Raw genomic sequence first — 72,089 nt, 5'->3', positions numbered from 1 at the left:
CGGGGATCAGGTGATGGTTTAAGAATGAAAGAAATGGATATTCAAAAAGAACCAGTCTGAGATAATAGAGTCTTCGTATTATGTAACTAGAGAAAACCTTGTTCTTTACTTTTGCTTCTACACTTTGTTTCCATCCTTAGCTATTTTTTTTTCTTTGGCTTTTGACTCCTTCAATTCTATTTTTGGAGTTCTATCTCTTTATTTTTTTTTTATTTGGATGGAAACTTTCTTTTCTTATTTGAAGCGACTCACAAATTCTTGATTTCAAAGGTCTTTCATTTTTCTATTCTTCATCTCTATTCTTAAACTCATTCAAAGATGGGTAGGCTGATTTTTATTTTATTTTATTTGTTTTGTATAAAAGGATAAAAGATTTGCGGTTTATCAAAGGCTAAAGAAAGGCTCAGAGGGGCGACTAGCGGAAAATAATTCATAGGTTTGAATTTTTGGCTATATCGATCCAAAGAGGGCCTAAATTCTCACTTAGGATATGGTATATTGATCAAGCAAGTGGACGTGTGATTTCTCTATCCGGATTTTACTTCTCCTTTGTGTCATTTCTCAAATATTTCACTCATATAAGGCTTTAGGCTATATTTTCATAGGATTTGTAGAATAAGTACTCTAGCCTAGATTTCAGAAACTTACTGCTAATACAACATAGATACTCATGTAATATATTTATAGAAAGATGCAAAGATTATTATCTACATATTAACTTAAGTTTCTAAGAATTATTCTAACGCAAAAGCTAACGTGAAACTTCTAGATTATTAAGAGCATAGAGAAAGAAACAATACCAATATTCCTAAGTGTATAGCATAAAATTTTTATTTATATTTTTGAATTTATGAAATTTTTGAATTTTTACTAGAAAACAAGTGCATATTGTACATATCTACATCCTAACAGATGCCTTAAATTACGTGTGTTTCTATGCCACCCCCAAACAAGAAGCATGCTTTGTCCTCAAAGTATTGAAATAAAAAGGGTAGAAAAATATCATGGAAACACGTGAAATTTTGGAACATCTGCAAAACAAAGTTAAAATATACTAATATAGAAAAATAAAAATAGACGCAACTCTATATGAGTTCCACCCATTATGGGGTTACAAGAAGTAAATTGGTTGGGACATAAGCAGACATGAACTGAAACTAAAAACTTACCTTAACTTCATCGTTTAAGCGTCATCCTCCTCTTTTTCTATAAATAAATGAGGTTCCTTCGCATCCTGCCATGCCATGATGACTTGCCAAGCCTTTCGCCGTGTGTCATCCACCTGTGCTAACCTATCTAGTGTTACTCGGTCTGATGGGGTGTAAGGAGCAACCAAATGAGGTTGCACCTGCCATCCCGGCCAAGTCATAACGCAAAATGAATGAACCACACAATTGGTGGGTCTTATGGTTTCAACCCTAACCCAATCCATGAACTAGGTGCAGAATACAGGTAAACAACTGTGCATGATGCGGCAAACCAAAACAGGCATAAGAAGATACTTATGCCTCATGCTATAGGCTGTCTTTAGACTAGCCATTAAAACTCTGGGAATGTCATATAGACGACGTCCCTCAGCTAAAGCAAGGAAAACATCACCAGCAGTACTATTTGTAGAAGTAAACTGCCACTCCCCTAAAATATTCATCAGGATGAATAACATGGTGGTGCCTACATTCAGGGACAGGCTACCAAGGGCTATGTTATATCGCCCTAAGTCCATTACATGAAACACCCCTCCCCCATAATACTCGTGGAAATATGCATAGTCATAGAGGTATGCATTATCAATCATATATCCTCATGTGTGTGTAGGATTAGGCAAAGGCAATCCCGAAACCAAAGCTACCAAATTCTTACTGAATTCCATTGTCGTGTCGTTAACTACGATGGAGAATTTTTTGTTCTCCATCTTGGTTACAATAGAATTTAACATTATTGTAAAAATAAGCAGTAAGCTGAGGTGAATACAAGTCGTCGTCACTTACCAGTAGATGCCACCATCCTAACTGTAAGATCCTGTGGCGGAACCAACCTCCGTAGGTCTCGCTTCCCAACAAGTCTTCGAAAGACTGCTCAGGTATGACCGTAGGAGATGTCATCACAATAACTACTCTCTAGAAGAGCTGCAAACGACGCTGGAACAACTCACAAAAAAATAGAATTTTTCGTGGCTACAAAGGGAGAGCGCGTGGCGCGCTCCGAAAAAACCTTGGTAGAGCGCGGGGCGCGCTCAGGTGGAAATCGAGTTACAGGCATCTCAACACTAGGCGCGCTCAGAATTGATCTTGCTAGGGCAGGGGTCGCTCTCCGTGTATGAAGAACAGGGTGCAGTGAAAATCAAGAGGAAAAATTGGAGGTTTAAGGTGAGAGATGAAAGTGAGATATGTGGGTTTTGAGTGTAGAATGAAGGAAGTATATATAGGGTTTTAGTTTCTAAAACGAATTGACAAGTTGCCAAAAAAAATTTTAAGGCAATTGCCGGAAACAAAATATTTCCAAAACTTAAAATGGAAACAACCTATATTCATTTTTATAAAACAAACCTAATATCTTTTAGATTGAATTTAGAATAGCTACTTCCTAACTCATTGAAATTTCAATCTACCACAATATCTAATCATAGCCATGCCAATATCGGCAACATTCCCAACAATCATCGAAATATTACTTTTAAAATGGTGGATCATATAACAACAATGTTAAAAGAAATAATACCACCTCCAAACAATTCGGGAAGGTGGGATTAACACAAAAATCATCGCATGCATTGAAAAGAATCAAATTAAATTAAAATCGAAATTCAAATAACAAATAACTACCGAATTCAAATTTAACTACTGAATTTAACAACTTAACATCCAATCTACTAAAAACAATAAAAAACAATATCAAACTAACAAATTTTTATAATAGAGTTTAGGATGGAAATACCAACACCCCACCCCTAAACAAATTTTATAGAACAGAGTTGAGAAAATTTGTTTTAAACGTGCGTCTTTTAAAGTCAGATTCCCGAGACTTCATCTCTAACATATGTATATAATGAACATGCAGTTTACCATATATCAACAACCGAAATAGTTGTGGATCTTGCCATAAATAATTAACATGGAAAGCACCCCTAAATAGAATCAAGCACCAAGATTTTCTACGACGCAACTTAGTGAAATAAAAGCGAAGACTGATAGACCTAGAACATAACCGAGCATACACCTTCTTCATCTTTGAACGAAAGGGTGTCCAAGTGAATGATCGTGAAAAAATGGATGTTTGTAGAAGATATGTTGGATATGTATAAGTTTTAGAAGGAAAGAATGGAAAGAATGGGAATGTGGGTTTAGCATAAAACTCATTCATGGTGTAGGTAGGAACTATCTCAATTCTGAAAATGAAAGTGTCAAGTGCCTTTTCCTAGGGAATTATTTCCGTATTAGGAGGATTTAGAAAATCATAAAGCACAGGAGAAACAAGAGGGTCAAGTGCAAACTCAAGGTTCCTTTGAAAAGGTGGAAGGTGGGGAAAATTAGTGATGGAAGATGAATGAGTGATAGGATGATGTGAGGTGGATGAATGGGGCTCGGCTAGAGCTCTCAGGTCTAGATCATCAGAAGCCTTGAGATATGAAAGACATTCCTCAATAGGTGGGTCAAAAGAATCACTGGGATAGAGGGTGAAAAATTCATCTTCCGTCATAGCGTCAAGGGATGAATGGATGTTAACAGGGAGGGACTCGCGAGGTGGCAAGGAAGAGTTGCAAAAGAGTTGAAGGAAATCTTTCTCGACTTCCAAGGAGTTCTCATCGAAGTTGGAACTTCCAAAGAAAAGGAATTTGTGCATCTGATTATCAAGAAACGTGGTTTTGAAATAATCTTGAGCTAAGCTTTCGATCATGTTAACCTCTCCATCCGAAGGTGTATCTGGAAACTGTTTCGTTGTTCTAAAAACATTTACCTCAACAGAAAGATGGCCAAAAGACAAAGACATCGAACTATCGCGGCAATTTATAAGTGCATTGGCAGTTGCCAAGAAGGGCGCCCTAAGATGATCGGAACAGAGTTATTAACGACTTCCATATCGAGGATGACAAAATCAGCAGGATAGTAGAAATCCTGAACCTTAACAAGCACGTTTTCAACCACACCCTTAGGATACTTAATAGACCGATCCGCTAATTGCAACGTCATTTTAGTAGGTTGCATCTCCTGTAGACCTATTTGTTTATATAAATAATATGGGAGTAAGTTAACACTTGCTCCCAGGTCTAATAAAGCGGTCGTCGTGTGGGAATCTCCTAAGGTGCATTGTACAGTAGGACGACCAGGGTCCTTGTACTTAACGATTCCATTATGCTCTGATAAAGTTGGAAACTGTCCAGTTAAAAAGGTGTCTTTAAGAATATTTGTCTTACGACTAGTAGTGCACAACTCTTTAAGAAACTTAGCATGGTAAGGTAACTTTTTAATCGCTTCAAGAAAGGGTAGGTTTATCGTTAGATTTTTGAAAACTTCCCTAATCTCGTCAAAGTTTGTATCCTTGTTTAACATGTCTAATCTCTGGGGAAACGGTGGTTTCTCTCTATATTTAGCATATAGATCAACCGGATGTCTAACCTTGGCTTTTTGTTTCTTAGGTTGCGGTTTAACTAGTACCTCTACAGGGGTAGGATCTTCAGTTTCTATTTCGGTATCTAGTTCAATATCCGGTGTAGGTACTACTGGCGGGGTAACTACCGGCATAGTTACGGTGTTATCAACCACTCTGCCAGAATGGAGAGTGGTGATGGCATTTAGCTCACCTACGTTTGCATTGTACTTACTAGTATTACCATTTACCTCAAAGGCTGTGTTTGTTGTTTTAGGATTAGGTATCGCTTGACCTGGAAACACACCTTTGGGTTGTACTTTCTCTTGGGCTAACTGCTATAAGGAAAGTTGGATGGCTTGTAAAATCTGTTGTTAGGATTGCATAAAGGCGTCAAAACGATCCGGTTGTGGAGGAGTGTTTGTTACAGGTTGTGTGACAGAAACTATGTCACGTTGATTATTAACAGGTGGGTTGTGATAGTTATGATTAACCAAAATGATACCTCTATTAGCATTATAATTATTATTGTTATAATTATTATAATTCCATTGTCCTTGTCCTTGTCGTGGTGGAGCATGGTTGTAATTGTTTGTTGGCCTAACATTTTGATTATTATACATTGGAGGTGTAACTTGTTAATTATTTCGCCAACCGTAGTTGGGTTTTGTCGCCAAGTTGTGTTAGGTTCGCTATTAATGGAACAAACATTGTCCGGCTGTGCGGATGGTTGTTCATGTTCATAGACTAGAGGACAATGGGAATCGGGATGCCCAGGACTCAAACAAAAATTACATGGGATAGAGTTGATATTCATGACAGGGGTAGGCTTTTTGTTAAACAGAAATAGCTTCTACCTTTTTAGTTAGAGATTCGATTAAAAGTTTTAAGCTCAGGATCAGGTTTAACCTCAAACATACTGGTAGCCTTAACTGTTCAAGAAGAACTAGCGGAGCGGGAGATATCGTCACTACCCCCCCCCCCCCCCAGTTATTATTACGCTTTGTTTGATCTTCTAAAAATTTATAAGCCTCGAGGCTCATTTACTGAGAAAACTACCCCCATTCATTATATTTAGGACCTCTTTATGGTGGTGTAAAAGTCCCTTAAAAAAGGCACGAACTAACGTGTCTTTCGCAAGGTTATGATGTGGACACTCTATAAGAAGGTCAGTGAAACGATTCCAAGCCTCTGAAAAGGATTCATGAGGATTACGCCGAAAAAAATGAATCTTGGAAAGTATTTCATCCGTCTTGATGGTGGGTAAAATGTTCCATAAATAGTTGAACAAGTTTGGCCCATGAGTCCACAGAATTAGGAGCTTGGGCAGTTAACCAAGACGCCGCCTTATCGGCTAGGGTGAAAGGAAACACCCTCAGTTTAATTTGTTCCATACCAACCATAGGATGATGGAATGTGGTAAGGACTTGTTCAATCCTACGCATATGCTGATAAGGTTTTTCATGGTCTAACCCATGAAAAACAGGTAACAAATTAAATATATTTGGGGGGATTCGGAAAAACCCCACTGGGTCTGCAAGAACGATGCAAGATTTTGGGCTATCGTTCAAAGCTTTGTAAAAGTCAGAGAGAGGAGACTCTCTTTCTTCAGCCATTATTTCAAGTGTGTTGTGTGGTATACTAGATAGGTGTGTGTGTTGATGTTCAAGATAGATTACGTTAGTCATTTTTTCTCTACCTGACCTTAATCTCATGCAAGGCTAAGTCCAATATTAAATAACCACGACAACAGTCAAAACAACCCTGATATGCTAGTATAAATCCTCTAACAGGAGATGCGATGAGTGGAAGAAAGAAATACCTGAATACCTCCTTGCTCCATTTATGAATAGCGTCTTGTATACGCGAGCTCAGTGTAATTAACAAGTTAGAAACACTGAACAACTTGAAGAAATGGAAATTTGGACTTACCTGTGAAAATCGGGTTGCGCAAGAAGAGAGCGCGGGTCACGCTCCGAAATGGCCTTGGTAGGGCGCGGGTCGTGCTCAGGTTTATTTCGAGTTCCAGGCGCTTCAACACAGGGGGCGCTCGAGCTTTGCCTTGATAAGGCACAGGCCAGGTCCAACTCGAAGTTCCAGCTTCAGCTTAGCGCTTCGAAATTTGTTTTTATATGGGCGGATCGCTCAGGCTATTCTTGTGAAATTTTTTTAGTTTCTGAACCAAACGATCACAGTTAGAACCAAACAAGGGTGGGTGGATTTAATGGGACTTTGGGAAGACTAATAATACTAATGAAAACAAATCTAAATGGAACAAAGATGGCAGCGGCGGCATTTGATGAACTGTAAAATGAATAGTTTTACCTACGCATAAGTAACGAAACTCAAACGCAAGTAAAACTAAAACTGATTTACACTTAATGTTATCAAAGTTTTCTACTCTCGATGCTATTGCAATATAATTGGAATAGAAAGTCCGTTTCACTCCTAATTCTTTAGAATTCAATGTTAACTAAGATTATCAGTCTATCAAAATCAATGAGAGTAATTATGGAAGTTATACTAAACAAGATACGATAATTCAACTACGGAAATACTAAATTGACAATATGACAATGAATTAGGGGATTTGACAATAAAATCAAAATGATAGTTTTACCCACGATAAGTAACGAAACTCAAACGCAAGTAAAACTAAAACTAATTTACACTTAATGTTATCAAAGTTTTCTACTCTCAATGCTATTGCAATATAGTTGGAATAGAAAGTTCGTTCCACTCCTAGTTCTTTAGAATTCAATGTTAACTAAGATTATCAGTCTATCAAAGTCAATGAGAGTAATTATGGAAGTTATACTAAACAAGATACGATAATTCAACTACAGAAATACTAAATTGACAATATGACAATGAATTAGGAGGATTTGATTCCACCTTAATTCGACTTAATCAACTAGCGATGAATTGTCGTAGTCTGAATTGTAATGCTTTCACATAACAATTGGGTGTATCTAATCCCTAATTGTTCATGGTAATCTCTATCAACTAACAACTAATATGTGAAGCAATCAAACTCATTCTTATGTTGAACTAATTACTTGCTAGAATGGAATAGAATATTACGAACTATTCTACGCTAACAACAATCAAGTTTTCATCAAGGCTTCCTCAAACCCCTCTAATTGAGGTTTTAGCCTTGAATCATTATACTATCATTTCTTAAACAAGAACAAATATAATAACTCATTATTGAATAAGTGATTAAACTTTATAATCTAATTTAACAATAGTCTAAGATTCAAAATGGATTAAACTGAATTTAAAACTAATTTAGAACTAAGATTGTGAATACTAATTATCAAATTAAACCAAACTAATTATGAATTTAAGACAACTAAACCTAAATAAGAATTGAATCAATAAACTAAATTAAAATGAAAAACTAATACTTTATTATAAAACTAAATCTGATTCTAAATAATAATCTACTTTGTTCTAAAATTAACTAATTAACTAATTAATTAAATGTAAAAACTAGATCTAAAAAACAAGTTATTAGATAAATGCTAAGGGGAAAAAGCTAGATGCTTAAGAGCTAAGTCTTGTGTCTTCAAATGGAGGAAACAAGATCCACTTTTTCGTGCATGGGCTGAGGAGCCATGTTATGGGCCGAAAAATCGAGCCCAAAACCCAATTTCTTTAGTCCGCAGAGGCCTTTACAGCTGGATTTGACTTCAACAGTCTTTTCGTCCACTTCTGCTCCTCTAATTTTGTCAAGGCTTGGACCATTAGAAATCACTTTTCGAACCGGTCGTTTTGACATAAGGTAGACCCAATTTCGAGGTCTAAGTCCAAAGATACGGCTTCCGGAAGTTCTGCTGACTTTTGTGTGCTATTTCTACCCGCGTTGACTTTGACTTTTTAGCTTTGATCGGGCTTTAAATGGGCTTTTTATCCTTGGATCTTGGCATTTAATCATAGAACTTCTTAACAACCAACCCTTGCTCTAGTATCTCACAAAAGGGGCGTATTTCTGCACATATTCGACTCCAATGCCTGAAATACATAAGAACACGATAACAATAATAACTCTTACTTATTAATCACATAAATGGTCAAAAAGCAATATTGTTAAAGGGTTAAAACTACAGTTTTGGGCTCTTATCAGGCCCATAACAAACTTGCCAACTCTGATGAAGTACTTTCGAGAACACGGATTCGTCCTTAATCCTACACTATCATCCCCGATACATCGATCCCGGTTATTTAACCAAAACCCACTTCTTTTCGTGACTTTTCTAGGCTTTTTCGAGACCCGTGCAAATAACTTTTGTTTCAACCGACGCAGTCGTTGGGGTCATTGTATGCATCGTTGAAGTGAGCCTTACCGATCCGAGGCGACTCACGGAACAAAAGATTTTTGTCCTTGCTTCCAACCTTTCATCGAACCAAAAGATGACCTTCGGAGATATGCTCCAACCAAACACTCGCATCTATCCCATACGTCACCAGATCTAAGGGCATGATGATGGCCTTCAATATCTCAAACATGCATTGGATACTGGTGGTCTTCAACTTCCCCACTTGGACTTGCTGAATATATGATTCGCTGGCGGAGCCTATCATCGATCCTAAATCCCGCCTCGAAAAGCATGGTACCCTGCTTCAGTATGCCCTCTTAATGCTCGACAAAGGTTGTATACCACAATTGAAGCTCCGGAAAAAGTGGAACATCAAATACGCCGACTGTGTAAAACAGACAGATTCTTACAATTGCGGGGTCTTCATACTGGCTTTTGCAGATCAGCTACTGCAAAATCAACGTCTCAATTTCACCTAGACTGGGGCCATGATAAGAAATACGGTGGCCAAAGCCTTGCTTGCCTGTGGCTTGACCTGCTTGCCGGGTTGAACGGAATGGTAGAATCGGGGTTGACCGTGAAAAAACACAAAAATGCAGTGCTTGAGTCCCTGGATAGACAAACTAAACCATGTGCTACTGGATTTTATTTTTAATTGCTTTAATTAAGATTAATCTTTCTTAATTAAATACTTTTGCCTACACTACTAACATCACCTAAACGAAGACAACATGTCGCCAATTGGAGTATGCCACTTAATTGAACGTTTATATAGATCTTTCTTTACCACGTGATCTATTTTCAAGACTAAAACAACATACAATACCATTGAGACATTATAAACCTTCTTTAGAAATAAATTGATCTCTGATGCCTCTGCTCATATTACCATTTTCTAAACAACATCATAGCTTTTCAGTACTAATTATTGAAGCTGCTCACGTGGTGCTTCTTAGATTTGTTTGTATATTGGTACTTTATATATGGGCAAGATCATACTCCACTACATGTTTGGACTTCTCTCTTTCGATATTGAGTTTTGGGCATACACATATTTGTTCTTACCCAGGTATACATTTGTACAACAAATAAAAATTAAAACTGTCGTGTTCTACTGTCGCATTCACATCTTTCTTTTTTTCGGATATACTTTTGTACTGATAAAAACTACGTTGTTCTACCATATACTTATAATGGGATTAACTAAACCATATCTTTGATTAAAACTAAAAAGCAGGCCCTGTCATACATATCTTATACAAGAACTCCATTTCACAACAACTAAACTAAGATATAAGACAATAGGGAAGCTCCCAAACATTTTCAATACAATTTGGTCAATATGGTAAGAGAAAAGAGAGGGAAAGAAATTGGAATTTGAGCGGGAACAAAGGGAGTTTTCGTTGGTGACTTTGTACTCAGGAGTGTAAGTTGTTGAGAGAGAAGAAGAGACGTCCTGTTTGGGTAGGAATATGAGAGAGAAAATAATTTCTGATGTATTAGGTAGGAAGAGATGTGACAAGAGGGTGGGAGATGTTCAAGAGTATATATGTAAATTCGTATAATGATATATCATTTTTTCTAAAAACAAAACACTAATATTTTGAAAAGTATTAGAGGTATTTCGTACCATCAGTAAGTGGGGGCCACATCCGACAGTGGAATAAATCATTTCTGCCGTATTCAACAGATTCAGTTGTCCTAAAGGTTAAGTCAACGTCAGATTCAGAAAGTTTTCCAAAAAACAATAAAGACTTCAACAAGAAATTAACTTACAAGAGTTACAAAGTTACAAGAAAGAACGATCAGTTCGAAACTAAACAGATTTGAGAGAGATTTTAATCTCTACTATATACATTCCTTATATATGTACATGTAGACATGTAGTCCATGTACCACTAAAAAGGTGTGGACCGTCGGACCTGCTAGATGATCTGGGAAATCAGCACTATTTCTACATACGTTTTGTACTCACTTCTTAGACACCGTTGATTTGCATTGAAGCACGCGTGGGCACGTAGCTCAATTAGTGTTGATATGTATTGGCAAAGCTAAAATGCTAAATTAGCATTCGAACCGTATGAGACTGTATATTCGAACACTCGATGTACAACAAACCAAGGCCCAAAATATCGATATCAGGTGACCAGTCCAAACTATTTAAAATATCGGAAATATAATATCAGAAATATCATAAATATATCGAAAATATATTAGAAATATTAGATTTATATTAAAAAATAGTCAAAAAATCAACCAATATATATCGATTATATCGGAAATTTTGATATATATCGAAAAAAAAGATTCAATATTCGGTGGATATATATCGAAAATATCAATATCGGTAGACTAATTTACCAAAATATATCGGTGATATTGTAGGCCTTGCAACAAACATCCTCGGACGGACTTCCAACAATTGAATTGATGAAGGCCGAAATAATCGCATATATCGAAAGCGTTATGCTCAAAATCCAGGGTCGCAAATAACAGAATTTTGGGATAGCAACATTTGTGTAAAGGGCGCTAAAACTTAAAAGAATCCGTAATACAAGTCAACTAACTTTCTGTCAGTCCAAGATCTAGCAAGTACAAAGTACGGACACTTTTCACACTAGCCCCTCCTAAAAATAGTAAAAAACCAATCATCATGTTTTTACAGATAATAATTGAACAAACTACCTTCAATGCCTCTACTCCATTTAATACTATTTTCTTGTCGATTTTCCTAACAATTTTCTTCCTCTTTGACCTCTGCTTCTTTCAAGCTTTCTAACTCAGTATGGAAGTTCTTGAATTCTTACGTTATCTATGCTACTCCATCCTTCTTATTCCAGTGTTTATATTTCTCTTTCTTCTTGGGTTCATTAAAGGTACTTCACTCTCTATTATCTTACTGTTGTCAACTTTGAAGATATGGTTAGCTTAGGTAGTCATCTTTATTAGTTATTTTATGAATCTGCTGTTGAACACCAATACAGAATTTTATACGCCCTCACCATGTTTGTTTCTGTACAGTTGCTATATTCTGCCCCTTTGTGTTCCTTGTGATCGCGTTTGGCGATACAGGAGTTGTTATTGGATTATGGCCTGTGCATTTGATTTGGACTACCTACTGTATTGCAAAGTAAGTGTTTCATTATTTGGAAATATTTAAAACTGATAATTGAGCCAGGTTTGATCTATTTATTTAAATGAATGTTGTTTTTCTTTGGGACAGGTCGAAGAAGTTTGGTCCATGTATGAAATGTTTATTGATTTTAACTCTTCCAATACCAATTGTGTTATGGACAATTGTGGGAGTAGTTGGGAGTGTTATTATGGGTATATTTTACGCCTTTATTTGGCCTGTGATGGAGACATTCAGAGCGATCAGCAAAGAAGGTCATGTAAACAAGTTGGTTCGATGCCTCACGGTATTTATCTTTTAGTTCTTTTCTGCTTTTTTCGTAATTTGAATTCATTGGTGATAGTCTTAGGTGAAATTTTAGAAGAGCACTTTATATTTTTAAATTCTTGAGAAAAGAAGCTTGAAGAAATCAACAAAACTCTTCGCCAAAATATGTTGTTTTACTAGGGTGAAATAGTCTTTTTCAATTGTTTTGTAACTTAGGAAGGTTACATTTTGTTTTTGTGGGATGAATTTTCTTCTCGGTAATTTAAGATTTGGAGATCTTTTTGTCTGTAGGATGGCACTTGGAGCAATATATGGGGAGCGTGCACCATTGTGCGCGACTTTGCAGATTTTTCCTTCCATTCTTACTTCTCAGTAATGGACGAGTTACTAGAGGCGAAAGGCGAAGAAAATCCCATAGAGCTGAAGTAATGTCTATATTACTTTAACTTTTACCCATGTTTTGGTTTTTTTTTTGGACTGTGATAGCGAGGAATTCTGATTAGTACGTTTCTGTATAACTAATCTTAAAACTCAGACACAATTCAGTTCTGATTAGTCTTCCTTAGAATTCACTGAACTTGACCATTTTTTTTTCATTTAAACAAGATAATCCCAAGTGAAAGCATACTATCTTCTCTGTGCCTACAAACTTTATACTCCAGTGCAATGAAGCCTTTAGTTGGAGAACATTATTGCATTAGTTAGAGATATCTAGACAATGCATATACACAAGTGTAGTTCCTTTTGTTTTAAAGGATATACTTCTACAATCTTTTTCTATGATGTTTGGGTTTTACCACAGTAGATTTCAGAGACATCATCAGTATGTTAAAATGAGCTATTGCTTAGAATTGCATATAGCTCGATTTGGATTTTTCATCCTAGCATGAATGATGAATCATACAATAGCTCAGGATCGGATTTTTCTTCCTAGCATGAATCATACAATCTGTGAAGTTACTTATTGCTTTGGAATTCTTATTCATTTCACCTGAATAATTGCTCTACTGATTTGTTGGTGTAGGGTATTACAGATACCGGGATGTATATTGTCAGGAATACTGGGCCTTGTTGTTGACGTGCCTATTATTTCCTTGATAGCTGTATATAAAGCTCCTATTATGCTGATCAAAGGATGGAAAAGATTATTCGAGGATCTTATTGGAAGATCAGGCCCTTTCCTGGAGGATGTTTGCGTCCCCTTTGCAGGGCTTTTAATTTTATTATGGCCATTTGTGGTTCTTTTAGCTATTTTAAGTGGAATCATTTCAAGCTTCGGTTTTGGAGGCTACGCTTCCATTATTTCTTATCAGGTAGGATATTCATCATATGAATTTTGTTCTGTTACAGCTTCAATTCCTATTCTGTATGCCTGGGCAAGCTTTTCAATTTTAGAGGTCTCTATTTATCAGAAGCATACTTCTTTTCATTCCTTCTGAAAAGTACATCTTCTATAAAATTTCGTCCGATATGCTGACCTTAGGCTTAGTGTTTTAGGAAAACTCGACAAGGAAAGGATTACTCTATGTATTCGCTAGTGTTTCGTTGTTTGATGAGTATACAAATGATTTTCTCTACCTGAGAGAAGGCTCCTGCTTCCCAAGGTATGTACTATGACATTATGTTGGTTTTCTTTATATGAATATCCCATACAGATTACCCATTAATTTTCTGGAGAATGTTGCAAATATATTTAGGTTGTTCCTTTGCAACATTTGGTCTTGTGTAAACCAGGAGTAAGTTTAAAATTTTGATCATAAAGATGGCAAAGTCCTTCCATTTACCACATCATGAACTCTTTTTATGTGGCAGCCAGACCTAGGTATCGCGGGACAGTTGATGGCAAAATACCTTTGCTTCCATTAAAGGGACTGCATGACCAAATAGATTCTGTCCATGCAAAGCAACCTCCGACAAGGACACCATCCGAGAAAATGAAAGCACTGAAGGCTGTGGTGGTAAAAAAAACACAAACAAGATTGTTGAAATCGTCTCTTGGCTGCATACATCTGCTTGCTAAATTTTCTGTATTATATGCATCAGATATGGGACAATTTCTTTACAGGGTGTGAGCATAGTGGGAAAAAGCTTCTTAGAGACGGAGCCATTGGGGCACTGGATATGGAAGCATGGCAAAATTCAAAGAACAAGATAGCTGAAATAGGACTTCCTGCGTATACATTTCTTCAATGCTTTCTATATTCTATCAAGAGCTGTTCCCCTGGCTTTCTAATGGGTATGGTGATCTTCCAAACTGCCTATATATATATATATATATATATATATATATATATATATATATATATATATATTATGTATTGGAATTCAAGGCCTCTTTTGGGCACCAATCAAATGTATGATCTGATTGATCAAGGTCATCGAACTGAAGTTACACCTTTTGGTTCGGTCATAGCCCAGTACGGCAGTAAGTTTTCAGTTATTTGCACAACCACTTGATCAAGGGCCATAAACTTTAGTATCATTAGCAATATGTGATGTGATTTAGGGTTTTTATGTATTAATTAGGCTACTTTGTTTTTAGGTTAGTTCTAATTACGAAATTAGGTATTGGTTTTAGTTTCCTTTTCCATTGGTTTCTAAATTGTAAGCCTCCTAAGCCTATAAATCATAATGTAGGCCTTTGGCCATAGTAATTAGGAGATTGGATTGAATTGACTTTTAGTTGAGAATTCGTGAAATTCATTCTTTGCATTTGCGATTGCATCAATATGTTTCCTAGGAAAACAATATAGTGAAAGGTTAGGCTTGTCTTGTATGCCACATTTGGGCTACTCAGCTAGTGTATGAATGGATTGTTGCTCGGCAAGGCAAAATGTCTTCAGTCCCCCTCACAATAATTTCTTCCTTTTGAATTCCATGTCAATATCAAGATGTATTGGGCCTGACTATATTTACTATTAAGGTCATATCAGGTGGTAATGTCGAATTAACAAATGTAAATAGGCCTGAGGGTAGGATTTTTGACTGGTTGTTTGAGCCAATGAGTATAATGAAAGAGCAGATTAGGAGTCTCCATTTACAGGAGAAGGAAGAGTTATATCTGCTCAAATTGGCTCTCTCTTGTGGTGATGCTCAGAGACTAGAAGCTTGGGAGAATGGCGGAGTCCCTCCTTATAACGACATTAGAAGAGCTCAGTTGGAAGGCATATCCAGAAGGTACTCTGTTTTTATTTGATATGAAGTGTTTTGTCTCAGTTTAAGATACAACAAAAAAGTTTATATAACCATCTTTATAAAATGGTTTACACCAAAAGGATTTTCTTGTGCTCTCAGTTGTTGATTTTATCCTTCTCTTTCCGTTCACGTCATTTGTACTATAAGGCCTTAGATCTTATCTTATTTCTTCATGTCCTTCAATCAGGCTGCATGGGTTTTGTGTGACAGTCTCAAGACTGCCAACCTTCCGCCGGCGGTTCTGTGAAGTGATAAACGTATTACTCCGCGAAGCAAAGCATCAGTCTAGTGGATATGGAAGTGATAGTGAAATAGAAGTATTCTTCTAATCTCTTCATTAGCAGCTTGCAGACTGTAATTATCAGCTGCCTATTATGTTCAATTTGCTTATTTTTTTACTCTCTTGTCAATTACAATATAAGTTTCGGTTGCATCTTTTTTCACATGAGCATTTTTGACTTTGTAAAGTTATTTTGCATTTTTTATGAAGCAGCGCTTTCGTCTGTGGAGTATATTACTGCACTGTTCCGTTGCAATAAGAAATTTGTTGTAAATCAATGCTGCTATTGTCTTACTGTGTACTGCAATAATTAAAACTCTCGACTCAATTTTGTTTTTGCATATCCCTTACCTCATAGATACTAAATATACATCTCTGGTGAGTCTTTTGCCAAGTTGATTCTTTAGGAGCAATGACTTATATCTAGGTAGAATGGAAAGCTCCTATGATAACTGATAACTCTTATACCTAAAATATATGGCAACACAGAATATCCAATTGAAGTTGAAGGTGGTTTGTGCACAACATTTGGTGGGAGTGGTTGATTGCTTGAAACTCTATTCTTTAACTGTCGGGCTATATATTCTGTATGAATATATGGTTGTGCATAAGGTTCTGCAACTCTGGTGATAGATAGCGATGTACAGAATTAAATTCTTTTTGTAGATTGCTCTGTAATTCTTCGATTCATCCTGGGCTTCCCTCTAAGCTCACTGAACTGGTGAAGGCTATCACGTTTGTAGTCAGAACAACTTTTTGCTGTTATAATGGGATAAAAGAGTGAAGAAACTCAGCTGGCAACTTAAGTGGATGAAGAACTTGCTTCATCAGGAGTCACCCTGAATTCCTTAAGTTGCGACTTCATCTTTATTATCAGGTCATGAAGCTTTCCAGCAGGTAATAATACAAGATAATCATCTCTAACCTTAGCAGAAAAAATACATTTCATAGGCCATGACTACATTGTAGATACTATTGGCCAGACACCAACTTAGTGATTTCGAGTTTGATAATATGGCGGTACTATTAAATTAAGTCAATGATTTCGTGAATGCTGCTGTTGACATTACAAACATACTGAACGTGGTAAGTGTGTTCCCTTCAAATGGAACATGGTTTTTTTGTTCAAAATAAGGCGAAGAAGGTTAATGTGAGGACTTTTCGGAGTTCCGTTAGTTATTTAGCATTCTTATACAAGTCAGCAGTTTATAATAAATTGAGAGAAGACTGGGAATGATTGAAGCACGCAACAATTTTAACAGCAGCGTGGACCACGCATGTTGCACAGTAATGAGAAAAAAAAAAAAATGGCAATTGTGTATTTGTGTATCCTACTTCAGTGAAATTAATTACCTCCACATCAAAGTATTTTTGTCGCCATGTGGTTTTTCACATTTTAAATGAAATTAACTTAAACGGAAAGGGCCTGGAGAGAACTTAACTTGCTTCGGTGCCGTCCCCAAGCATACTATTACTAACCCTGAACAACATTATTTCAGTTGACATTTTCTCGATTTATGGTAGGACGTCTCACACAGTCACACTCTCACCAACCTTTGCAGTGGCATGTCAAATGGCATGAGAAATAGTCGTGTCCCACGACCAACATTATTTAGAGTTTTAAACCCGTTACAAAATGAACTTATAAATACACTATGGCTGCACTCCATGTCTCACTATCTCTTGCTAACAATGGACTTACTTGTGCAGGTTCAGGTAATCATAGGATTGTTTTTCTTAGTTCTAGTCTATTTTCAATGGTATGGTCCTACTAGGACTAAGACCAATAGCAAAAATGCAGAAGCTCCAGAGCCGGCTGGAGCATGGCCAATTATCGGTCACCTCCATCTACTAGGAGGGCACGATCAACTACTCTATCGAACGCTTGGGTTGATGGCTGATAAATATGGGCCAGCATTCAATATCAGACTAGGTAGTCGCCGAGCATTTGTGGTCAGCAGTTGGGAGGTTGCTAAAGAGTGCTTCACTATCAATGACAAGGCTCTTGCTACTCGGCCTACTACTACAGCATCAAAGCTCATGGGCTATAACTATGCTGTTTTCGGGTTTGCACCGTACAGCCCATTTTGGAGAGAAATGCGAAAGATTGCAACACTCGAGCTGCTCTCCAATCGTCGCCTCGAGATGCTCAAACATGTCCACACCTTGGAGTTGGATATGGGCTTAAAAGATCTTTATGGACTTTGGGCCCAGAAAAATAATTCATCAGGCCCAGTTCTGGTGGAACTCAAGCAATGGTTCGAAACATTAACACTGAATGGTGTTGTGAGGATGGTGGCTAGTAAGCGATATTTTGGTACAAGTGCTAATTGTGATGAAAATGAGGCCAAACGTTGCCAGAAAGCGATAGCTCAATTCTTCCATCTCATAGGGATCTTCATGGTATCGGATGCACTTCCTTCGTTGTGGTGGTTGGATTTGCAAGGACATCGGAGTGCAATGAAAAAAACTGCCAAGGAGCTGGACTCCATACTAAGTGGCTGGTTGGAGGAGCATCGTCAGAGCAGACTCAATGGGGCGGTAAAGGCTGATAGTCAGAAAGACTTCATCGATGTGATGTTGTCGCTGCAAGAGGATGGTCAGCTCTCTAATTTTCAGCATGACCCAGATACTAGCATCAAAGCTACTTGCCTGGTAAGTGGTAGTAAGAAGCCAAGTTCTGGTAAGCTAACATGCAAGCATGCCCATAAGTACTTTGAAACCATATATAGTGGCCTAGATTTCCAAATTAAAAATATGAATTTCTTTTGGACATGCAGGCACTGATACTAGGTGGCAGTGACACCACAGCAGGCACTCTAACATGGGCAATCTCCTTACTACTGAACAATCGCCACATTTTAGAAAAGGCCCAGGAAGAGTTGGATGTTCATGTTGGCAATGAGAGGCAAGTCCAAGATCATGACATCAAGAATCTCGTATACCTACAGGCGATCATCAAGGAAACATTGCGTCTGTACCCAGCTGGACCACTCTTAGGACCAAGAGAAGCCATGGAGGACTGCACTGTAGCTGGATACAATGTCCGATCTGGCACGCGCTTAGTGGTGAATATTTGGAAGCTCCAACGAGATCCGAGTATATGGTCAAAACCCAATGAATTTAATCCAGATCGATTTCTAACAAGTCATGTGGACGTCGATCTCAGGGGCCAAAATTTTGAGCTCATGCCCTTTGGGTCCGGTAGGCGGTCATGCCCAGGTGTGTCATTTGCCCTCCAAGTCCTACATTTGACGCTCGCCCGTCTTCTGCATGGGTTCAAGTTGGATACTCCTTTGGGCGAAACCGTGGACATGACAGAAAGTCCAGGGCTAACCATACCCAAAGCGACTGATCTAAATGTCCTCGTTACTCCACGCCTTCCTTCCAAGCTGTATTGATGTTTTATTGTCTTGGTGTAAGTTGAATAAAGGACAAGAAGATGTAGTTCGTTCTGAATAAAGGAAAATGATTGTGTAAAAGTGTAATACAGTATTATTAAAAGAGTATGGTTATAGCATTTAGAAAGACGGATTGGTTGTAAGCAGTTCCCCAAAATATTGTTCCATATTGCCGCAGTTTGTGTGCAGTTGCTCAATATTCTCTATCTGTTTATGGTTTGACTGTTCTAGTGTATATGTATATGTATACAATATTCTCTATCCGTCTTCATGTATATGTATACAAACTCCAAACGCCATGTGCTTTGTGCTGTCACGTATCGGTGCACCTGCAAATGGTAACACGTGATGTCATTAGGGCATCTCCAATGGGCAACAAACCATATAAAGTGTAAAGTTTACACCCCCCAAATTAAAAACACTCCTTACAATGGGGGTTGTAAACCGTAGTTAATAAGCTAATAGCTAATAGAGCAAGTGGTGGGGAACACTTGGAGTGACGCGCGAATTTAAAGTATGTCCAGACTTCACTCCAAATGACGTCCTTTAGTTCTGAAGTGTTGATTTCTAATATTCAAAGAGGGACGTAAGTGACGTACGAGTTTAAAATCCAATTTTTTTTATATCTCTCCATCGGGAACTATAGAGTGGAGTAGGGGTGAATACGGGGTGAGCTGGGTCAACCACGGGTCAAATAGTGGGGAATTGGGGCCGGGTCCAGGGATACAAATTCGGGTGGTCCCGACGCCAGGTGGCGGGGGCGGGTTGAAGTGTCATGTCTTAGTACCATCACCCGACCTATTGGGTCACTTTTACGGTTGGTTTTGGGCGGGTCATCCGGTCGGGTGGAAATTATCATTTTAACCCAATTTCACCCAAAAAAACTTTCTAATTTTGCAAGTAATATATTTTCAATTCACAACATAGAGAAAAAAAAATGGAATCAATCAATAATAAATAAATAAATATAAAAAAACTTGAACTTGAACCCAAAACCATATCTGCAAATTTGAAACTTCTTTCTCGTGATTTACCATTTGTAAATTGATTATTTTCCATAGCATGATAAAATAAAGATGGGAGCGAGAATCTATGGTACAAAACAATAAAATATAAACTAAAAGAATTCGAAATTAATACAAGGATGAATGATTCATCTTCTCCAAAATTCAAAAATTAAATTTGAACTTTTGATATTTGTCAAATGTTCAAACTTGAATATTTGAAATTGATGTTGAACTCATAAGTTTGTATTAATATCTCCCAAATTCCTACAAAAGTTAAAACAAAATATAAACAAAATACAAAATATTAGAGTTAGAGTCTTGAAATTGTGCGGGTCAACGGGGTTAGACCAACGACATTTGACACGGTGCGGGTCGGGCGGCTTGACAGGTCGGATTTGAGCATAGAACCTACACCCATAGCCCAACCGCATAAAAACGGTGGCGGGGCGGAGCAGGTCTGTTTTCGGGTCGGTGCGGATTTGGGTGGCGGGTAAATACCGGATATCCTACCGGATGATGGGTCAATGGTTTTTTTTACACTCCTAAAGTGGGGATATATATAGTCTATAAATAATGACACCTAGGCGCCTACGCAGAAGTGTTAATTTACAACCCCCCCCCCCCCCAATTGGAGATGCCCTTAGGTAATTAATTTGGGCGGCGGTATTAGTACCCCATAAAATGAGACTAGCACCCCTTTGGATGATATAAGTCACCAAATAAGTTGTTCAAAACACAAGATGGTCAAGACATGTACAATATGGGTGTTAGTCTATTTTTTATGGGGTGCCAATACCGCGGCCCATTAATTTTGGCTTCTAATAAACATTTAATGGTGTGTGTCCTCATCATTTGTCGTATACAAGCGACTGTTACAGACTTTTATACCAAAAACATAATTGTTTTAATAAAAAGAAATAAAAACAATAATAATAAAGCGAAGAGCCGTAGAACAAGTTTTTAGGTGTTATCAACCGGAATATGTTTTGGAGGACCATTGGAAGCACAACAAGCCCAACTAAGATTAAAGTTGGTTCAGCATCACTAAGACAATAGATACTAAAGAACAAATATCAAATACACAATTATTTGAGATCATATTGGTATCCATTAATTTGCTACCGATCTGATCAAGTTAATAATCCACTTAGCCGACATGATCTAGTGAATTAATATGCAAACATGTGCAAACTGGGTCGATACAGAACACATTACATGCTAAATAGTCTGTACTTGCATAAAGTATCAAAAGATACATATGGAGTTCAACACATCTTGGAGCTCTTTGTTTTGAGGATCTAACTTCAAGCCCAATGAGAACGTGTCTGCGGCAGCCTCAAAGTTCTGCAATAATTGGGGAAAAGCTCCGATGTTAAGATTAACAAACTATTGGGTCCAAGTTACACAACGAACTTTCATATACCTCAAGTAAGATTAATGCACTTCCACCTCTGTAGTAATAGCATCTTTAGCAGTGATATCAATTTGGTGTTTTTTCAACTTCAGGAGAGCTACATGTTGATGAAAACACCAAAAAAAACACCAAACCGTTTACCAAATCGACTAATATTTGGTTCCAGGTTTGGTGTTGTATCAAATCACTTACGCGGTTTTGGAAAAACTGCGCGGGCTTGGGCTGCTAAATGGGCTTCTATGGCGCGGTTTTGCCAAAACCGCGTGCTCTCAATTACAACAACGGGCAAAAAACGGCCAAAAAACGGCTATATCTTTCTAACCCTATAAATTGAAACACTCACCCCATATTTTTACATTCACTTCTTTTCTCTACTCTTTACTCTTTATTCTCTACTCTTTACTCTCTATTCTTAAAACAACAATGAGTCAAGAACCAAAATCAAAATCAAGTGGGGCTTCATGGATACAAGAAGAAGATATTGCTCTCACCAATAGTTGGCTACAAGTTAGTCAAGATGGTGTAGTAGGAAATGAGCAAAAGTCGAACGATTTTTGGGCTAGAATTCTAAATGCATTTCATCCAAATTTAGTAAGAATGACCGAACGCAACTTGACGGGTATGAAACACCGTTGGTCTATTATTCAAGCTAATATCAACAAGTTTCATGCTATTCTTTCTAAAATTCAAGCATCTTTTCCAAGTGGCTATAATGACAATATGATGGTAAGTATTTACTTTTTATTTGTTATTTTGATTAACAAATACATTTTTCAATTCTAATTTAGTTTTTGCTTAATTGGTAGGTTGAGGAAGCAATAAGTGCATATGCGATGCATAATAGGGTTTGGAAGTGGATGCAATGCTATAATATGGTGAAAGACTCACCCAAATGGAAGAGGCTACAGTTGAGAAATGATTTGCATCCCACCAAAAAGGCGAAGTCAAACAGTGGGGAAGGAGGTTCATCAATTCCTATATCAACTGCGACAACTCAATCAATGGATTATGATCCACACCAAGTTCATGGGCTTGATGATAGACCTCTTGGAAAGAAGGAAGACAAAAAAAGAAGGCAAAAAGAGAAAGAAGAATGTGATTCTAAAGTGGAGGAATCCGCTAAGAAACTTGATGATTTTCTGATGAAACTTTCTAAAATCACCAAAGAAGGCTATGAATTGGAAGCTCAAAGACAGTTGAAGAAAGATGAGATGGAATTCGAAAAACTTCAATTGAAGAATAGTTCGATGGATTGGAAGCTTCAAATCCAAAAATAAAAACTTCAATTGAAGAAAGATGCGCTCCGAGTTCGAGAAGATGAAAATGATGCGAAAATATTAGAAATGAAATTAGAAGGATTACCCGAAGACGAGCGCGAAATTTGGCAACTCAAAAGGGCAGAAATTTTACAAAAAATGAAGAATCGACTTGGCAATATCACTGGTAGTAGTCAAAGTAGTGCATAGTCTAAATTTGAGTTTATATGTCTTTTAATTTGAGTTTGTATGTTTTTTAATTGGAGTATTTTAATTTGTCTTTTAATTTATGTCTTTTAATTAATGACGTACTTTAATTTAAGTTTGTATTTAATTTTAATTAGAATGTACTTTAATTGAATATTTTCTTTTAATTTAAAGTTGATACTTTTTATCATTCTAAAAAAAATTGTATTTTCAAAATTCTCATATACAGAAATCCTTTCATAAAACCACAAATACATAAAAATAAACTTGGAACACAAATACATAGAAATTGAAACGATAAATAAACACAAAGTCTAAATGAAGTGCAAATAAAAATAAAATCAAGTCTGCCCACGCCTACTCCATAAATGCTCGACCAAGTCATTCTTCAATCTATCATGAACAACTTTTGAACGAACCCTCTCGACGCCAGATGCCCAACGAGATAGAACAAAGTGGCGTTCATCTTCAGGAGCACCTTCTCTACTTGGTATTTCCAAATCAGGAATATACTGCGAGATATCCATTTCGCGTTCATCTTCCACAGTCATATTGTGTAAAATAATGCAAGCCCTCATAACAGTAGCCATGTTCTCCAAATACCATAACCTGCACGGATTCGCTAAAATAGCCCAACGCGACTGTAATATACCAAACGCCCGCTCTATGTCTTTTCTAGCATCTTCTTGCTTCTTTGCAAAATGTTTGTCTTGTGCAATAGTCAGTTTAGCAATCGTTTGAATCAAGGTGGCATAATTAGGATAAATACCGTCAGCCAAGTAATAGCCTATATCATAATGATGGTCATTCACAGTGTAGTTACAAGGAATAGCTTCATCATTGACTATATCATCAAATATTGGTGAGCGGTCAAGAACATTAAGATCATTGTGAGAACCCGCCATTCCAAAAAAAGCATGCCAAATCCATGCGTCACGATCGGCAACTGCCTCCAAAATCACTGTTGGTTTATGCTTATGGCCAGTGTGAGACCCTTGCCACGCAGATGGGCAATTCTTCCATTGCCAGTGCATGCAATCAATGCTTCCTAGCATTCCAGGCCATCCGCGTTCCTCAGACTCTTTAAGCAAACGTTGAATATCTGCAGCATTTGGTTTGCGCAAGTATTCACCTACAAAAATTCTAATAATTCCATCACAGAAATAGCGCATGCATTCATGAACAGTTGGCTCAGCAACATGTAACATATCATCTACTAGATCAGCGGCAGTCCCATAAGCAAGCATTCGTATCGCAGCAATTACTTTTATTTTTGGGTTAATCCCAAACTTACCCGCACAATTAACTTTTTGTTGAAAATATGGTACATTATGATTAAGATGATTGAAAATACGAGTAAATAATGACTGACCCATACGAAATCGGCGTCGAAAGTCGTGGTCATGAAATATAGGATTTGCGCCGAAGTAGTTAGCATTTACACGAGCTAGTGTTGCCTCGTACTGACGATTCTTATATTTTCTTCCTTTCTTCGAACCACCATGTGGTCTATAAGAAGACTCCGCTTCTTGCTGACGCAATAAACTCAGACGATGTCGAACTAAAGGTAGAGCAATAGCCACTAATTTGTGAGTTTTAACTGCAGTGTTATCATTTGAAGAGCTTGAGCTCGAACTCGAGCTCGATGAAGAATCAGAAGAAGATGAATGATCCATTGAAAAAATCTTCAAGAGTTTTGGTAGGGTTTTTTTTTTTTGCTTAAGGAGATGAGTTTAGATGAGAGGGAACATGAAAAATGAAAAGAACATCGCAAAACCGAGAGTTAAATGGTTATAGCATGCGGTTTATGGAAAACCGCGTGGGCTTGAACCTGTATGATGGGCTTCTATGGAGCGGTTTTGGTAAAACCGCGTGGCCTATATGGCGCGGTTTTGCAGCGGTTTTGGCAAAATCGCACAGTTGTTTGGTGTTTTTTTGATGTTGCTCCTAAAGTTGCTTGGTGTTTTTTTGGTTTGGTGTTTTTTTGGTTCAAAATTTTGGTGTTTTTTTAGTTGCTCGCTAAAGATGCTCTAAGCCTCCGCCCACACAGGCCTCGCCTTTATGCAAGCTTTACCATCAAGCCAAGCCTCTTCAGCAGCTCCTATACATGCAAAACAAAGGCTCCTCTTTGATAGGGAAGTTACATCGGTGGGGTTCAACTTTAAGGCCTATGATTGATCACATGCGCAAATTGACATCGAAATGAATTTTCTTATATAACCAATACTCGCAAGGTTTGGACTGATTACATTCACTGCGAACAAAAACTAAACCTTAATGTAGAGCTCGAGCATGAAGATCATATTTCTCAAGTATAAATCACAAGAGATATTGAATATTTAATTTTAAGTTCTTTCTTGCAAAATGTAGGAGTCTTGAGGTGTGAGTCTAAGTGATATTGTTAGTGTCAGTAGTATTGTATTATGTGCAGTGGGGTTTAGTCCCATATTAAAGAGCTAGGAGTTCTCCTACATGCTCCCTCCTTGTTTAGAAAAAAACATAACAAAATCATAAAAACAATGTAAAGAAGAATTCGATCTTATACCTAGGAGAAAGGGCAATAATATTTATTTAAAGAAAAATAAACAGGATAAAAGAGTATAAGACATACGATATAAAGGAGAAAATAGAAAAAAGATGAGTTATGTTAATATGTTTAGACCTTCACATTCATCTCAGGCCTTGCCAACTTATTAGTAGGTACTCACAAGCTCAAGATACAAATCCTAAAGATTCTTATGTAGACTGGTCCGATTGAGTACAGGAATCAAAGTTGACTCCCCTTTTGTTGATTGAGACATTTATCCAATTGCCTAGACTCCGGATCCTGCTCTAACAGCTTTTACTATTTTTGTTTACAGCCCTTTTCTCAAACCAAGATTGCATGTCACTCTTGGCTGCTTACAGGATAGGCGCCTCATGTTCTTAAATGCAGCTTTTAAACAATCCTAATGTATAGTGGATATCGGGCGCTTACACACTACTTTTCCTTAAATGAAACAAAGAGACTCCTCGGAGAAAGGTAAGTGGAGGACAAGGATTATAAGGAAAGACAACTCAGAGACCAATACTGTATGTGATACTCCTCCAATTGACATGGTACACTTTTTCTAGTGCATGTTAAAAAAATGGGTTAACGAATATTACCCCCCTACTAGATGAGCCAATTAGGATTTCTCTCTCGCCATTAGATGGGAAATTAGGTCTCTCCCCCAAATACACACAAAACACGGTCAACCCAAGTTGACTTTTTTTTTTGTACTTAGGGTGGAGACCCTAATTTCCCCATCTAGTAAGGGGAAAATCCTAATTGGCTCATCTAGTATGGGGGTAATACTAGTTAACCCTAAAGTGATCTCCTTGCTTTGTCTTAGCAATGAAGAGACAAATCCATCTACTCAGACTCTAAAGACCCACAATTGGGATAGGGGTTGAATAGAGGTGAACCTACCATAGTTATCGACCCGGCCGGACACCCAAAGAAAAGAAGCTGGGTCACCGGTTCAACCAGTGGGTCACTGGTTCAACCAATGGGTCAATACTTAAGTTGAAAATATTATATAATTCTATTAATACATATATTTTCACAACTTCATTAGTGGCCCGTGGTCTTAGAGCCATTTCATTTTCCAATAAACCAAGGTTCGAGTCTATACAGGTTATGTTTTTCAAAATTAAAATGTTTATTTACTAGTTTACTATTAGATGTTATTTATATTTCTTATATAGTTAATAACTAGCAAGAAAAGCTTATGTTTTTCAAAATTAAAATGTTTCTTTACTAGTTTACTATTAGATGTTATTTATATTTCTTATATAGTTAATAACTAGCAAGCAAAGCTCCAACAAATTAAAATTTTATAATTTCTAAAGTTAGTTATGGACCGGTGGACCGGTGGCTCAGACTAAACCGTCCGGATTAAAGCGGTTTACAAGAAAACCGGACGAGTTAACCGGGTTTGGCCTAGGTCAACTGCTTAAACGATCTACTATGTGACCCAACCCGGTTTGGTGACCGAATCTCTAGTTCACTGGGTCAAACTGCCGGGCCGGGTCTGATAACACTGGAACCTACTTTGCACCGATGATTGATGAGCAAGCAGCCAATGATATAGGTATTGTGCCTAAAGAGATTAAGGAAGTTCTCAAGCAGGCTGAGGAAGAGACGCCACTCGAGCTACCGAAGGCAACCACCGAAGAGGAGGTAGATCATACGATTGAGTTGGAACCAGGAGCCAAGCTGCCAACCAGAAGAATGAAGGCAAACTTAAGAAATTACTACATTCAAAATTCATTCAGCCATGCGAAGCACCCCATTGTTTTCAGATGGACAGATTCTCACTTTAAGGTATAATCTGTTTATGGGTTCACATATAAGATGGTGAAATAACCCATACTAGCTGCCAAATGATTAATAATAACATTATACGGGCATATATCACTATTAACAAAAAGGCAACGGACAATATTCAATATTAACGAAGAGGTATCGGACAACATTCAACCCAATACTTACTGAAATAAGTCAAATAACTATATAAATTAGGCAGTCACAATTTAATATTATCCAGAGTAAACTAGCATCAGGCCATAGCAGTTTTCAAGAAATGAGGCATATAATAACTCTTACCTCATTGTAATGATACAATGCCTCAAGATAACCTTTTCTCTTTAGTGCATCTTCTCCTTTAGATTTTGCCATCAAAAGCACCTCCTTACCCTTAAGCTTTATCTGTTTCAAATGTTCAAGCTTTTCAAAACAAAATTTCCACTATACATTGACACAAATGAATATGAACTACAAGACAAATAAATAGATGTCCTTGGTGAATGTCTCTCAGAACTCTAACAAATGCCTTAACATATAAACTGAAGCCTAAGTGAATTGCAAAATGAAGGCCTAATTGCACTGTGCAAACGGAGATGGCTAAATGAAGAAACTAGTAAACTATGATATGAGAAACAGGGAAGAGTCTGAACGCTAAGATCTGGAGTCGATAGTTTGTGGAAGAGAGAAAAGAGAAAAGTAAGAAAGAAAAATATACCAGTTTCTTAGCTTGTTCAGAATGTACATACTCCATTAATCCTGTGATGCTCCAGTCTGAACAAGTTGGAATACACAAGGTAACAGGAAAAAGATATTCAACATCTCGATGATACCCGTTCTGTGCAACAAGTTCTATTGGCTTCAAACCCATATGTTAACAGTTAGCATACAATGGTCAAAGGTCTAGAAGTATCACACAATATTTTTAGTTCTTATTATGTATCTTTAGCCCTGCTCAAAGTATCGTTGGAGAAATTATGACCCTAAAAGCTTTCTGATTTACATATTACTGCTAACCAAAGTGGATCAGATATGAAGTTCAGCAAAAGCAATAAAAATGAAATTAGATAAACCAATTGTATACTGAAGGTTTAAGTAGGACAATCTAGATTTTTATATTCCCTGAATGGAGAATGAAATATCAGATTCAATTATGTAAACAGATGAACAATTGACTTCCGTATGCAGCAGCCTCTCCTGGTTGGTTCCAGTATGCTTGTTGTGTGTGTTGTGTACATAAGAAGTTACAAGGAGACGAGGGATGCATTTTGTTTTCCTTTTCATAGGTAAAAATACTAGAGAATAGTGGAAAGTATTATTCTCTCTCAAACAAGAGAATACCACATTATATATGAAGAGTATTATGAAAGTACAACAATGCCCTTTAGGCTATTACATCATGTGCACATAAAGTGCTACTACATCTAACTATATAATAACACCAACTCCTATACTCCCCCTCAAGCTGGAGCGAAGATATTTGTCATGCCCAGCTTGACTACGTTGGAGCAAAGAATTGTAGGCCCCAAAGACTTGGTGAACATGTCTGCCAATTGATCTGAAGAACGAATAGGAACCGTGACAATGATGCCAAACTGAACCTTCTCTCGAAGGAAGTGAATATCAACCTCAATATGCTTAGTTCTCTCATGGAGAACTGAATCAGATGCAATACTTAATAGCAGCCTGGTTATCACATGCTGAAGGTTGGACCCATCGAAATGGGGAAACCCAACTCAAGAAGGAGAGCGCCAACCATAATATCTCACATGCATCATGGGCCATAGCCCCCCAGACTCCACCTCTCGCAGAGAGAGCGTGAGACAACACCTTGTTTCTTACTTTTCCAAGAGATGAGGCAACCTCCATAGAAAGTACGTAAACCCGAGGTTGACCAACGATCGATAGAGACCCAAGATAATCAAGATCGAGTAGCTAACTAGATCGAGGAACCATTGGTGGATAGAACAAACCAAGCCCCGGAGAGGACTTAAGATATCTCGCATTCGATCAACTGCATCCATATGAGTGGATCGAGGGGCATGCATAAATTGACTAGCCACACTAACTACAAATGCAATGTCAAGCCGAGTGTTAGTCAAGTATATAAAACGTCCTACTAGGCGTTGGTAAACACCCGGATCAGGAAGAGGATCACCAACATCAGCATGAAGACGGTGATTTAGATCCATAGGAATTTGGGAGGGACAACAACCTAGCATCCCAGCATCATGTAACAAATCTAAAGTATATTTCCTTTGGGAGAGTGAAATGCCATGTCTCGAATGAGCTATCTCAATCCCAAGAAAATATCGAAGATGACCCAAGTCCTTAATATCAAAAGTCCGACTCAAATCTCTTTTCACCTTTGCAATTTGTACGGCGTCATCTCCAGTAATGATAATATCATCTACATAAACCAAGACAATAGTGCGAAGTCCACTTGAAGTCCGATGAATAAAACATGTGTGGTCTGATTGACATCGAGTAAATCCCATGGACAATACAATCATCTTTGAACCAATGAAACCATGCTCGTGGAGATCGTTTCAACCCATAAATAGATTTCCCGGAAGTCCATGATTTTCCTAAATGCTCCCCCGAATTGAAAAACCGGAGGTGGGAGACATATATATCTCCTCAAGAAGATAACCATGCAGAAACGCATTCTTCACATCTAATCGATGAAGAGGCCAATGATGGCGAAAGCAAGTGAAATGATTAGCCTAAGCGAGGTGAGTTTGGCAACCGGAGCAAATGTCTCGGCCGTAATCTTTCCTGTGTGTCCGAGTGAACCCTTTTTGCTACAAGTCTAGCTTTGTAGCGCTCAACTGAACCATCCTCCTTATATTTCACAGAGAAAACCCATCTACACCCAACTGGTCGTTTCCCTACTGGAAGGAAAGACATCTCCTAAGTATAATTTAGTTGGAGTGCATTCATTTCTGCAATCATAGCAGCTTTCCAACAAGGGCTTTGTAATGCCTCAGAAACGGTTCGAGGAATCTAAATAGAATTAGTAGCCGCAAGATAAGCACAATAGGAAGAAGAAATACCGTTATAAGAAACGAACTTAGCAATAGGATGATTAGTAACACAAGAATGCGTACCTTTGCGAAGAGCAACCGGAAGCTCGGAATTTTTGACACAAGTAGGAGTAGAAAGGACAGAATCATAAGTCACTAAATCAGGAGATGAAATACTAGGAGAAGATGGAGCACCTGAGATTAAAGAAGGTTGTGGCAGGGGATAAGACCTATCAGGTTGCCGAGTATATACTTTCCCATACATCTTTCCGGTATTATCATTAGTAACACCTATGGGATCATGAAAAACAAGTATAGGTAATACAGGAGGAGGTGAAAAAACCTGTGGAATAACAAAAGGATGATCTTGTCCAACAGCAGGAGGTAATGCATAATACGGAACATTTTCAAAGAAAGTAACATCTCTAGAATGAATTATTCGATGCAAAATGGGATCATAGCATCTATAGCCCTTGGAGTGAGATGAATAACCAAGAAAAAAGACATTTGATAGCTTTGTTGTCTAACTTGGTTCGTTGTAGGCTCGGTCATGTACAAAACACATGCAACCAAATACACGAGGCTCAAGAGGAAAGAGAGGAACACCAAGTTTGACTAAATGTATAGGAACCTGACCTCCAAGAATCCTACTAGGAGTGCGATTAATCAAGAAAGTGGCTGTCATGACTGCCATGCTCCAAAACCGCTTTGGAACATTCATGCCTCACGAGAAGACACCGAACAACATTCATGAGGTGCATTTTTTCGTTCGCCACCCCATTCTGCTTTGGGCTATAAGGACATGTGAGTTGCTGAAGTACCCCCATGGTCAAAAGATGTTGCTTAAAATGATTAGAAATGTACTCCTTAGCATTATCAAAACGCACAGATTTCACGACAACACCAAATTGGGTTTGTATCATTTTCATGAAGTTAATAAAAGTAGGAAGAACATCTGAGCGAGATTTCAATGGATAGAGCCAGGTACATCTAGAATAATCATCGATAAAAGTAATATAATATCTATAACCATCGAAAGAAGGAATAGGCGAAGGTCCCCAAACATCAGTGTGAATCAAATCAAAGAGGCAAGCACATCTATGCATGCGAGGAATATAAGAAGTACGAGTGTGCTTGGAAAGTTCACAAACAACACACTGAAACTTAGTTAATTTACACGAGTTTTTCAAATCAGGAAGCAGATGACACAAGTGTTGAAAATTGGCATGGCCCAAACGGGCGTGCCACAAATGTAGAGTCTCGAATTGAAAGTAAATCGATTAGGTGGGAAACACAGGTGAAATGGAAGCCAAAGCAGATGGAGGTTCCCCAAAAACATAAAGCCCATCTTTCTCATATCCCCTACCAATAATCCTCCTCGTATTAAGGTCTAGAAAAGTACAATGGTCAGGATAGAATGTTATTGAACACCCAAGTGTTTTGGTCAAACGGCTAACCGACATCAAATTTAAGGCAAGTTTAGGTACATGTAAAACAGAGGGTAAAGAAATGGAGGAAGATAGGGAAACACTATCGACACCCTGAATAGGAGTGAAAGAAACATCAGCAAGGCGAACAGTTGAAGGAGATATAGTTGAGGACATGTCTGCGAAAAAAATGTGGATCGACAAGTCATGTGCTTCGGAGGCACCTGAGTCAATAACCCAAGTGGATGGGTAGACAATGAGTCTGAGACAAAACACCTAAACCAAGTAGAAGATGTAGGCTCGATTACATTGGTGGCTATATCCATAGACATTTTAAAAGTAGAACAACCACCTATCCCTTTCGCCTCCAAGAAGCACACAAGTATATAGAAAATCGAGGAATAGGCAAAACTAGAATAAAATTCGGAAAAACAGAGGTCGTGGTCCATAATTGACGAGAAGCTTGAGTAAAACATGAAAAGCAAAATCTTGTAGTAGTGATATCTCAAACCAACAAACTTCAATACAACATTCACAAATAACAAAAACTGGTTCGAGCATTTCATCAAATACCATGAAATACCTAGCAGCTCTATGAGAATCACAAAGAAATATGCAGCCGCCAATAGTGGAGAAGAAGAAACTAGAATGGGGTGGCAAAGAAGTTGTTGCTACATTTTGCATCAATGAACTGTTGTCATGGCAATTATAGCTAAATGTTTGTAGCAGACTGATCTTCAAGTTGTGAGTCGGGAAACGCCTCGCCTTTGGAGATCTATCCCATCACGATGGCAAAAGAAGTGGTGGTGAGTTTTGAGGTTTTGGATTTGGCTCTGTTACCAACTAGAGAATAGTGGAAAGTATTATTCTCTCTCAAACAAGAGAATACCACATTATATATGAAGAGTATTATGAAAGTACAACAATGCCCTTTAGGCTATTACATCATGTGCACATAAAGTGCTACTACATCTAACTATATAATAACACTAACTCCTATAAAAATAAATATAAAAAATTAGATCAACACTTTAGCAGTGAAACTAATTACTAAAGACCCTAAACCCCTAACACACCCTATAAAAGTCCCAAAAAGAGCAAAAAGCTTTAAATGAATCCCAAAGCGATTAAGTCAAATAACTGTCAACTCTCACAACCCAATACAGCCACAGGTGACAGGTCCTAGCGAAAACAATCCACCCTTCTGTCATCCCTCTCCACTACCGTCAAAACCCAAATGTCGCCGTCCTAACAATCCTCAGCTTCTACCAGTTGACCACATCCATACTTCCTACTGCACGATTTCCTTTTTCCTGATTTGATCGACACTTTCTTCTCCTACACATCTCACTACTAGAAGTATCTGATGCGGTAAGGTCCTTTCTTCTTTTTCTTTTTTTTTTCATCGGTAAAAGTATATGTATTATATTGATGATATGAAATATTTAAGGATGAGGTATCATATACATCAAGAGAAAAAATAAAAACAAAAACAACCAACATAAAAAGTAACGAGGCACATCAAGTGTCCACATGACAGCACCCCAAAAGAGACCCAAATCAAAGCCCAGAGAGCCACCAAACCGAAATGACTATCTGCTCCACATATTAGGATATATCCTCAAATCGTCTTATATTCCTCTCTAGCCACAGATCCCACATAATCGCAAAGGGTAGTGTATTCCATAGTTTGCACCACTATGAAAAATGTACCCTCAAACCCCAAGATGCTAAGAGGTCTTCCACCGGCCAGGGAGCAACACAATTAACCCCAGATTGATGGACAAAGTAACACAAGACCTTCCAGGAGTAATCACAGTGAATGAGAAGGTGATTGACCGACTCCCGATCAAACAAGCAAACTAAAAAACAATTGACAATGACTTTTTCCTCCTATGAAGATTGTCTATGGTCAGGATTTTGTATTTTTGTTCAAGGTTGCACACCACACAAAATAGAGACGTGAGATGGAACTTTAGACCTCCAAATAAAATTAAAAGGAAAGATATAAATAGGACAAGCACGTTGGGTGATGGGAAAGTGTGAACACATGGCAAAATAGAAAGATACGAAAGAGAAGCTTCCATTTTTGTCGATAGACCAAAAGCAATTATCTCTTCCGATCTCACAGGAGGGACATAATCCAACCTTACCAAACGGGCAGCGACACCTGAAGTATCCCTATCAAACCCATTATTTAACTACATGAAATCACAAACAGGACGATCCTTAAAATTTGAGATGGCATGTAGTCTCGGAAACATTAAGAACAAAGGTCTCCCCTCCATCCACTTGTCCTCTCAAAATCTAATCCGATCTTCACTACCTAGACTAAAGTTAGACTTTCAATGAAAATCCTCAAGAATGCTACAAACCCCTTTCCAGAACCCATAGCCAAAAGGCCCCACACAAGGGCCACTATCCCAACCCTGAGATGATTTCCCCATATCTAAATGTTATGAACCCCTCCAAAGTTTATCTTGCTCATATCCAAACCTCCATAGCCATCTACCTAAAAAGGCAAGGTTAACCTCACACATTCTCCTCAAACCCAAACCCCCATCCTTTCTAGATTACCAAACTAACTTCCAGTTAACCACGTGGTACCTATGGTCCTCCTCCGAATCATCCCACAAAAAGTTCCTAATCACCCTCTCAATCCTCTTAGCCACACTCTAAGGCATCCAAAATAGAGGGCTCTTTTAAACAGGATCACCCGAGCTCCTTTTCAAAGGTATTTCTCATTGGGTGTTGTGCCGAGGTGTATCCTACATTGTATATTTGTATCTCGGCATCCCTATTGGGGGGCGAAAGTTCTCAATCACTGAGTCCCACCAAATAGTCACTTCCTTATTTTCAACCCCCTCCCAATAGGGATGCGAGATACAAATATATAATGTAGGATACACCTTGGCACAACACCCAATGACGCCAGCAAACCTATCCAGGTCACCCGACTCGCCTCAAGACTTTAGACACCACCTCTCAGCAATAAAGAACCCTCTAAGCTGGGTCAACTCCCTGCCCAAAAAAATTACAATATCATAGGCAAACTGAGGATGCGACACCAAGACACCCTCATGCTGCACTCGAAAGCCCCCAATAACCCCAAAAGTGTTAGCATTACTGATCATCCTCCCCAACACCTCTACTACGAAAGTAAAAGGAGGTGGAGACAAAGGTTCTCCCTACCTAATACCCCTATAACTTTGGAAAAACCCTGCAGGTGACCCATTAACTAGAATTGATAAGGAAGCAGTAAACATACACCTCCTAACCATTTCCTCAATTTCCATCCAAAACCCATCCGTCTCATGACATAGTCCAAGACGACCAAACTAACATGATCATATCCGAAAGTCAAGTCAATTTTGCATACCAATGCCAAGATCATTTAGATCCGCCGGTCTTCAATCGATTCATTAGCAATACACACCCCATATAGGATTTGTCTACCATTAACAAAAGACCCTTGTTCCTCCGCAATTAGAGTATCAATCACTCTTTGAGCCTCGACAAGAAAACCTTGGAAATAATCCTATAAACACAATTAACAACCACTACCAAAAAAACGACTTTACCCGACAGACTTCAGAAAAATTACCCGACGGTTTATAACCATAGGAAGTTACCAACGCCTTTTATCCGTCGGGTATTAGTTGGCCATCCGTCCTAGAGGTATTCCAATTGTTTTGTTCTGTCCGACAGTTGCCCGAGAGTTTTTAGCTATCGGCTAGTTCGACTGGATTTAACCATTGTTTGTTTCCAACAGACACCAAAATATGGCCGTACTTCTTAACCGTCGGCATATCTATTCAATTATCAGGCGGCAAAGATTTCACTTCCCACGCTCTAAAATTTCATGAAAAATTAAACCCCTATAATTAAAATAATAAAACCGACTCTAAAACTGCCGAGTTTTCAGCTTTTCCTTCCTTCTGCAATAGCTTTTCCTTGAATTTCATTGCACCGACGCCCTTGAATTTCATTGCACCGACGACGCCCTTGAATTTCATTGCACCGACGCCCTTCTCAACCTGAACAGGTAATTATGAACCGACGCCATTCTGATTTCGTTTTCTAGTTTTTGCATGTTTAATCCTTAAAAAATATTCACTTTCCTTCACTACATACCCATTGAAGAAGTATTTGAGAATTTGAGATGTAGTAAAGATGGTTTAACAAGTCTTTGGTCTTTGAAGAAGAGATTAGTCATTTTGGTCATAACAAGTTAGAGGAAAAGAAGGTTTGTTTCATTGACACTCTTCTATATGCCATTTGTTTTATTCATTTTGCTTCAAAATTTGATCTTTATTTCATTTCTATGTGTTTATAGGAAAGTAAGTTTTTGAAGTTCTTAGGCTTCATGTGGAACCCTTTGTCTTGGGTCATGGAAGCGGCTGCAATTATGGCTATAGCACTAGCAAATGGAGGGTGAGCTTAAATTATGTGTTTTATGAAGTTGTTTGTTTGTTTTATGTGATTTTGTTTCGATTTTTAAGAATTGTGTTGCGGGGAAAGCCTCCGACTGGCGGGATTTTGTGGGGATTATTACTCTACTTGTTATTAACTCAACGATTAGCTTCATTGAGGAAAATAATGTCGGAAATGCCGCTGCAGCTCTTATGGCTGCGTCTAGCCCCCTAAGGCTAAGGTACTAGATTGAACAGATTTTGCTTATCTGGGTTTTCGTTTGCATTTAGTTGTTTTCTTCATCGATCCGGGTGAAACTTGCTCGCTAATTCAGGCCTGGGTGAAACTTGACTAATGAGTCACTTTCGGAGCTGAAACCGAGTTGAACTCATCTTGAATTTTGATCCTTTCTCTTGTACCATTTGAACCAAATAATGTGGTCGATGCGGCAATGCTAGTGTCTTGCAAAAAATCACACTTGGAAATACTCCACTAAAGGCGGATCACGAGGTAAGAAAAAGTGCTTCACTCAATTCTATCATGAGCTGCCTCAATTCTATCATGAGCTTTCATATTTAGAATAATAAGTAAAAATAGTGTAATTTTTTCTGAGCTAAACTCCTGCCCTCCCTTGAAAGGAAATGGTAAACAACCTCGGAGATAAATAAAATCATTGAAAATTATGTGGGTCATTGCTTCACTTCATGGTCATAATTTGGAACTTTATTCGCCGGAAGTGGCTGCACATCACCTTTCTTCTGTGGCATCCAACTTTCACTCTTTGAATACATGCCCAATTGCCCATGAAGTGGCGTAGCCTCTCTTGTCTCCCTCATATGGAAGCTAGACTCTCGCGGTGATTCGGCATTATGTTGAAGTAGTTGCTGCTTAGGTGCTATATAAGAATATTAGCTAATTCATATATCATGCATGTTGCATGAAAAGTCGATTAGATTTTGTTGACTCCTTCCATAACGTCATTGCATTTCATTTGCCACTCTGCTTTGAAAGTTGTTACAGATCCGGATCCAAATTTGAAATTACTTTCTCCTTCCATTTTCATGACCTTTTATATGCTTCAAAGACATGTAACATTTATAGAACACAATCGTTTGTTTTCACTTTTCAGGTTGTTTCGACCGGTCCTACTCCCGAGTGGGACGAGGGCTTTGCATGGGCACTAGATAGTCCTCCAAAAAGTCAAAAACTTCACATTACCTGTAAGAACAAGAGCAAATTTGGGAAAGTGATTCGGACAAAGATAATCAATTAATCATCAATTAAGAAAACAAGACAAAAGAAATAGATTCCGACGGCTTTATTAAGCTTCACTATTATCGTAAACCGAACCGCTTTTTTTTTTTAATCCAATGACAGAGCTCATTCGGGAAAGTAACAATCTAGATTGACCGGGTTGTAATCTTCGGGTTCTCATTCTTTGGGGAGTACACACTCATCGCCTCAAAGCAAAAAGTGAACCTTTCCAAATTTGGAGCGCCTGTTGTCTTTGATTATTTTCATTGCCGAAGGAGTGGACCTTCGAATATATCGTTGTCACTATATTTTGTCAATTGTTAGTTAGTTTACTATGTAATTTCCTCCAACATCGTTCTAGAGTCTTCGCCTCTTAGGTCTCACTTCCCATTGATGTATTCATTACTTTGGTATAAAACTTGTTTTGGTGGGTTTAGATGACATATGGGTTGATCGTTGTATTCATTCTCCTTTTCGGCAGCCTAGCGAAGTCACCAAGGACGATAGTGATTCGAGGATGATTCATCGATGAGGACGAGGATGAACAAACCGCCAAGACTTTAAAGAAAAATGTAAGATGAAATATTTTTGTGAAATGTCCGGTTTGTTACTCTTTGTTGTGGTGTACCGTGTATGTGCATCCCTTGGTTACATCTTTAAGTTGCACACTAAATCTCATTGTGTAATGCGTTTATAGTGGGAACTTCACCTCCGAATTGGTTCCCATCACCTAGCTCAACAGTTTGTCGGGTTTGTCGAGTACTTTTCCGTGTTTTTAATTTCGATTTTGTGTGGTTTACAAAATTTGATAAATGATGATGCCTTTGGAATTTAACTAATGTAGGGAGCCATCACGAAGAGAATGATAGCAATAGAGGAAATGGCAGGCATGGATGTGCTTTGCAAAGTGATAAACTCGAACTTTGACCCGAACAAGCTCTCGATGAAGAGACGTAAATCTTATTGAGGTTAGACGGATAATACCGGCGGTGGTTTGTTCTTTTTCTAACGACATACGCTCGGAATATAAACCCGATAGATCTACATGATATTCTTTTGTTCAGATTTTCTTTGAAGCTGTGTTAAAGGAAGTTGTGGATTTGGTACTTGTTTATCTCTTCTTTTTCATGTAAAGTGCATTTTTGGTTTTTGATGAGTTTTGTGATGTTTTGAGCGGGGAAAACATACCCATTGAAGAAGTATTTGAGAATTTGAGATGTAGTAAAGATGGTTTAACAAGTGCTAGTCTTTGAAAGAGATTAGTCATTTTTGGTCATAACAAGTTAGAGGAAAAGAAGGTTTGTTTCATTGACACTCTTCTATATGCGTTTGTTTTATTCATTTTGCTTCAAAATTTGATCTTTATTTCATTTCTATGTATTTATAGGAAAGTAAGTTTTTGAAGTTCTTAGGCTTCATGTGGAACCCTTTGTCTTGGGTCATGGAAGCAAATGCAATTATGGCTATAGCACTAGCAAATGGAGGGGTGAGCTTAAATTATGTGTTTTATGAAGTTGTTTGTTTGTTTTATGTGATTTTGTTCGATTTTTAAGAATTGTGTTCTTTGGGAAAGCCTCCCCGACCGCAGGATTTTGTGGGGATTATTACTTCTACACCATTATTAACTCAACGATTAGCTTCATTGAGGAAAATAATGCGGAAATGTCTGCCGCAGCTCTTATGGCCTGCGTCTAGCCCCTAAGGCTAAGGTACTAGATTGAACAGATTTTGCTTATACAGGTTTTGTTTTGCATTTAGTTGTTTTCTTCAATCGATCTGTTTTAATTTTAAGTCGATCGATAATTATAGCCGTTGTTTAGAATCTATTTTAAAGAAGTTATGAACACCATTGGTTTTAAAAGGCTTTTTCAAGCGAAATCTGCTTTGGAAGCCGACTTTAGTTGTTTGGAGTTGGTATAGTTTTCAAGTATTATGCCTAATGATGAGAAATTGAGTGTTGGGTTTAGATAAAGAATAAACTAGAATTTGAGTGATGGGGTCATTTAGGTGAAAATAATGATATTTTAGGCTTGATAGTAGTAAGTCGATTGATATTCTAAGTGAAGAGTAAAAATAATAAGTTGAGTGGCGCTTTTTGAATTTGTTTCATTTCCATGTGGTATCTAAAATTGTTATGGGTTCATGAAACTAAAATAGGTACTTCGAGATGGAAAGTGGAACGAAGAAGATGCAGCGAGTTCTTGTTCTTGGAGATGTCATCAAGATAAAACTTGGAGACATAGTACCAACCGATGCTCGCGTCTCCTCGAGGGAGACCCGTTAAAAATTGACCAGTGACTCTACTATCTAATGACCGTCCCTTTTAAAACTCATTATGCAATCGAGAATACCCTCCACCCTCTTAAAATTCTGATCTGTTTCTCCTTTTGAATTTTCAGTCTTTCTAACAGGGGAGTCCCTTCCTCAGAACAAAGGGCCCGGAGATGGTGTTTACTCCGGGAGGCGGGCCGTTGGTTTATATATATTTTTCCTTTACAATCTTCTTTACCAATAAACCGATATTCTTCCTCTCTTTCATTCGCCTGTTTCATGTGTAAATTTCCGGGCTTGCCAGATAATTGTGCAAGGAGATGTCCCTCAAGCTTTGATGAATCGCAAGGTAGGCATTTAAACAAGGGTCCTACCGAAGTTTATATCTTAAAATTTCTTATGGCCTTTTATAGAGGTGCAACCATACAAATTGCAGCTTTCATGTATATCTTGTCGTCCATTGTCAGATTAATAGAAGTCATTTGAGCCGTAAGAATATGATAGTAAAGTTTAAGCACGACCACATGCTTGTCTTTATTAATAAAATGTAATTTTTAAATAACATTCGATAATGTACCTATGTTTTCTGTTTTCATTGACCGTTGATAATAAGATTTGTCTCATAATTTTTAGGTCCCTCGATAATGATGATTTTTGCCTTTTGATTTTATCATACTTGGTCTAATAGACCTTTTATTACCAGTTGATATCCCTTGATATGGGTGCTTTTATTGCTGGTGCTTGAAATATCGTGGAGAATTTGAGGACGAGGTTGAAAGTCTGTCTGAAGGAAGTGACCCGATTCGGAAGGACAAATTGTTCTTTTATTGATGAGATCCACATTGTTGTAGGGCAGGTAAAACACTTTGATTGGGTTACGACTTACTAGCAATGTTTTTCAGATGTTTTCGTAAATAGTTGTTGAGTATGTAGTTCATTTCGTTGGATTCTCGCTTAATGTAATTCAACCCGATATGGGTACAATATTTTACTCTAAAAATTGAAGAATCCATCATTTTTTCACCCAGTAGTTTTCAGATACCTTCACGGAAGTTCATGAGATTTATAGATTTCAAAAGTGATTCCGATTATCGCTTGAATTTGGTGTAGTAGTCCGTTGATCTTCTTTAATATTAAATCTTCTTTGTTGGATAAGTCTATCAACTTATTCTTTTACTTTTTCCTTTCAAGCTTCGCAAAGGTGAATGCATTATGTTTTTGTATAAACCGATCAATGAAGACTTGTCGAGATTCTTATACCGATAAAAACAAACATAGACTCACTTGACTTTATTCTTATCTCCATCCATATCATTTTATATGGCTTGGCTAGTTCACTCTATTATCGGTTATCTTCAGATTGAGTTTGTAATTTAGAACTAGATATTATTGATATTTTGGTATTAATATCTTAGGTGCCACAAATGGTGCGATGGGTTTGGTAATCTTTTGAAGCCTATGCTTGGTCATTGGTGAGTTCATGCGATGTATTGGTGCTACAACACTTTCGATGAATACCGTAAATATATTGAAAAAGATCCTGCCTTAGAGCGCCGTTTCCAACAAGTTTATGTTGATCAACCGTCGATTGGAAGATACAATTTCTATACTACGCCGGATTGCGTGAAAGGTATGAGTTGCATCATGGAGTCCGAATATCGATAGTGCACTTTAGCGGTACCGCAATCTTTCGGATCGGTACATCGATGGCGCTTTCTTCCGGACAAAGGTAATCGAAGTTCTATATCACGCGAGCACTCAACCGATTGAATGGTTTTCATAGTGGTTGAAGCTACCAATGCTAATGTGAACATGTTTCTTCCGGCTATTGATCTAGTTGATGAGGCGGTACCGCAAAATTGAAAATGGAAATTACTTCAAAACCAATGCCTTGGATGAGATCAACCGACCATCTTGGAAGGAGATGGAGAGGCTTTCTTTGATGAACGACATAGACAGAGCATCGAAGATAGGTCGAAGTCGCCTTTGAGGCAGAGCTCTCTCTCTTAAAGGAAAAGCGTAGGCTCTAACCGAAAGCAAAGGGGAGCACGGAAAATCTGTCATGACGCCGCGATTCAGTCCTTGCACTAAAAACAATTATTATAAAAACATATTTTTTAAATAAAGAACTAATACCCGACGGATAAAACTGTCTAGTAGCAAACTACCCGACGGCTAGCAGTTGGCATATCCGACGGTGGTGACAAATGGTCTAACCGACGGTTCATAATGAGAACTATCCAACGGTTCTTAACAAAGAAGAACTATCCGGACGGTTTTTGATAGCCGGCATATCCGGACGGATATTAGCGGTAGAGGAATGTCCGTCGGCAAAGGTCCTCAACCCCGACGGCCTGTTTTGACCAATAAAAACCGTCAGAAGCCTATGCCGACCGAGCATTTTCCGATGGTCTTGCGGCGGTTTTGGTCTGTCGGGTAATACCTTTCGCGACAGCCATAGTCAGTCGGGTAAAGTCGTTCTTTTGGTAGTGAACGCTAATGGGCTATAGATCACTAATGTCTTCTATCTTTTTCGTCTTTGGGATTAGTTTGACAAAAGCATTATTCAAACCCTTAGCCAAAACAGCCTTCTCCCGAAATTCCGGAATAGCTTCCACAAAGTCATCACTCACAACGTCCCATCACTTCTTTAAAATTTAGTATTAAGCCCGTCAGGACCCAATGACTTATTGTTGCCAAGCACAATGACAGCCATCAACACTTCTTGTTCTTCAAAAGCTTTCTTTAATTCCATCCTATTTTTGCTGGAAATACTAGCAAGTAGGAGATCATCAACCAAGGGGTGAAAATCTTGAGATTCGAAATAGAGTCTAGAATGCGAGAAACACTTCATCTCCTCTCTCAACCTGTTGTTCTCACACACCTCCTCACGTTCTATCAGAATCTCTCCAAATAGGATTCCCTATTTCTTTCTCTTTCCCCTCCACGCCTCTTAGATTCTTTGATTTTAACAACATTCCAGTAATGCCACTATGTCTTTCTCATGTCTACTACTCTTGTTTCTTTGCCTCTTGCATAAGAAGCTTCAAGATGGGTAGAACTTTAAGAGGGTGGAAACTGGAGTTACATAGGGGGTATAAACGCCTAGTTTGTAAGTTGAGAAGCTCCCAAGTAACAGAGATAGTCTTCAATAGAGGATGTTCACTCTCATATATGCACATATGAAGGTACCAACAACACAATAGATGTAGGTGCCAGCTAGCTTAGTTGGTAAAACCTTTGTTGATTGTTGAGATGTTTAGTCCCAAGTGGGACGTGTTAAGCCTTGCATTGAAATATATAAGTTCCTGGGCCTCTCCACTTATCACCAATTGGTTTTAAGTTGGATGCCCATCTTTAATACTGATTATGCCAGGTCGGGGGAACGCCGCATCATCGAAGTTCTTCGATTTCATTTAAAATAGGCTTGCCAAAAAAAATGTGAAATCCTAGAGTAATGTACGTTGTGGGCGCTAGTGCTCTACATGTGGATGCTATGTTGTGGTTCCTATTTTTTAAGTATTTTGTGTTCAGAAACAGTGGCACACCAAGTTCAAGGATTTTTCACCTATTGAAAAGAAGAAAGTTTAAGCAAATCCACTGATGTAGTAGCTTCATTAATGTCAATTAAAGCTCGAAGAAATTAACTCAAAACCAATTTGCAATGAGTAGGGTTTCCCCACGAACTAAATACTATTATACACGGCATTATTTCATGTGGGCCCCCCCCCTCCAATTCACATGTGGCTTTACTTGAGCCTAACACGTGGACCAGCATACTTGGGTAACATAGAGTAAACCGGTCCTTTGGGCCAAACACAACTATCAAGCACCGACACTCCGCTAGACGCAAAGTATCGGTGTCCTGTCGTATCCAACACCGACACACAGTTTAGAGAGTCAGATTTATTTTTTTTAGAATTTTCGACATGCTGGGGATACTTTTTCTGTTTATTTTTTTGAATGGATTAAAATATTATAAAGAAAACATGACCTGGTAGAGGTTTTATTTCACTCGTGGATTAAGAAAAGGAGGCCACAAGGCACAACTACACTTGATGATTGACAAGGCTTTTTATTGTTATGGATCTTTTTTTAATTTATTGTTATAACTATTTTGTTAGACTTTGCTTGCACTTTTGGACATGTATGTTGCTGCTTAACATGTTAGAATTGGACATGTTTTGAAGTAGAGTTGGTATATTGATTTGGACTTGGTGGAGAATGTTCAATCATATATATATATATATATATATATATATATATATATATATATATTTATTTATTTATTTAATATTTTTAACGTGGCCATGACATTATAACGTGTCATACTTTTTGAAAAATGTCGCGGTCCATATTGTGTCCTATCTATGTCATGTGTTAGTGTCCATGCTTCATAGAAACACAATAGCCTGACCTAATACCATGTTAAAGTTTGGAGCATCCAACTCAAAACCAATTGACAACAAATGGAGCGGCTCCATGAGATTGTACTAAATATCAAACATCGCAACAATGTCGATAGCATGTGTCAAAGACAATGAGATCATCGTTCTGGTTGACACTACCACATTTTTTTTTTCTACACTAGCACAAAATAATGTTTGCTACAAGTAAAAGAAAATAAAAATGTAAGCAATGTCAGTTCAACAAAGTGGTCATAGTAATACTAGAGTGTGAAAACAAAAGATTGAATTTAAAGTCGGGGGCGGGACTTTAGGCGTACTAAAGCTTACTAGAGAAACTGAACTTTAGGCGCTCTTTGTAGACATTAAAAACAAACTCTCTACTGAAAAAAGCGTATTGCATGTTTGAATTCCAATTTCTTGAGCTCCTGATTTGGTGGTAAAAGCAGAGCCGTACCAGACAAGGGGACAACACATCATTTGACAACGTCAGTTTCAATGTGGATAAATCAGGCTTCTAGGTAACAGGTTAAGATGTGAGAAGATACAGACCTGAGACCACATGTCCCAATCTGCCCAAGTTCTTGCCCTAACAAATTCAATTCATTCTCTTATTCTTTTACGTATTGATCATAAGTATTCAACTCTTGTAGATCTGTCAGACTGTAGGTCAGTATGTCACTACAGCTGCACACACAAGTCATATATTAGTATTGGTACAAAAAAATTGAAGATTTTGATGCATATAATATGATTTTACCCCTCTAAGTCCTCTTCCCCTCTTCAATATGATCTACTGAATGTGTTCGTATCTTTTAAAGGTGATCTTAACTTTTTTGTGAATTATTCCACGTACTTATAAGTTTTTTTTTCCGAGAATAAACTAGGGTTGGGCAGACCCTCACCTGTATTAAAAACCTTATACTCTGTTGTACAATTTTCCAGCAGCATCTTCCTCCACTATAATACTCAAATGAGAATCTAGTGGGGGACTTAAAAACATACAAAAGTTACAATTCTTTTGACATAAACCCGCAAGATAATCCGCTGCCCTATTACACTCCCTAAAAATATGATGAAAAGCCACATCTTCAAAAGCAGACATATGTTTTCAGATAGCTTTGACAACATCTTCACAATACCGGGTGGCTTCTCCGGCTTGTTGATAATTTGTATTGCTCTCTTGGAATCGATTCAACTTGGACTTGTTTGAGCTGCAATCTAGCGATTGAGCCCCCCACTTCAATTGCCTTGATCTCCGATGTATTATCGATTCGGTCCACCGCTCCCAATATAGGCGAAACCACATTACCATACGATCTCGAATGATGCCTCCATGTCCACACCCTTTTGCAGCCACTGATCCATCCGCATTTAGTTTAAACTTTCCTTCTTCTGGACACTTCCATGAATAAGATTTTTGGACTGGCTCTGTAATTTGTACATGTATGCCAATACTTGCGATAATCCTCCTTAAGTCAGGAGAACCAATCAGATCTCGAAGGGTGACCTGCAAATAGCTTTTCAAATCTCTGCATAGCTTTCCGAAGACCACTGTCACTGATCTTTTGGAGTTTTGAAAGCGTCTCGCATTCCTCTCCTTCCAAATCGCATCAACCCCAGCACAGATGTATACCTTGTATACTTCAGCCACAGGTCCCGATCTTTGACATATTCTGATAATCGATGACCATTCACGATTTGAATTCCTATCATCAGTTGTGACACCGATCAGCCTTTTGATTCTGCGGAACAGTTCCTTGGAATACTCACATTCAAAAAAGAGGTGCTTCGAGAATTCCCTACTTCGATTGCATAAGCAGCATGATGATTGGGTGAGGATTTTCTTTTGTATCAGCCGATCTTGTGTGGACAAGCTATTCGAAAGGAGTTGCCAGCAAGTGAATGAGTACTTGGGAATCACCCATTTTCCCCAAACAACTTTGCTCCATTTCACCTTAGGAGAAACTGATCTTAGGGCCATGTACGCGCTATTAGAAGTAAACCGACCTGGGACTGGTGTGGCGTCCAAATGACCCTATCCTGATCAAGATTCCTGTTTATGCAGACCCCAAGGATTAGTTCTTTCAGTTGTCTGTTCTGAATGTTGTGCACTGCATCCGCCCAACCTCCATTCTCAATGATATGGCTGACTTTGGTATCAAGTGGAAACTGCCATTCAGCAACAGCTAAGGGATTTTCCAGCAGGGGGGAGTTCCCACACCATAAGTCGTGCCACAGCAATGTATTCTCACCATTTGCGATACTGTATGTGATCAATTTTCTGGCATCAGTCCTCGCTTGAAGCACATGTCGCCATGTCCAGGAGCAGTCTTTTGGAACTTTCATAGTCCAAAAGTAATTGTCCTTGATGTGTTGTTGCCAAGTCCACTGAACCCACACACTATTATCCCTCGAAGCTATCTTATGTACCAGCCCACAATAAGCTCCTCGATTCCAACATTGTAGGTTCATAATACCTAGTCCTCCTTCATCCTTGAGTTTGCTGATTGTACTGAAGCTAGCTTGATGAATAGTCCTTTTCATAGCCGCACCCCTCCAAAGAAACTGAGCACAAATTCTTTCAACACTCTCTAAACATGTTTTGGGGAGTATGAAAGTTCTTGACCAGTATGTGTGAAAGGCCATCAGCACCGAGTGAATAAGTTGAAGTCTCCCGGCATGTGACAGAAATCTTGACTTCCAATTAGTGATTCTGGCTGTGACCTTTTCTATGAGCGGTTGGCATTCTCTAATACCCAGTCTTGCCGAAATGAGAGGTAACCCCAAGTACCTCACTGGGGGTTTGATTAGCTGTACCCCCAGAATTTGAGCTAAAGCTATTCCATCTTGTTGAGTCATTGCTCCGGTTAGCAACGAGGTTTTATTCGAGTTGATCTGTAAACCAGTGGCCATACCAAACTCATTCAACCCATCTCTTAAAGCTGCGATGGAATCCATGTCACCCCTGCAGAAAATCAATACATCATCGGCAAATGCAAGATGTGACAATTGGCTTTTTCGGCATCTGGAGTGATATTTGATCATCTTTGACTCCAATCTCTCCTTCAGAATGCATGTCAGGATTTCCATCACCATAACAAAGATGTACGGAGATAGAGGATCTCCTTGTCTCAGACCTCTGTTGCTTTGGAAAAAACCTTCTGGAGCACCATTAATTAACACAGAGAAAGTTAGAGTAGAAATGCACATCTCTATCCATTTTTGCATAGAAGCTGGAATGTGGAATGTGTTAAGCATGGCTCTAACTGCATCCCAGCTCACTGTGTCATACGCTTTTTTGATATCAAGCTTTATGGAACATCTCGGAGTGCCATATTTCCTGTCGTAACCTCGGAGCAATTCATGAGATAGCAGGATATTATCTTGGATCATTCTACCAGGGATAAAGGCAGATTGGTTAGAAAAGACCAGATAATCTATCACCTTCATGAGCCTGTTTGTAATCACTTTGGATACACATTTATAGATCGTGGTTCTGAGGAGGGCAATGGGTCCGCAAGTCCTCTACCTTAGAGGATTCAAAGTCTTGGGGATTAGGCAGAGAAAGGTGGAGTTTATTCCTCTAGGCATGTTGCACTGTATGGAAAGCATTTCAATTGCTTTAATAAAATCCTTACCATCGTCTCCCAACAACTTTTGAAAAAGAATGAATTAAATCCATCTGGTCCTGGGGCAGAATTATCCTTCATTTCAAACAGGGCAGCTTTGATCTCTTCTTCAGAAATGGTCGCTTCTAGTTCCTCCTTCTGTTCATTATGAATCACTCCTTTAACTTTCAATGAGTTATAGAAGTTACTATCACTGATTGGTCCAGAACAATCTCCAAGAAGAGTCTTGTAATACTGCACTATGATCTCAGAAACCTCACTGTGCCCAGCTACTGCGACACCTTGCTCATTCTGTATACTCCAAATCCCCCCTCTGGCTTTCCTTTCTTTGATGGCATTGAAGAAATATGCTGTACATTTGTCACCCCCCAGCATCCACTCCTCATTGCTTTGTTGCTTTATATCTGCTTCTTCATCTTTGACAAGGTCAGAGTACTTAGCAAGCGCCACCCTCTCTTTTTCACACAAGAACATGTCTTGGGGATTCGACTGTAAAAGGACTTGGACATCAAGTAAATCATGTTTTGCTGCTTCAACTTGGCCATGTAGATCAGAAAACTTAGTCTTTGCCCAAGGCTTAATCTTTTTCTTGAGAATCTTCATCTTCTCCATTAAAACATACATCGGATTCGAGTATATCTTGGTGTTCCAAGCTTGTTGCAGTAAAGTTTGGAAATCTGGTTTGGCAACCCAAAAGTTCTTGAATCTGAAGGGAAAAGCCTTCTTAACATAATCCGTCCAGTACAACAAGATAGGAGAGTGGTCGGACACTCCATGGGCCAAGAACTCCGCTTGCGAGGATGAGTAAGAGCCTAGCCAAGCATTGTTTACCAGACATCGATCAATTTTGGTCATCACTCTCTGGCGTCCCTCAGCTTTATTGCTCCATGTGTATTGGAACCTCAAATACTTTAGATCATCAAGTCCTGCTTGCAATAGACAATCCGCAAATTCCACCGCTTCATTAGGATGCATAGGTGCCCTCCCACCCCTCTCATGAGCAAACCGAATATTATTAAAATCTCCAGCTACACACCATGGTAAGTGTATATTTGACGCAATGGAACTAATATCCCTCCACAAATTTATTCTATCCTTTCGAGCATTCCGTGCATAGACAGTAGTTAACAGAAAGGTTTCTGTGCTCGGCAAAAACAATACCTTACAGTGAATCATTTGGTCCGAAACTTTGAGCAGTTGCATGCTTACCAGATTTGGATTCCAGCAGATCCATATCCTACCAGACGGATCTTTATTATAATTATCAAACCCTTCCCAGTTGGGACAACACAAACTACGGATTTCCTGATATTTGTTTTGTCTCACCTTCGTTTCTACGTACTTATAAGTTGCTGGGGGGAAACACAGAAAAAGTTGTCAACCACTTACAATTAGAATAAGTAATCAGCACTGACAAAAACAAATAATCAAAGACGTCCTAATCCTACATGACCTAACTTATAGTCTATCAAACTGGAGTTGTTATATTTGATATGAAGATATTTGAGAACAAATTCAATAATAACTCAGAATTTCATCAGCTTACACGGCGAGAAAAATGGGCCAACACAATAGTAGCGTCTATTTTAACAATAACAGTAATGTAAGACGCAGGATCAGTTGTCACTTATTTTTCACCTTTTTTTTTTGTTGTTATACATCCACACTTTGAAAACATGTTTCTTAACTCCAATTTCCCAACAAAACTGACTAAGAGCAGTAGCATCAGATTTATGTGTTCTCCAACCTAATATATCGACAGAACCGTGTCATTCTATTCTGCTGCCCCTTGGTGAATTTTGTTCTAAACCGTTTGCTCTTCACGCTATTATAATCACCACCCCCACCGACTTCTTCTAACATTTGATCATCAGGTTCTTGTAATAGGGGTGCTTGATCACTTCCAGCTGGACCAGAGAGCTCTTGACGGTGGAAATTTCTATGGCACCCATATGCGGCACATTTAAGATAAAAATCTCTATTTTCAACAACACGACCACCATGACTTATAGGTATGTATTGACCACATCTATCTTTAGCATGCCCGCCAATTGAAGCAGCATGATTTCTCATGCACTCTTTATAACTCACAACCTTGGGTTCTGATGTAACGAATGATCCACTGTTGTTTGACGCGGTTGTTGTATTCGTGAATGGAACTATGCTTAATTCTAAAACCCTTTCTTCCATGATCTTCAAAGATAAATGAAATTTTTTTGCTGGGGAAGAAAAATGTCTATGATAAAATGAAATTTCCTCAATTTATAGGCATAACGTGCTAGGGTTTTGGTAGCTGTTTCCACATTACTTTATTATAGTTTTATACCTAACAACAATTCGATTTTTCTGTATACAGCAACGATATTATTTTTTTAGACAGAAACTTCAATCTGTCAAACAAAAATATTTTATTTTCACGGGGCACATAAAGGGAAACTTTTTTTTTGCAGGCAAAATGTGAATATATTAATATTAATATAAGGTTACATGATGAGTCAACATTAACTAGTTACAGAAAAGGATCCCACCATATTGCAAAAAGAGTGAACATACTCTAGCTAAATCTAAAGTACACCTGATCAGGGCTCTCGATTTTGGGCACAAAAGATGGAAATGAAGTGCTGATTCATATTTACAGTTATATGCTGATCATTAATGACTACCACATTCACTGCCATGTCATTCTTCCAAAAAACCCAGATATTTCCTATTTTGCTCTCCGAGTGGTTATGCGCAAAATTATTACTGTATCCCCTGTTAATCAGCCATGAAGGAGTAACAGTGGGAGCTATAAGAGGCTCTGCCAAACCAAGCAAGTCTGGCTTATACTTCTGTATAATGTCTTCTAAGTATAACTTAGGAGAAGTTCTTCTCATTCCGCGAACATTCCAGAATAGGACGTTCGTCATTGATTATGCAGAGCTATTTTTCCTCGCCCTAGTGGATGGAGGAGAGTACTCCTGCAACATCCATTTCGGCTTATACTTTTTCTTTACTGTCGTCTGCCATGGCTCTTCCCCAGACTCTTCATTCTCATCATCCGCTAGGTCAGCCCAGTTAACTGATCTCAACAGTGAATTTGCCTCATCTATTAATTTGGATCTTTTTCCGTCTCCCAAGGATGTATTCTCAACATGTCCTGTCGATGTCGATGATTCTGAGTCAAATCCGCTGCCATTCGCACCCTCATCTGCTTTGCGCTCTTCCTGCTGAGCTGTTAAGTTGGCCACTCTTTGAGACGGCTCAGCGCTCCATTTTACCACCCTATCCTCTGGAAAAGAATTTGCCTCAACAGCCTCTTCATGGGTGAAGTTAGACACTATGTTGGAGGTAGGGCCATGTGCCGGCTGAGACGCGAAGCTCTCCCCCATAGCCTTGGTGTTCACCACTTGTAATCCGACAGCCTCGTCCAAATTTGTGCGAAAAATGGGAGCTAAGATAGATGGTGGCTCTTTATGCTGGGACGATGCGGGCATCCTCCCTACTTTCGACAAAAGCAAAGCCGCCTCGCGTACCTTAGCCCTTAATAGCTGCCATGCTTTCCACCCCTCTTACCACACACGGGACTCTTCCGGAAGAGCCTCTTTTTCAGTCCTTTCCTTATCAGTCTTCTCACCTGATGTTAGGTGAACTAGCACATCCTCAACTGGTATCTCAGTTCTACATCCTGCCTGTTCATTCCCATCCATTGACATCGCCACAGCTGAAATCACTTTCACACCCTCAGTACAAGAAATCCCCATCATGCCTTCAGAAGAGTGGTACTCAGGGGCCCCTTCTAGGTAGAGATTCTCTGTTGTGGACTGCTCGTTCACTCCCTCTGCATCACCTAACGATGTGGTGTTGCCCTCTTCAGCAGGTAACAGCTCCTTCTCACCTGCTTCAACTGATAGCCTCTCCACAGAAACTATATTGTCTGCTGTAGAAAGCTTCTCTGCAGTGGATAGCACCACTACTATCCCCATGTTATTCTCCGTATATTTCCCCGCTGTGGTGTCCTCCTGGGAAGCCACAATCTGATCATTGTCCTCCACCGTGTGTATCTCATCCACGTCAAGCCCCTCGAACCGGTTTTGCGTTTGCACTTCTTTGGGCTTGTCCGTGCTTTTCACTTTCCACCGAGACTCCCCTTGCTTGCTGGGCTCTCCAGTGGTCTTGTTCCTTCCATGTCTTCTTCGTCTTTTTCCCCACAGTTCCAATGTATTGGGGTTGACATCCACTACTCCCTCCTTATCCTTGTTTCCATTCGTTTTATTGTGCCTCATATAATTTCTAAGCCTCCGGCATTCAGTTACCAAATGTCCCACAACTTTGCAATGTGTGCACATTTTTGGTAGTTTGCCCACCTCGACGGTTGCGAAGTTGGTAAACCGTCCTTACATAAATTTGATCCGCAAATGTTGGATAGGTCCACATCAACCAATATATTGGCATAGTATCCATACTCTCTGTTGAGGTTTTTTCATCAATTTGCATAGGATACCCCACTCCCCGAGCAATGGACATCAAAGTCTCCGGCTCCCAGTATTCCTGACCAAGTCCAGGCAATCTAATCCAAACCAAACCATGAGACTGCTTTTGGCTGTCGGGATTGAAGTTTGTAGTCCATTGGCTGATTTTCATAGGCATTTTGTCAAAGTCCCACGATCCTTTCGCCCAAACTCTGTTTTGATCCTCTGCATTCGAAAATCGGATAAACAAAAAACCTTTCCCAATGGGTGTGATCAACCAATCTCCTGATGGATTCCAAATTTGAGATGCAATGACTCTCACTCTCTCCAGCGACACTTTTTTCAAATCTATCCTTCCCACTAAACAATGCTTACAAAATGTCAAGCCTTTTTCATGAGCCTTCTCTGGGATAGTGATTGCTGGGTAATCCCCCATCTTTTCAGGGGTTGGTAGTTCCTGAAATTCCACCGGTTGCCTAATATGGAGCTTTGCGGCATCCGCGTAAGAAACTCGCGTATTCTCTGCTTGAGCAGCGTCAACACCCTTCTCAGAGAGAGTTGACAAATTATGATGCAACATCGAGGTTGTCGACATCTGATTGTTTTTCTCAAATTCGTATAGGTCCATGGTTGTATGCCTTCTCAGAACACGCACTGTATATCAGTGTGGGATTTCACCTGATAGGCAATAGAACCTAAGAAAAGAGGAAGCAGAGAAGAAGTGCCAATATCACGCTTTTGGAACTCACCTTTGTGATGTTGAAGGATTTGACCCAAAAGCTTTGGTTTTACTCGCCTTCCAGAACTCTCACTGTTAAGCAGTGGAGGGTTTTACCTGAAGAGGAAGGTATATTGAAGAAGAAGAGGATAAGTTTTTTTGTCTAAATTTGGTTTTAGCTAAAATCGGCAAACTAGAGGAGTACCGAAGCATTGAATTAGCTTAAGTTATCTCGCACCCTATCGCCCTGCTACAGGACCCCATTCCTATAACTCACATGTAGGACATAATCTCCTTTTATCACGTAAAGGGAAACTTGTGTCTATAGCCTTTAAGTGATATGTATCAGTCCCACTTTGTTAATTTATTGAGAGAAAAACTTTAGTGAGTGCTTTACTTTTTACATTATATGGGCCCCATTGTAACTCGAGCTCAACGCAATCCTAACTCTAATGGAGTGGAATGAAGTTTAAGTTTCTTTCATTGCGTCATCTAACATTGAAACCAAAATTTTAACTAATGAAATATGTATTATTGTTTAAGTAGATTACATTAATTAACTTAACGTTACATGAGAAAAGTAAATAATAATGTATAGTTAATAGTGATTAAATAATAACAACATAAAATATATCCTCTTCATTATTACATGTTTTTTTTGGGTTGGGTTTAATGTATAATTTGGACGCAGAGAATTGAATGTGTGCATCCGTGAAAAAATGTAATGGGTCAGAGACTCATGGTTCATTTTTTTGTCAAATATTTTGGTCCCGCGGGGTGATATAGTAGTCATAGGTATTAAATGCACTTTGGCGCCCGAACCTTCTTAAATTCCACCAAAGGCAGTCAACATTACGCTTACCTTTAAAACAACTCTTCTACTCTAGCGGTGTCGAAGTTCCATCTATTAGAACAATATTGTATTCTAACTAATCTACATAATTAAGTGTATTTTTTAAATTATTTTGATAAGTTAAAAATTCAGGTGTTACTATATTATGTTTTGAAAGTCTTAATGCAAGAGACGAGATGATACACTATTTTGAAATGCTATTGTGATGTTTGCTAAGTTCAGTCAAACATGGGATATATCAAATTATAGAGAAAATGATATAGCTATTCTGAGTGAGCCGCACCAATATCTTGATAATCTTTCTTCACAAACTTTTTTGTGTTCTTGGAAATGTAATTTGGAAAATAGAATTTAGTTAGTTGAAAAATGAATGACATTGACATAGAAATATGACGTGGTTGTATAGTAACTTACGCGTACGATTAAATGAGAGTTTAATTATTTTTGACATGCGTGGCACGAATGGTTGTTAACATGTAACTTTTAAAGATGGGTTTAACATTATTTGCAATAAGTTAGTCAGCAAAATGTTTATATCAACAGAATAATATAAGAAAATTATCAATAACAAATAAAAAATTAACTAAATATATTAACATGATACAATAGATTTATTTTTAAAAAATTAAAACAAAACTCAAGTTCCTTGAATGTTCACATACATTTATTTAGGTCTAGACACCTATTGCTACCTTCCATAATAGTAAAACAACACAAATAAATATAGTTAATATGACGACCCTCTTTGTATCTTTGATCTCCTAAGCATAAATATCAACTTCGTAGCACATGGTTGATGTTAACTGTTTATTTAAAAAATAGTTACCAATATAAAATCATTAATGTGTCTATTTGTTCACATTGAATTTTTTTTAAAAAATACACACACACACACAGAGAACAACAAAGAAAGGGATAATACAGTAATCTTGTGTAATAAGCATTCAAGATTGTAATGAAATGAATTACTTTAAACAATTGGGGAAAAAAATAAAACAACTTATAATTTTTTTTAAGCAACTATTTAGACCTACAATATCAAATTTTGGTATATATATATTGGAGGTCTCAAGAGCAATATATATAGAAAATTATTGTTTTTATTGGAAACATCCATATTTATTGGTGACTAACGCATATATTTTTTTTACCTGACATTTATTAGAAGCTATTTTATATATTACAACATTATATTGTGACAGTCTAAAATTATCATTAAGACTAAAAAAATGAAATTGTGAAAAATAGTGCAAGTTAAAGAGTATATATTGAAAACTAGGTATATATAATAGATTCGAAATGATTTAATACTTGGCTCTGATTTAACTCATTTATTCATATTTGGTAGACGATTTTGCTATATATACTAAGTATATTAATAAGTAGATAAAGAAATTACATTAAATAGTTAGAACAACGTAAGACATACGACCCATTATTAATAATGTTGTTCATTTGTTTGTTTTGGTGTATGTTTTTTTTCAGAAATCGTTGTTGTAACTATAGAGGCTTACAATATCAAAGTTGAAATTGGGCTGAAATGGGAAATAAATAAATAAGACGAAAGAGCAAAATAATTATTCATACATTGAGGAAAAGTCAGATCTGGAAGGAGAAATGAACAGTAACCTGATGGGGTTGATGGCTGCTTGTAGTCGAGGAGATAAGACGAATTAACGTAGTTGTTCAGGAGCCTCTGAAGAAAACCCAGAATTGGCGAGAGCTATTGACCAGAGATCGATGGGAGGGAGAGAACAGGTGTTGAAGACAAAGCATATAATATACTTTTCTTTCGGTTTTTTTTTGGGTCTTCTTATGTGCTTCCTATAATAAACTTAACTATTTTAGAATTAAATTTTGCAATTAGCTTAACCATTTGAAGAGTTTAAGGTAGCTTTTATTTTGAACCAAAATAACAACATTTGTAATTTTTCACTGCTAAATTCAATAAATTTATAAAATGTTAGCTGTGTTCATTGCATTGAATTTTTCTTAACATTAAGTTATTTTTAACAACTAATGATATATGAAAATAAGCAAGGTTTATGAACTTGTTTTTATTGGTTTATATTTTGTTGGAGAATAAACTAACTGCGGAAGATGTAATGGTCAAATGCACATCAATTGTTGTTGTAATGAATGCTTTGTAGATACCTAATAAACACCATCATGTATTTTCCAATTGTGTAGAATTGAAACAGAGAAATAAACTGTATAAACCTCAACTTACCCTTTATTTAACGGATATAATCAATTGTTTTCAATAAGCTAACAAAATTAGAATTTTGGATAAGTAAAAAAAATGGTGGTGTAATTAAAAAGTGTAAAATAATAACATAATATACAATTTTGTTGATTAACTTATTACTATATTTTTTTTTGTACATGGAAAAGAACATGCCAAAAAAGAAAAAGAAATTTAACTTATAAACTTAATAGGTTGCACAGGTGTTAATGGGGGGCAAGATTCTTTGAGCAATTACTGGTTAAAAGTGGGTTTTTCTGGAAGAAATGTTTTACCAACTTTGATGTTCATTACCGTCTTAATGAACAAAGGAATAGAGTCCTTTGTCTGTTCAAAGCCGCTTTTCATGGTGGTCACATTTGAAAGTCCAAAGTCATGATTAAAAAAAATTATAGGTTTTTAAAAGCCAAGTGTTCGATGAAAGGGTGGTGGGAATAATTATTGGATTTGGGGGAAGGAGCCAAGGAGACATATGGGGTTGCTGTTAATAGTATTTGATAACTATGCTTCGAAAATTGAGCGTGTAAGTACATATGCAGAAATTGTTTGACCCAAACACTATTTAGTTATATTGTATTTTTAAATAACAACAAAGTTGAGTATACTTTTCATTTGAAACGTTGGTTTACATATTATTTATATGTGTTATGTGTTGGGAAGATTGTTTTATTTCCCAGTTGCCTTGGTAGAGCAAAAATGGATCTTCTAGATGTAGTCAGGTATGTTTCTCCTTACAACGATGAAATTATGGGTGACGTTGGTGCGTTGTCTGATTGTACTATTATTGTTCAATCCGAGGCAGTAACATCTGCTATTATGGAGAAAGGTAAGTGTGAAGATATTAAAGAGTCTAAGAAGCGAAAGGTCGTGGAAGAGGTTTTAACACATTTTCAGCATCCATGTGTTGGTAGTAGGTGTGGTGGAAGTAGTGTATCTGCTGCGGAATCAAACATCAATCAAGAAAGGATATTACTTACCAATGGAGTTGTTTTAGGACGTGGAGCAAGCGCTGATAATGTAATTTTGAAATTTGTTGACGCTCTTAGTGGATTAAGCCTTGTAAGTTTAATTTAAATTCCTATTTTTTATAACAATCTATTTTTTATGAGAAATGGTCTTACTTTCCTTTAATTATCAATTTTATTTAGGTGCAGCTGATTCTTCATGGTGTGGGACGCCTTTATAAAGAATAAATGATTTTTAGAGTGATCGCCTTTGTTAGTTTGAAGATCAGAACGAAATGGTGGGTGTGAAAACCAATGTTTGTAGCACCATTATAAAAGAAACTGAAGAAACCGCAACGAAAGATACCGAAGAAGCCCCAACACTGAGAGTTGAAGATCCTCATTTGGAGAAGATGATTCGTCGCATGACTAAGTTAGAGGAAGCACTAACTCATTATCACATGTGTATGGAGGAGATGGAAGAAGTTATAACCACTATGAAAGCTAAGACTGAGGCACATGAATATGATCTCAGATGGTATGATGGGTATCGCTCACGGGGTGAAGAGCAGATTCATAAATTAGAGTCTGAGATATCGCGGTGTAAAAACTCAAATTCTTGTTAAGGGTATTTTTGTAAATTTCATAATAAATCTAGGGTCATTTATGTAAATTGGTCGTCGGGGTTATATTTCAAACGTACGTAACTTACTGGAACTTAACTCCGACTCATAAGTCACGTTAGGTAAGCGACCATATGCGAAAATTTGACAGAATGCCGATTAGCGGTTTTCTGCGTGCGAAGCTAGCACGAGTAACAGCTTACACGCATGAGTGGGTTATTGTTATAGCCTGCGGTGAGATAGAATATAGAAGATTAAATTTAGCGGGATGGGCCGGAAAAATGATTACGACGCGACGTCAAACGAGTTGGTGGTTAGGAGTATTAGGACCTTAAGCCCAATTGGGTCATATTGGGCTTGGGCCTTGACCGTATCGCACTAAACCAAAAATAGGCCCAAAACCAAAATCGCAAAAACAGAAAATCGCACCTCTTCTTCCCCAATTTGCAATACTGAAAACCTAGGAGAGAGAAAACTTCCTCCTCTCAAATTCAACCGATTCAACCCTCAATTCCTCACACCCAAACCTTGTCAACACTGAACGCGAGAGTGGGGATTCGAAATTTATGGAAATCGCGTCGTATCGAGGTAAAAGGTGAGTGCGATTTCGTATCTATTTGATAATTTGATTTAAATATTGATGGAATTGGATATATCGATTAACCGAGTGTATTGGGGTGTTGAAGGTCGGGATGAGTGATTGGAAGAGTGGAGTGGAGTGAAAAGGTGATGGTGGAGCCGAAAATTCTTGGAGTCGTCGGGTTTCGCGAAAGGTTAGTGAATTTTGCCTACAAATCGATAGTGTAAACTCGATTTCGAGTTAATTAGTGGTATTGGATGAAAGATAATTGAATGGGGTGGTTGTTATGTCGAGAGCAGCTGTGGGTGGCGACAAAGTGGAAGCGATTTTGGTGGAGCGACAAGCTAGGAGCGATTTTGCTTTGTCGACTTCGGTAAGAATTGCTATATTCACTTTAATTTAAAGAAGTTATGTTAGTCTAAACTTGTTTAGGATTTGATTCAAGAATGCACGATTGATAAGGAACACGGCATAAAGAATTGTTATTAGATTTAATATGAACCGAAGGGTGTGGAATGGGTTGTAGTGGAAATTTGGACTTGGATTGGGATCTTATTACAAATGGAAATTTGTGTGGGATGGGAGGAGAGTGAATACGAAGCATCTAAAGGGGTTAAGTTACTGAGAAAATATATGTAAGAACTGGAAATGGTTCAGTAGTCGATCGCCTTTGAGAACTGTCGTCGGGTATTCTCAGAACGGTTTGTGGTGGCCTATAACAGTCTAGAACAAAACTTTTGGTAACTAGAAGGGTAGTACGTTAATAATTACTTTAGTGGTTAATATAATCAACGAGTAATTATTTCTCTCGACTTATGTTGAAAGGAAATATTAATTGTCTTCTTGGGTTCTAATAGATTTCTGATTGGGCTTATATGATTTATAGTAGTTGGATTCGGTTAAAAGTCGGTTTTGGATTTAGTTAAGTGGGCTTGAGGAGAACGGAGCTTGCTAAGGTAGGAACCTACATACCAATATATAGCCTGCTTATTTTCATGCATGATTTGAATTGTTTAACTAGGAAATAGATAGTTGCGTATCAACCATGCATGTATATATGATATTCATGTTTTGCACTGTATTTCCTCGCTATAAACTATATATATATATATATATATATATATATATATATATATATATATATATATATAGCTTTCGTGTGAAATGGGTTTTCTGTAAAATCGGGGGTAGCGAGGGATTGTTTTCTGGTTAAAAGTGAAAAACTGGTTTTGGGAAAGGTTCGCGTCTCTTGTCTCAGTAAGGAGACAGAGAGATGGATTTTGTAATGCGGGTAAGGATTACCCGGTTGTTTGTAACTAGGTGCGAGGTTCTGGATTGTTCCCGGGATGGTTGTGTTATTTACGATGATTCACCATTTGGGAATCATCGGTTGTTATTTACTATGACTGGCCCGTTTGGGAGTCATAGGTTGTTCTACTCGAGGATGGAAAATCCAGGAACTCACACCTACATAATCAACAGTTTTAAAAGAAAAACTATATAGGTAACTAGAGTATTTGAAAATAATCGGTAATATGAGTATATATATATATATATAGATATTACTATGTTTATCACGAGGGGATTTAGAAAAGGAATTGTGAATTCCTATAAAGAAGGAACTGTTGTCGCATTTCCGGAGACCGCAGTTCGCTCTAGGATTCCAACTGTAGTGTACACCTTTCGAGGTGGTGGGCCACCTTTAAAGGGATGCATCACTGGATGTAGTCCGGGAATTCCTTTTCTACTTTTCTAGATAACCATGCTTTATGCGTGTCATATTTGTATGGTGATTAGCTTGAGTGGGGTTACATGCTACCTCGATGAGGTTTTACGCAGGAGTGAGAGTTTAGTCCACTCGGATGTGTGATGTCGGGATCCCGAAGCGGTCTGGTATCGTCGAACGGTTGACCACCGTAAGTTAGGTGACAGCCGTATGGGGTCGTGGTCACAGGCCCACCCGAGCCTTAAAAGCTTTGGGGATTTTGTGTGTACGAACACAACAACGGCATTTCAGCTCCCTGCCGGTAAAATCAGGAAAACAACGGTGCATGGTTCACACTGGGAAGTACTGAACCGAGATTGCCCCCGTAAATTTGGATCGGGCCGGTCGTACCCTCACCATTCTAATAGGATGCAGCGGCCACAATAGTTGTATGATGGTTGTGATAACTATATTTTGAATATTAAAGAAGCATGCCGATATGATTTATGCTAGCTAGTGACTTATTGTATAGTCACGATATTTTGATATTATTATAAAAACCTGCATGTTTTAACTGTTTTGTTATAAGTAGTCTATTTATTGGCTATGTGCGTTTCTACTGGACATAGTTGTTTGCTCATCCTACTTAACATTTCAGACGAGCCAGTTGCGGAGGAGACTTTTTCTAACCCTAGCGATGAGGGTTATGGGGATTTGGGAGGATTCCCTTATGCTTGACGAGAGACAGAGTCAAGTTTATATTTTGGGCTGTATAGAGATAATCTAGGTTATTCTTTTGATGTATATAATGAGCATAGCTCTTTTCTTTTGGTTGTATAGTAAGAGGCTAGTTCCTTTGGTTGTATATACAGTGAGCTAGGCCATCTTGATGTAATAATCGATGTATTTAGCGACGGTTCTCCTTGTTTTGTAGATATACCATCATATCCCTGTACTATTTAAAGTTAGGAGTAGTATGTATGGTTGTTGGATATATATATGGTTGGAAGAATGAATTATGAGATGTCCAGGGATTATGACAGGTTTATGACAGGTTTTTAGGGTTTACGAATGTTGATCAAACAAAGGAAACTCTGCCGAAATTTCGGTAGAATTGTGAGGGTGTCAGCCTCGAGATTCACTCATCGTCCTTGGGATGTGTGCTGGGGTCTCGGGGCGTGACACGCGGCTAGAGACTGAGGTAGTCAATCTTAAGGAACAGTATGACCTCTCAGTTGCTCGCCTGGGTAACAAAGATATCGAGGTTGTTAGAGGTCTGAATCAATTGGAAAAAATAAAGGTAAGCAGGAATCGTACCATTGTTACATACAACCAGCTGTTTGAGTTGTATAGGAAAAAATTGGGAATGGATCCAGAAGGTTTTGCCCCAATTATTGTTAAAGGTAAGAATGATTAATGGTTATTTGTTGACAATTTACATTATGTTTTTGTACTAAGAGAAGAACTGAACTAATATATATATATATATATATATATATATATATATATATATATATACTTATTGTTAAGGACATGTTTTTATTATGTTGTAATTTTGGAATTTTATTGTCTAAATCTTGGTTTCCATGTAGATTAAGTTATAACCAATTAAATGTTTATATATTAAGGACCACTTAATACGTCGAGATGTATGCCTTTGATCATTTTTTAGAGCATAATGGCCAAGGTTTGAAGTGGTTTTCGTTTAAAGACATATATTGCATAAGTATGTAACATAATAATGTGTGTTGTTGTTTTAAAGTTGGGTAGCGTAACAGTGTTGTCTTGAAACATAGCTAATAAGGAAGATGCGCCTACTATCCAAGGAGGAAATAGTTGTTAAACTATTTCATTTAAAAAAATATATTTTAATCATTTGTATCACAATACAACTTTGACAACACACTATTCCTTTGGCTGCAAACTATTGTGACGTCGAGTTATGATGTGACATTTGTAATGCTTGTATTATTAAAACTAACATTTACTTTATAGAAAGTTTTTTTTTTTTTATGTTATGAGGACTTTAGCTATATTATAAATAGGTTGCTATTAAGATAATACTTAAGTATGGGCAGTTGTTTAGATTATAAACAAAATTACATTATGAAGTTTAACAAATTGGAGATAACTTTTATTTTTGAACAACTTATAATAGGACACAATACAATTTAACGGCAATGAAAATACAGTACATTGGAAAGATGATTTATTTTTGTGCAGCCAACAGCTGGCATAATATTATTTGACAGCTTAGAAACACGTTCTCTACTCATGCAATAAATAGTAGCATTATTGGTTGAGGCCTTGCTTCATTGGTAGATTCTTTTTCGATGCATCCATAATGTCTCGTTTCTGGTTATGGGAAAAATGGTATATTAGGAATTTTGTTACCGGCAAAAATGAAATATGTATTACACATACCAAGTGGCTCAATTGTGTCAGATTAATTTGATTTGCCATCATCAAATGTCGTTGTGCTTTTGGATTCATTTGAGGATGGTTACACACTTGTTTGAATGTTTTACATGTATAACTGTTAGGTTACATAAAAGTTTAGAGAATCAGGATTAATTTGGGACTTACGTTTTCCACCTCGGGCAACACTTTTGAAAGAGTTAGGTATTTGTTTTTCTGTCTTTTGTTGAAGTCTGTGACTTTGATTTGAAATGTAGCTTTATATCCTGCTATTTTGTCAAAAACTTGCAACACTTTTTCTGTACCATTTTCCTGCACAATTATATATACATATATCTAGTTGTTTAATTCATGGGGGAGTATAAAACATGCATAGGGAGCATAAGATAAAAAATATTGTACCTCCAAATCCATATTAATTAGATCTTGTGCGGGTAGTTGTAATAGTAAAGTTGCCTCACGATCCGATTGCAATAATAACGTCTGAGAACATGTATCATCTTCTATTTCCATCATTAGTTGATACCTACACACATTATATAATTTGAAATCTGTAAGTTAAGTTGTGAAGAAATAATTGGTTTGTAACAGATTTAACCTTTTATTAGGGTCGACAGCGCCGTGTTTTGGACATTCGTAGTTGTTCTCCTCGGTTTTTTTTTGGCAATGTGGACATGCATCGTAGGACCACCCGTAGTCATGAAGCACGCTGGAAATTGTTGCTTTGCAAGTAAACTTCATCACCTGTGAGCATACATAGGTGAAGGTTACATGTAGGGTGTTCTATAATTGAGATGGAAGAACTGGAAATTTTTATAAAAAAAAAAACATTGTACTTGCGACAAAATTTCGTTTGCTGCCTCAATAATTTCAGCCAAACTTTTCTTGTTTATGTCTGAGAATTCTTCAATGCTTTGCAGGTTTATTTCTATGGCATCTCGTAATCGAATTGCATTTCGAATTGGACTGTTGAAAACAAAATTGTTGTTAACAATGTTAGTTGTTGCACATATTTGGAAGTTTCTTTACAATTTTTTTTTAGTTTAGTGTTACCTGTTTAGAACATTCAACACTTCTGGAATTTGAAGATTAACGTAAATCCTAGTAGTAGCTGTCGATGAAATTGTGTATTCAACTGCAATTTGTTGTTTTTTTATTATTATATTCAAAATGGTTAAAAAATAAGGAATAATGTCAAATTTCTTTTCTTAAATAATTAGATACCATTAAAAACTTTAACAGTTGAAGCCGTCACTATGACTACTGTTTTGTTGACATGATTGTTGATCGTTTGGTCATCAAATGGGACCGCACAGTTTCCCCATAAGGTTACTTTCAAAGACATTATCCCCTACAAAATTTCACAAATCAATTTGCGTATATCAAAAGTAAGGGCATATAAAAATAAATAGTATATTATGACTCACTCTTCATCTTGGAGCTCCATTTCTCTTAGCCCGGTCTCTTTTCCGTTTTTCTTTATTACATTTCTGAGTTCGCTACATGCGTAGAGGCGCCCGACAACATCTAAAAAACAATATTTACAAAAGACAAACAAACGTATGTATAAGGATTTGAAGTAAGAGTTAATGAATCTTTTGTAAACAATCGCATATGTTGTTACCTGTGAGGTACTTGTTATCTACTCTCGTTGACAATTGGCTGAAATTGGTAAATAAGAATCCAAATTCTGGCAATTCTATGCATCCAGATTCAATCATTTTTAGCATTGTGCTCCATTTGAAGTAAATAATATAGGCATGAGATGTTAGGCCATATAATTCTTTGAATTTGGATGGAGAAAACCGTTCAATTTGATAAATGTTCATCTCAACTAACTGCCGGTTGAATTTTGATATCAATTGTTTAGGTACTCTTCCATGTATTTGATGTCCCTGTTATACATAATGACCTTGGTAAGTAAAAAATTGTGATGAATTATCTAAAAATTGTAAAAGTATGGTGATATGCGATATATACTTACGTGTTGGTCGATGAGTAACATGTCTAAAGACTTTAATTCATCTGTGGAGTAATCAGTTACTTCCCATATTCTACTAACCCTGACAATAATTTTCCAACTTCCGTCAGTGGCAGTAATGTCGTTAATACAATGTCGTGGGACCGTTGCCATTTGTGAGATCACTTGAGGTTTAGACCGGCTGTATAAGCGTGGGGGAAATATGCTGAAATTGCAGAAATGATGATATGTAATTGTTTGAACAGATAGTGAGAGCCATTGGAAGGCTGAATATTTCCCACAAAAGATTATTTTAAAATTTACCACTTTGACCCTCTTATTTTTTATTCAATATACAACATAAATCACAAATAGACTAAGTTAATTCAACTAAATAATGGTAAGATAAAATAAAAAAAAAAAAAAATCTCGCAATTTACTTCTTTAACTATCCCCAGTCAAATATGCAAATAGGCATCTAAAAAACATTTTGTTTTCCAAAGTCAATTTCATTTTTAATTATAAAAAACCACTAACATCAAAGACACACTATTAAATTGTATTTAAGAAATGGATACATAGGTAACACGACTCAAGTGGGTGTCAACATAAAAAGGAGAAAAAGTAATCATCAAAATTTGATTTTTTTTTATTATTAATATATGTGTGTTAAAAGTTAAAGAAATGAAAAGCAAGTGGACAAAAAATAAACACTTCTTTCGATGTTCTATAATTTTCTTGTTTCTCGAGCTTCTTGCTTCTCACTATGCTCTCAATAGCTACTTTATTTATCTCAGCATCTTTTGCGTTGGATGAAGTGATACTCCATAAATGAAATTTGTTTCAATAATTGCATAAGCGATTAAACCTTAAAAACAAAATTGGTAAGTTCTAAAATGGAGTTTTGCATACCTTAAGTTATTTATAGAATGATAGGAAAATCTTGCTTTTTGAATTATATAGGAAGTTTGGTGGGAGGGGTAACGCGGTATTTATAGCTGGAAAAAACTGCTGCGAGAAATAAAGCTGGAAAGCGTTGGGTCTATCATAGGAGATGTTCCAAATGACACAGGGCGAATTTTGTCTTCTTTACTGTCAACCACTCTGCAAGTGGGAACAAAGTACTTTAAAAGTATATTTGATCCATATAGAATGTAATATTAGGGAGGCTATGCAACTTTCTTTTCACAACTGATTATGTTGGCCTACATTCTAGTATGGACCATGTTCCAAATGAAGTAGAAACTCACTGTCTTATTTCTTGTCAACCACTCTTAACTAATATTCAATTTGCTATTTATATAGTTAACCAAGTTTTGGCATACAAAGATTTGAATGATTTTCTTTGTAAATAGTGCCTTTGCCTGAGAACGGGTTTTTCTGTAATAGTGTCATTTTTTTTTTCATGTGTATTGGTTTATACTTTTTTCTTGTCGTATCAAAAGTAGGCGCAACTTTTTCGTCAAGTTTGTTTGACTATTAGTGAGTCAATTTTTTTTTTGAATCATCTAAAAACTGTAAAAGTATGGTGATATGTGATATATATTTACGTGTTGGTCGGTGAGTAACATGTCTAAAGACTTTAATTCATATGTGGAGTAATCAGTTATTTCCCATATTCTACTAACCCTAATAATAATTTTCAAACTTTCATCAGTGGTAGTAATGTTGTTAATACAATGTCGTGGAACCGTTTCCTACATGTGCACTAAGTTGAGCAACTTTTGTGATTTGTATACAGAATGCATAGTTCCAAGAGAAAAAATTAGTAGGAAAACTATTTGCATAGTCCGGTTGTTAGTGTTTATTGAAAGTTAGTAGCATAACTATTTATTGTTGTGGGACCGTTACCTACATGTGCACTAAGTTGAGCTACTTTTGTGATTTGTATACACAATGCATAGTTCCAGGACAAAAAGTTAGTAGGAAACTATTTGCATAGTCCGGTTGTTAGTGTTTATTGAAAGTTAGTAGCAGAACTACTTATTTAAATTATGTGCATAGGTTAGTTGCATAGGTGGGTGGTTCACATTGAGGAACCAAAATAATTTTATTCAATCCACAAGGGTCAATGTGTTGGGATGGCATAAGAAAAATGGGTTGGTGTTAGGCTTTCGGAAGTGTAGATTTGAAAATTGTGGACCTGAAAATAGTTTGGATATTGAAAAAAAAATGAAAATGGCATTAGAAGACGTGCCCAGGAAAAATTAAGCATTGTAGTCCTTTCAGGGCATAGTGCAAGCATTGATTAATGCGACAACAGCTAATATGTCGTAGTTCTTACTTAAAAAACGGAGGTTTAATAAACAAAGTAGGCCTACTTTGCAATAGGAAGTCATAATAATTTTAGATGTAGAGATACTCATTTCGAAATAAAGCGTTAGCTTGAGGAAGACACATGTACGATCTACCTTATTTTCTTTGGGAGTTAGTACATTTTCTTAAAGCAGGTAGTTCTGTTTTTCATTATTTTCTAAACAATAATTGCATGTCATAAGCCCACTTCAAAAATTATACGTAGCAGTCCGTACTGCAAGGAAAGCATTATTGATTTGAACATGGCCGATCTTAAAATTGTTTGAAAATTGATTAAAGCGATATATGCAAAGCATTATTTTGGTTTCTCAATGTAAACTACCCATCTATTCAACCAACCTGTGTAAATAATTTCATTAAATAGTTTTTCTACTAACTTTCAAAAAACACTAACAACCGAACTATGCAAATAGTTTTTCTGCTAACTTTCTTTGCTGGATCTATGTCTTTTTCTAGAACTATGCAATGGAAGACATCATAACAAAACAACACTGTTCATTATTGAGGTAATCAAATTATTTTAGTTCGTCAATGTGAACCACCCACCTATGCAACTAACATATGCAAATAATTTAAATAAATAGTCATGCTACTAACTTGCACTAAACATTAGCAACCGGACTATGCAAATAGTTATCTTACTAACTTTTTTTGCGGAAACTATACATTGTGTATAGAATGCACAAAAGTGGCTCAAAACAAAATCCGGTGTATTGAAGAAATATTATTTGTTGCACAGTGAGTAGATGTCAACGATACAAAATAGGCCTACTTTGCAAGTAAAAACTAAGAATATTTTTAGATGAATAGATAGTCATTTGGAAAAACAACGTCAGCTTGAGAAACAATCTGATTACACATGTAAGAATTAACTTATTTTGTTTGGGAGATTGTACATTTTCTTAAAGCAAGTTGTTATTTATTTTTTATTTTTGGTCCTCAACAATAATTGGATAGCATAAGGCCACTTGGAAAATTAGGCCTAGCATTCTGTACTGCAAGAAAACCATAATTGTTTAGTTGACTCATGTAAAAAACAGGTACGGACAGATTAATTTCAACTTTGTAGGATGGAGAACAGTGTTAAAACTTTATCAAAGCTTTAGAAGGCGTATGAAAGAAACGCCAAGTAAATTTATTTATGTTTTCAAATGTAAATGTATTTAACAGCATGGTAAATTACAAAGACCTAAAAGAATTTTAAAAAAATCACGATAAAAAATTAATTAAGCATATCGATCTATTTGATTTTTTCTTATAGACGCAATTCTATTTAACAATTATGTATGTTTCATCGGAAGATTAATCAGTTGAATCTATTTATGAACGAACAACAAAACTATAACGCCCACCACATTTCAACGTACAATAGTTCCCAATAAACAAAGTAGGACTACTTTGCAACAGGAAGTAATAATAATTTTAGATGTACAGGTACTCATTTCGAAATAAAGCGTTAGCTTGATAAAGACACATATAAGATTTGTCTTATTTTCTTTGGGAGTTGGTACATTTTCGTAAAGCAGGTTGTTATGTTTTTCATTTTTTTCTAAGCAATAATTGGATGTCGTAAGTCTACTTCAAAAATTATACGTAGCAATCCATACTGCAAGAAAAGCATTATTGATTTGAACATGGTCCACCTTTAAACTGTTTGAAAATTGATCAAAGTGATATATGCGAAGCATTATTTTGGTTTCTCAATGTAAACCACCCACCTATGCAACCAACCTATGCAAATAATTTCATTAAATAGTTTTTCTACTAACTTTCAATAAACACTAACAACCGGACTATGCAAATAGTTTTTCTGGTAGCTTTCTTTGCTGGATCTATGATTTTTTCTAGAAGTATGCAATGGAAGACATCATAACAAAACAACACTGATCATTGTTAAGATAATCAAATTATTTTGGTGCGTCAATGTGAACCACCCACCTATGCAACTAACCTATGCAAATAATTTAAATAAATAGTTCCGCTACTAACTTATAATAAATATTAACAAACAGACTATGCAAATAGTTATCCTACTAATTTTTTTTTGTGGGAACTATGCATTGTGTATACAATGCACAAAAGTTGCTCAAAACAGAATTCTATGCATTGAAGAGATATTATTTGTTGCACAGTGACTAGTTGTTGGAGATAGAAAATAGACCTACTTTGCAAGTAAAAATTAATAATAATTTTAGATGAGTGGATACTCATTTGGAAAAACAGCGTCAACTTGAGAAACAATCTGAGTACACATGTAGGAATTAACTTATTTTGTTTGGGAGTTTGTATATTTTCTTAAAGCAAGTTGCTATGTTTTTTTGTTTTGGTCCTCAACAATAATTAGATATCATAAGGCCACTTGGGAAATTAGGCCTAGCATTCTGTACTGCAAGAAAACCATAATTGTTTAGTTGACCAGTACAAAAAAAAGGTACGAACATATTTATTTGAACGTTGTAAACTGGAGAACAGTGTAAAAACTTTAACAAAGCTTTTGAAGGCATGTGAAGGAAACGTCAAGTACATTTTTTTAATGTTTTCAAATGTAAATGTATTTAACAGTATGGTAAATTATAAAGACCTAAAGCATTTTAAAAAACATCACGATAAGAAATTAATTAAGCATCTCGAACTGTTTCATTTCTTATACACGCAATTGTATTTAACAATCATGTATGTTTCATTGGAAGATTAATAAGTTGAATCTATTCATGAACGAACAACAAAAGTATAACGCCCACCACATTTCAACGTTAGATGATATGACATTTGTTGTATAGTTCTTTCTATATATATATAAATAACTGTATCATGATCTGACATTTGTTGCACAGTGCAAATCATGTTGTGTTTTATTGTTTAGATATAATTTTCATTTGTAATAAATCTGCATGTTCATCCAACAGTTAAAAAATGTTTACCGTTGGGGGTTGTAAAAAACAGGTACGGACAGATTAATTTCAACTTTGTAGGCTGGAGAATAGTGTTAAAACTTTATCAAAGCTTTAGAAGGCGTGCAAAAGAAACGCCAAGTACAATTATTTATGTTTTCAAATGTAAATGTATTTAACAGCATGGTAAATTACAAAGACCTAAAGCATTTTAAAAAACATCACGATAAAAAATTAATTAAGCATATCGATCTGTTTGATTTCTTAAAGACGCAATTGTATTTAACAATTATGTATGTTTCATCGGGAAGATTAATCAGTTGAATCTATTCATGAACGAACAACAAAACTATAACGCCCACCACATTTCAACGTACAATAGTTCCCAATAAACAAAGTAGGCCTACTTTGTAGCAGAAAGTAATAATAATTTTAGATGTACAGGTACTCATTTCGAAATAAAGCGTTAGCTTGAGAAAGACACATGTAGGATTTGCCTTATTTTCTTTGGGAGTTGGTACATTTTCGTAACACAGGTTGTTACGTTTTTCATTTTTTTCTAAACAATAATTGGATGTCGTAAGTCCACTTCAAAAATTATACGAAGCAGTCCGTACTGCAAGAAAAGTATTATTGATTTGAACATGGTCCACCTTTAAACTGTTTGAAAATTGATTAAAGCGATATATGTGAAACATTATTTTGGTTTCTCAATGTAAACCACCCACCTATGCAACCAACTTGTGCAAATAATTTCATTAAATAGTTTTTCTACTAACTTTCAATAAACACTAACAACCGGACTATGCAAATAGTTTTTCTGGTAGCTTTCTTTGCTGGATCTATGATTTTTTCTAGAAGTATGCAATGGAAGACATCATAACAAAACAAAACTTATCATTGTTGAGGTAATCAAATTATTTTGGTTCGTCAATGTGAACCACCCACCTATGCAACTAACCTATGCAAATAATTTAAATAAATAGTTTTGCTACTAACTTATAGTAAACATTAACAATCGGACTATGCAAATAGTTATCCTACTATATTTTTTTTGCGGGAACTATGCATTGTGTATGGAATGCACAAAAGTTGCTCAAAATAGAATTCTATGCATTGAAGAGATATTATTTGTTGCACAGTGACCAGATGTTGGAGATAGAAAATAGGCCTACTTTGCAAGTAAAAACTAATAATAATTTTAGATGAGTAGATACTCATTTGGAAAAACAGCGTCAGCTTGAGAAACAATCTGAGTACACATGTAGGAATTAACTTATTTTGTTTGGGAGTTTGTATATTTTCTTAAAGCAAGTTGTAATGTTTTTTTTGTTTTGGTCCTCAACAATAATTGGATATCATAAGGCCACTTGGAAAATTAGGTCTAGCATTCTGTACTGCAAGAAAACCATAATTGTTTAGTTTACCGGTGTAAAAAAAAGGTATGGACATATTTATTTGAACGTTGTAAACTGGAGAACAGTGTAAAAACTTTAACAAAGCTTTAGAAGGCGTGCGAAGGAAACGTCAAGTACATTTTTTTAATGTTTTCAAATGTAAATGTATTTAACAGCATGGTAAATTACAAAGACCTAAAGCATTTTAAAAAACATCACGATAAGAAATTAATTAAGCATCTCGAACTGTTCATTTGTTATACACACAATTGTATTTAACTATCATGTATGTTTCATCGGAAGATTAATCAGTTGAATCTATTCATGAACGAACAACAAAAGTATAACTCTCACCACATTTCAACGTACAATAGTTCCCTGAAGCTGTTACATATACAATATAATTTTCATTTGTAATAAATGTGCATGTTCATCCAACGATCAAAAAATTTACCGTTGGGGGTTTTCTCAGTTGTTGTACTATAAGAGTTCAATCAAAAATTTATTCTTGAGTAATTGTCTTTGTTCATGTACCTACCAATCTTGTTTATCACTTAAGCAGAAATGGGTGGAGCTCCTGTCAGAACATTTGTACCACCGAAGGTAATAGAAAAACTTAATTCCAAAATCAATCGTTGGAAAAAAAAACTTAACCGAATGAAACCCAAATTGACCCATTTAAAGGAAAGGATTAATCCTTAATGATGATATTATGACTGATTTGTAACATTTTTTCAATGTTATTTTCTTTTACAGGTTTGTCAGCTTTGTGAGCAAGAAGGACACACATGTCCAACTTGTCCCTACCTTAATCGAAGATGTAGGGAGGAAAATTGCAGAGGCATTATGTATTTGGTCAAAGTTTGGGATCGTTCAGGCAAAGTAGTTGAAATGTGGCTGAAATGCGATTGGGTTGGATGTTTTAGTAAGGAAATACAATATACTGATTGCAACCAACTTATGCTTCCTAATGAAAAGAAAATCACACTTGTCCTTGATTGTTATCTGTGTGGTAATGAATGTTGTTGTGTTGTTAACTATCCTAACTGAAGTTTTATGCCTCTTAGGGTTGATGTAAGCGCTAAATGAACTGTTGTAAATGTGAGGGAGGTGCGAAATAAGAGATGTTGGTACTTACATGAAGACCACATAGAATAATTGAAAGT

General features: G+C 37.1%; 3 protein-coding genes across 3 annotated transcripts; 2 read left to right on the top strand and 1 right to left on the bottom strand.

Annotated features, from left to right (window-relative positions):
- The first annotated feature begins 11,526 nt into the window (after positions 1-11,526).
- On the top strand, positions 11,527-16,059 carry LOC147492840 (putative membrane protein At3g27390). The gene is made up of 10 exons (XM_086566859.1): positions 11,527-11,782; positions 11,928-12,036; positions 12,130-12,325; positions 12,598-12,731; positions 13,331-13,619; positions 13,804-13,910; positions 14,123-14,264; positions 14,350-14,542; positions 15,240-15,483; positions 15,689-16,059. The coding sequence occupies exons 1-10, from the start codon at positions 11,692-11,694 to the stop codon at positions 15,828-15,830; spliced, it is 1,647 nt and encodes a 548-aa protein (XP_086422985.1). The 5' UTR covers positions 11,527-11,691; the 3' UTR covers positions 15,831-16,059.
- A 1,465-nt stretch (positions 16,060-17,524) lies between these two features.
- Positions 17,525-19,417, top strand: LOC147492839 (xanthotoxin 5-hydroxylase CYP82C4-like). Its single transcript, XM_086565831.1, has 2 exons — positions 17,525-18,436; positions 18,562-19,417. The coding sequence occupies exons 1-2, from the start codon at positions 17,675-17,677 to the stop codon at positions 19,180-19,182; spliced, it is 1,383 nt and encodes a 460-aa protein (XP_086421957.1). The 5' UTR covers positions 17,525-17,674; the 3' UTR covers positions 19,183-19,417.
- A 30,136-nt stretch (positions 19,418-49,553) lies between these two features.
- On the bottom strand, positions 49,554-50,012 carry LOC147492838 (zinc-finger homeodomain protein 2-like). Its single transcript, XM_086567655.1, has one exon. It carries the CDS (start codon positions 50,010-50,012, stop codon positions 49,554-49,556), a length of 459 nt encoding a protein of 152 aa, XP_086423781.1.
- Between the last annotated feature and the right edge of the window lie 22,077 nt (positions 50,013-72,089).

Source organism: Coptis chinensis, chromosome 6 (assembly GCF_015680905.1).
Source record: "Coptis chinensis isolate HL-2020 chromosome 6, ASM1568090v1, whole genome shotgun sequence".
Taxonomy (NCBI): Eukaryota; Viridiplantae; Streptophyta; class Magnoliopsida; order Ranunculales; family Ranunculaceae; genus Coptis; species Coptis chinensis.
This window is presented reverse-complemented; position numbering and strand designations above follow the sequence as displayed.

Bases quoted from the DNA above. Each gene is read 5' to 3' on its own strand.
- LOC147492838 (XM_086567655.1), bottom strand. From the start codon at position 50,012: ATGGAAGAAAGGGTTTTAGAATTAAGCATAGTTCCATTCACGAATACA.
- LOC147492840 (XM_086566859.1), top strand. From the start codon at position 11,692: ATGGAAGTTCTTGAATTCTTACGTTATCTATGCTACTCCATCCTTCTT. The intron at 12,732-13,330 runs GTAATGTCTATA...TTGTTGGTGTAG, and splicing joins GAAAATCCCATAGAGCTGAA to GGTATTACAGATACCGGGAT. The intron at 15,484-15,688 runs GTACTCTGTTTT...TCCTTCAATCAG, and splicing joins TTGGAAGGCATATCCAGAAG to GCTGCATGGGTTTTGTGTGA.
- LOC147492839 (XM_086565831.1), top strand. From the start codon at position 17,675: ATGGCTGATAAATATGGGCCAGCATTCAATATCAGACTAGGTAGTCGC. The intron at 18,437-18,561 runs GTAAGTGGTAGT...TTGGACATGCAG, and splicing joins GCATCAAAGCTACTTGCCTG to GCACTGATACTAGGTGGCAG.